Here is a 72,089-nt window from a genome sequence, read left to right as displayed (position 1 = left end):
TATACTATCATATACAACCCACTACTTGTAATTGAATCCTATTACTTACAATCACAGATTTCTCATTACAAAATATTGTCTTAATTATAAAGAACGTGCTTACTCCTCCAAATCTAACTGAAAATCTTCAGCATACATATATGCTTATGCAGTAACGTTTGTTCCAAACTTCCCCCCTTTTCGTAGGTTATTGGCCCAGAGGGTCTTCTATTTTGCCACTTGCCACATAAAGGACGATATCAGAAGCAGCTTTTCTTTCCTCACTTCTCACTGGCAGACACACTCCGACAGCTTCCCATAGTTGTCCCAGAACTTACCTCAAACCATCTCTGCCTTCACAGCACCTTTGTTTTGGTCACAAATTGGCAGGAAAAGAAAGACCATACACTGCTTGTAATGATTAATGGCTCAACTCTTGTGGTGACTATTACTGGAAAAGTCTGTAACATGGTAGTTGGCCTCATGCAGTGTTTTAAATCCCTAAGATTGTTTTTCCTACTGGAAGAAAGATGACAGTAAAAGCCTAGTATTCAGGGTGACTTTGAGTCACATTCTAATACTCCCGTTGTAAGTTGAGAATATGGGAAATAGAAAATGTATTGAATACACCTGACCTACTGTGTGTCCTCATACACAGTACACTGCCTAGCTCTATCAGCTGCCCTTAGGATCCATGGATACAGGGAGCTGCAGCTCATTGCTGTGCCCAGCCTCATGAGAAAGAACTAGACTGCTTAATTGCTCTCCTGGGAAAATAATGATATTCAAGATCTGAACTATTTCTGTTTTCACACTATCAAAAAGTTAAAAGATAAAGCATAAGTTGGGGACCGTATTTATAGTAAGAGAGATAAAATAAAAGGTTTGTCGTGGTGTCTACACAATGTAAGTGATTTGCCAATATTAGCTTTTGTTTATGGCACTGTCATTAGATCAATGATCAACACAAAGACACCTAAGTCATCTTCTGTACCCTCAAAGAACTTATAAGATACTTGAATGGTGAGATACAAGCATGTGATAAGAAATATCCTAATAATTTACACCATGTCATTATTTGTCAGGTGGGGATAGTGTGGGCTAGAATACAACCTACAAGAACTTTACATAGAAAAGGAGCTGGGTTGTGACAAATTGTCCTTCAAAACAAAGTGAGGAGGAGTGAGAATTCTAGACCATGAAGCAACAATAGCTAGGCATGGTGACATGTTCCTGTAATTTAAGACTTGAGAGGATGAAGCAGGAGGATCAGAAGTTTAATGCCATCTTTGGCTATATAGCAAGTTCAAGGTCTACTTGGGGTACATAAGACCTTGTTAGGAAGAAAGAAACAGACAAACAAAAGGGAGAGGAAAGGAAGAAGTGAGAAGGTGGGGTCAAACAACAATAAGTTGCATCCGGAGGCAGGAAGGTGTGTGAAGGAAGACCATGTGAGACAGGTTCTGTGGATCATTGTGTCAGCATGCATGGCAGCTAGTTATGATGAGCATTGAGTGTAAACCTATAGCCTCTGGGCATTTGAGCTTTCGAACCACCGAGCTGTGGAAGCTTAACACAATACCAGCATGTAGGATGGGTTTAGAATGGGGACAGTACAGCAGAAAGACTATATTGTTGCAGAAGTGTCAAGTTAAGGTGACATCCAGAGAAATGGATAGCTCTCTGAAGGTAGAAACGGAATCCAGGTGAATGACACTTAGAGGCTTAAGGGGGAAGATTCCTCTTCTGACAGGCAATCACAAGGTGGGGTGGGCTGTTGTATCAGCAGAGAGTCAGAGAATGGAGGACCAGAGAATACTGATTTAGTCTCTCTCAGGAAGGAGAGAGAATGGAGGAGAGTATCGTCATGACATGTGGAGCAGCATGCCTGCCCTCCTCCAGCTCCTGTCCGGTTACTGGGATCCAGATGAATGTGACTACCCCCACCTTCCAGGAAATAACACTCCAGTCAGAAGGGGAAACTGGCTTGGGGAAGAGAGAAGGTTATTTACTCATACGTGACTCAGAAGATCTGGTGAAACTTAAATGTCACCTAGAAGACACCTCACCTGAAACAAACTTTAAAGGTGAGAACCTTGTTTCTAAAGCACTCAGCAGCTGCCCAAATTCACACCTTGAGTTACTCTTGTCCCAGTGGGTAAGACCAGAGTTCTCAATGTCAGCCCATGCAGCCAAGTCTCCATGTACAGACTGCACTATCTGTGTGTGTGTTTGACATGCCATCGTACATTGCCTTGAGACGTCGACCACAGGCTGTCAAAGGAGGAGAATGGAGAGTGCAAAGTGTAGGGAAAGGAAAATGATTGCTTACTCACTTCCAGTGTGCTGGGGCCTTTTTACTCCGCAAAGATCCTACATACTTTCAATGCCTGGGTTTCCAGTGATTATGAGATTGATGACTGACTTATATGCCTTCATCCATCAGCTGGTGGAAGTAGAGGCAGACACCCATAACTAATCACCAATCTGAACTGGAACCCAGATGCAGAGAAGGACCAGTGAAGAGCACAGAGGTCCAGACCACGCTGGTGAAACACACAGAAAGAGCTGACCTTAACATCCAGGAACTCTTGCTCCCCAGTCTTATAGCTAGAATACCAGCATGGGACTGATCCAGACCCCAGGAACACGGGTTTCTGTGAGGAAACCTCAGAAATCAATGGGACCTCCTGTAGAAGCCCAGTATTTATCCCTAGCATAGGTGTGGACTTTGGGAGCCCAGTCCATATAGAGGAATACTCCCTGAGCCAAGACACATGGGGGTGGGCCTAGGCCCTACCACAAAGGAAACTAAAGACCCTGATGACACCCTTTTGAAGGCCTCACCATCCAGGGGGAGCAGAAAAGATATGTGACAGATAAGGTTTTAGTTGGGGGGGGCGGGTAGGGGAGGACAGGTGGGAGAAGGGAAATGGGATTGTCATGTAAAACAATCCTGTTTCTAATTCAAATAAAAAAGAGTTTGAAAAAAAAAAAAAGAACAAGGACCTCACCCACCATCCACATGAAACCCTCTGTCTCCCCTATACCCAAATGCTTGGGGAGTCATGTTGCTCTGTGTCTTCAGTAGTAACCAGATTGGTTAACTCATTTGACAGCTCCCAGTGTTATTTTAGCTCAGGCCCTCACTACCATTGTCTCTGAAGTTTTAGCTTACCTTTCACTCATCTTCCATTCTGCCACCAAAGAGCCAAACACGACATTGCACTACTTAAAAACCAGCAAATTTTCTTCACCAACTACAAAATAAAATCCAATCTCCTGGCATAGGCTAGAAGTTCATTGGCTTCTAAGAGTTCCTCTCCATTTCTTTCTGGGTATACTATGCTGTCACAAAATGGTGTCATTATCAGAATATTACAAACACTTTATCTCCCTGGACTTTTGTGTTCATAGATCTTCCTCTTTTATTACTGATTTCTTGCCACCTGAACTCCTACTCATCCTTCAAAGCCAACCTCAAACAAGGCCCTCCTGAATATAGATGCCTAGTAATTGCATTTACTTAGAGTGCATACTAGGAAAAAAGTAAGGCTGTAGAATGACAAACAAAAACGACAATAACAAATAAAGCACATCCAAATTGACCGCTCGGGGAAATGTAGAATGAAGACAGAGTCATGTTGGGCCACAGCATAATTCTTAAGCAATCCTCAACATTTGTTCAATTTTCTACTCCCTCAAGCCTCTGGGCTTTTAGGTGTTTATTTGTTTTACCATTGCCCTAGATGGTGAGTCTTTGGAGACAAGAGGTTGTATCTTAATGATTTCTGTAGCTCCAGCTTCTCAAATAATCTCTAGGACTCATTAAGCCAAAGAAATGATTACTGGATAAATGAGTAGATGAATGGATGTATGTCTCTCAGACTCAGTTTTACACCTCTGACCTGTACTAAATACTTTAGAAGTAGAGAAAATTTTAAAGAAGTATCTAAGTGCTTAGAGATAAGCATTGCATATTAAAAATGTGAAGGGGAGAGGAATGGAAAAAGGAGTCAGTGAACAAAAAACTTACAGTGCTAATAGGGAGGAAAGAAAAACAGGGAGAATGATGGATCCAAAGCCGTGGATATTTAAAATGCACAAGCTCTTCAAATATGGATCAAATGAGCTTTGCATTCTCTACGTCCTGCGTATGGGAGCTGCTGAATAGAAATTGTCATTTCAGAAGTTGGACAGAGAAATCTGAAGGCCCTAAGTCAGGACCACAACATGTGTGTGCCCCCTCCTTGTCCTCTGGTTGAGTCTGGGCTCTGTGTGCACGTCTTCATGTCATTTATTATACCCATGTGTTCCTCTGCTGTCCTGTACTCCTGGGTATGTGGTCCTCTAGACTCCAGGGCTCCAGGAAACTCCTTTGCTTGTGAAACCATAATTGTTACCCTCACATTCCTTTCAGGTCTCACGTGGTTTCTCTATCTACATAGACATTGTTGACTTACACCTGTTTAAGCTGTGCTGGGTAGTGTGACACCTTGTTCTGCAAATGTGGTTGTGGTAAGCCACTCAGCTCAGGAACTCTCACTCCTTTTCCCATCCCAAACCCAAGCAGTATTGGCTCTACCAGTCTTACAAGTTCAAGTGCTGTTTGTTGGACCAAGTGTATGGCACTCACTTAAAGGAAGACAGTGTTGCTGTTTTCCACTGTTTTAACCCACTATGACTCAACTGAAATCACTAAAGATTCTTAAGACAGCTGGTGACAAAAGAGAGCAATTACATTGAAATATTCTTTGCAGAATCCCTGCCATATTTTATAAAGAATTTCATCCAAATGCTTCTGATTTTGAGATTGCTCATCTATAATTACCAACATTTAAATACAGGAAGCATTTCTGCTGCCATCTTTGACATTTTTTAAGATTTCTTTTCTGGAGCTATTATTTTTGAAAGCTATATTCAGCATATTCCTTCTGTGCAGAGCCAAGAATTGGGTGCTTATTAAGTGGACATATTCTGCATGTTAGATTGTCACCAATAAACAGTGCTTATTGTGGTTTATAAATGATCCCTGCCTGAGCATTCTCTCGGGAACAACTCCCTATTACCCATCTAACATTCGAGAGAAGAAAGTATAAATACCATATATATATATATATATATATATATATATATATATATATGAACTTAAAATTGGAAGCAAAACCTGAACAGATTATCCCTTTCCTAACTAAGTATGATGACAAAAAGTTGATGATGAAGGTGAATACATGTGGTTATGTGTGTGTGTGGACACATGAATGTGTGTATCCTATGATTTAGGTGTTTTTCACAATCCTGTGAATGTTGGGGACTTTCCTAGAAAGTAGAGAAGTAAACTGTGTAAATTTAGAGTGTGAAGTTCTAAAAAGCAATACCAAAGAAAAGTTTTTAAAAGACACAGGGGAGGGTAGGGGGGAGGGAGATGCCAGAATGAGAGGAGGAGAAGAGGAGAGGAGAGGAGGAAATGGAGGAGCAGAAATATTGAATTGGGGGAAGAATAGAGGAGAGCAGGATGAGAGACACCATATTAGAGGGAGCTATTAAAGGTTCAAGGAGAGATCTGGCACTAGGGAGATTTCCAGAGACCTACAAGGATGACACGAACTGACAATCTAGGCAATGGTGGAGAGGATAACCTAAATGCCCTTCCCCTATAATGAGACTGATGACTACTTTTTATGCCATCCTAGAGCCCTCATCCAGTGGCTGATGGAAGCAGAGGCAGACACCCACAGATATACACTGAACTGATCTCTGGAATTTAGTTGCAGAGAGGGAGGAATGAAGATCAAAGGGGTCGTTATCAGGCTGGTGAAACCCACAGAAACATCTGGCCTGTACAAGGGGGAGCACATGGACCCCAGATGCTGTCTGGGAGGGCAGTACAGGACTGATCCAGACCCCTAAACATGGATGTCAATTAGGAGGCCTCCGCACTCTAGGGGGCCCCTGGTATCGGATCAGTATTTTTCCCTGGTGTAAGAAGGGACTTTGAGAACCCATCCCATGTGAAGGGATGCACTCTTGGCCTGGACACATGGGGAGGGCCTAGGCCCGGCCCAAGATGATGTGGTGGACTTTGGGGAGCCCCAGTGGAGTGCCCTATGCTGCCTGGGGAGTGGAGGGTGGATGGAGTCGGGAGTAGGGGGGAGAGGGAGAAGGGATTGACATGTGAACTAATTTGAACTAATAAAAAATTACAAAAAAGACACAGGGAAGTATTACAAATGTAATTAATGGTACTTTTGCACACAGAGGATGGCCCTCTCACTTACTTGAACAAAATCAAGAGCCAAAGCCGTCCAGGCATAGAGGTCCACAGCAACAATCCCAGTGCCAGCTCTCGGGAGCCTGAGGCAGGGCAATCTTGAGTTTGAGGTCAGTATGTACTATGTAACGAGATAGTGATAATAATGATGATAATAATGATAATGATGATGACTATGATGATGATAATAACAATAAAAAATACACCCTGAGGTACAAGTAGAGAAGTAAGCATCATGTTTATCCCAAACTTAACATCCGGTAATTATTTTAAGAACGCTAGAAACCAATTCCTGAGGATTAAGCCATAAAGTTTAAATGATAGAGTGGTAAAATTATAGCAACAGAAAAGACTTTGGAAAATATTTCAAACTTAGGTCTGGGATTCTCCAAACTTCTTCACTATGAAGCAGCTTCTAAAACTCTCATTTTAAAAATGACCTCCCTGTCCCCGGAGGAAAGGAAATGCCCCTACCTCAAGACACACAGAAGGGTGGGGATGAAATGGCTTTGCTAAGTTCCCCTGGTTTTTCCCTCTGAAATCAAGCCTTCTCCTGCTCAATCACATTTACCCACGGTTTATCAAAACCATCCCCTTCACCCCCCACCAATGCAGACATTCCTATATCTGCTATAAACAGGAAATTTCTATTAAATAACATCCCATGTTTTTCCTCATGTGAATCTCTCCTTGCCCCTACGGAGCTCAGCCATGAACACATGGATGAATAAGAAATCTTTTCAGAAGAAATTGAGGCATCAAGCATACTTATTTGTCTGACAGTGAGATGTCTGTGTGATGGTAATTTCATAGACAAAAGGTAATACGTTTGAGAAATAAGAAAATATGTACAGCTCAAGTTTGAGGCACTTCTGGTGAACATGGGAGAAAGAGGTTGAGCCGGGAGGGGTGCCTGACTCTGTGATGGTCAAGTCTATGATCACAAGCTTAGAGAGCTGAGGCAGGAAGATTACGAGTTTGCAGCCAGCTTGCTCCTTGTATGGAATTGCAAGCCAATGTGAGCTACCTAGCCAGATTCTCACTCAAGTCTTATGTACAAAAACTGGGACTGGAAAGAATGTGGGAGTACTTGGGGCAGATAAAGTGGCCTGATCTGTGACAACCCCAGGGTTCAAGCCAGAGTCGTGTTCCTTGCTCTCTCTCTCTCTCTCTCTCTCTCTCTCTCTCTCTCTCTCTCTCTCTCTCTCTCTCTCTCTCTCTCCCAGAGCACAGAGGGAAAGTTGAGGACATGAAAGTGGTAACAAAGAAACTGGAAGACACAAAGCTGGTGACAGCTGTGGGGAAAGGAAGAGATGGAGCACAAGAGCCAAAAAGCTCCAGATAATTTTAAGACCTGAAAATGTACTAATTTTAGGCAGATTATTAGTGAACATTATATAACCAAATTGTAAACTTTCTTTCAGGCATGTAATTAAAAGAAAAAAAAGGTTTCTAATCTTTTTTTTTTCTTAAAAGGATGTGCCAATTTAAAATTCAGGTGTGTTTAAAAAAAAAGATTCATATGTTAATTTGATCTGCAGCACCTCTTCAGAAAAAAATATATATACTATGGAAAAAGTGCTTAGCAAGAACTTCTGTTTTGTTCTTTGCAGGGGTGGCAGAGTTTCTAGATTAAAGGCATCTAGGCATTAACCTCTTTCTCATCTCTGGTGCCCTACCTGTGCTGTGACCCTGAGTACAAATGGCTGTGAAGTAGCCCCTACTCCCAGCTCAAGCTGGGCAGGAAGAGGCTAAGCTGGGTTGGGTGCTTGACCTTGTGATAGTCAAATATCTCTAGACACCGTTTGCTCTTGATTGTGAAGATAATAAAAGGAGGTGGAAACCCACATGCCCAAACTTCAAAAGTTTAACAAGTCAGAAGCTGGTAAATTTGAGTTAAGGATCTTTCATGGGTTTGAAGTTGACATATTTAGTGCCTTACCCTTCCTGCCTTTAACAACAATGCATTTGAAAAAGAGAAATTGAAACAGTTTTCTGGAAATAATAGAAAAGAAAACATCAGGTTTGCTTGGCCTGAAAAGCAGCAGTAGGGATTGCTAGCCAGCTTCAAGAGTAAAACATGGCATCAGGAGGGAGCTGGAGAGCTTGTCCTAATGGCCATTCAATGGTAACTAATATGAGTTATTTTCATTTCAGGCAGGAAGAAATTGGTTTAAATTTCAGTAAATAAGGAACACGTTCTAAGGGCCTGGGGAGATAGCTCTGTCAGTAAAGTACTCGCTGTGCAAGCATGAGAACCTGAGTTCCGACCCCAAAACCCACACATCTATAACCTCAGCACTGGGAAAGGGAAGAAAGAGCAGAGATGGGTGGAACCCTGGAGCTCATTGGACATCCAATCTAACCAAATTAAAAGGCTTCAGGTTCACAAAGAGACCCTGACTCAAACATTAAAGGTGGAAAATAATTGAGAAAAGACATCATTCATTGACCTCTGGCCTCCCTAGGTATAAGCACATAGGTACAGGCATAGATATACTCCCATACTAACAAGTATATACACCATGTACACACAGACACACACACACACACACACACACACACACACACACACACACAAATTAAAATTTAGAAAAGAAAAAACCTACAAGCTAGTGAGAACTACTGAAAATACACAAGATACACTCATGTTTGCAAACTTTTAGGACTGGTGGAAAGTTAAAGCATTACATTTCTTCTCAGGAACAAAACAATATTTCAGCACACCACAGTCCATCTCCCCTACAACTGTTTTAGGAGTATTCAAAGGATTATTTGAAAGAAGAACTATTGTTTTTACCAGATGCTCTTAAACCCAAACTAGTGTAGTATATCTTGAACAAGGAAGAGACACACTTTCTGTGACTATCAGGTACTATTGCTGAATTGGTTCATTTGTTTGTTTGTTTTTATCAGGAGAGGATTATTTGGGAGGATTCCCCATACAAGATGAGATGTGTGGGGAAATCAAGACATGAAAATGCTCAGATGAAACGAAGCCATCTTAGAACCAAGGAGACAATGGGGTCGAAGTCAAAGCAGATTTTTAAGGACCCCACTTTCAGGAGCTCAAGCTACTCCATCAGAGGAATTCTCGGGACACTAATGCATGGTGAAGATCATAGCTACCCACCCTGACTGTCCTACATTATACCACCGGAGCCCAGGTTTGCAGGATCTCCATCCCTCTTGCCTTGTGGTGATTTCCAGTCTTTGGGAATTCCTAAGATAAGAACAGAAGCATGCTTTTTTGAGCTAATTACTTATGACATTGACCCTCAAATATTTGACAGCATTTTTTCTTTCATTGATGACACCAGACTTCCTAAAATTTGAGAGGAATAATAATAATGTTTTTTTGTTTTGTTTTTTGTTTTTTTTTCTTTTTTTGCTGCAAGCTTTTTACTGTCCACATCAGAAAACATCAGAACTTATCCCCCAAGCAGAACTAAATGCATTGAACAGACAGTCTAAGACGAGGCTAGGTGACCTGAAGGAAGATCTTACAAGGCAGAAAACTAGTTGGGACTTTGGAGTTTGTGACAAAACTTGATTTACAGGCACGCATGCAAATGCTGGTCCTGATGAGCAAACTGTAGGAAGTACGTGGTGCATGTTGAATTATCCATGAGACAGACTCTGGGGTGGGGGTGGTTAATACTCAAAATGATTGTCAGAAAGGGCACATCTATAGATAGACAGGGAGGAAGCTGGTTTGCCCGCCCCCTCAGGTTGTAACATGGGTTCTACAGTTTTAATTATCTCCCGTTAGGTTGCATTTGAATGACTCATCAGATATGTTCTTTATTGGACCACATGGTTAAATATGAGATTCTCCTGGGAAGGCCTGACTGTGAGGTAGGCATGTTTTTGTAGCTAAACCAGTCCTCCAGGAATGACAAATGAAAGCTTTCTTTCAACAGCATTCCAAGCAACTAAGTCTGAAGGGGGATTTACCTTTGCTAATAAACAGCTCCTTGCTATGGATTGGTCTCAGCTTTGTTTAGGAGACAATTATGGAATTTTATGTGGTGTCATTGTTTTTTAAGGGTAAATTATTTAAGGGATAACCAGGTTTCATTGATTATAGCCAATTTGGCTCCTTTCTTCATCATACTTGAACTTACCCGACTCTCATAGAAAAAGATGTCCTTCCTATATGTTATTTTCATTTTTCTATCTCAAATATCCTCACCCATCTTCTGCTATTCAGGTGCTTTAATATGTGTTTTTCCTTATTTCATATATATCCTATTACTCTCTCACAACCAATAATTCTTCTCTAACTAAAAATTTCCTCAATCTAAATAAAAATCAGCAATGAAAACCACAAGAAAATTATTTGATTAATTTAGGCTCATAAACATCCGCATAGTCTTTCACCACTAAGTACCACTTCTCTCACCAACTCTTCCAATTCTACATTTGCATCCAGGCATGGCGGTGAGCACTTGTAATACCAGCACTTCAGAGGTAGAGGCATCAGGGTCAGGGATTCAGGATCATCCTCACAGTGAGTTTGGACCAGTCTCAAAAACACAAATAAATAAATAGTTGTATCTTTGCACTCCAGTTGAAATAATTCTGCAGTAAGTCACTAGTGACTTTCTTTGAGGTTTTACAGAACTTGGGAGTACCTCTTGACTTCCTGGATTTGGCAGGTGTCTTTTCGGTCTCTAAGACAATCTTTGTCATGCTCATTGTGTTCCTATCTTCTTAATCATATTATAAAAATGAAATGTTTCCTGTTTCTGTCTTCACTCTGTGTGTACTTTGAGTTCTCTGCTCATACAAATAATACCTGTAGAGAATAACACATCCTCAACTTCTTTCAATTGCCAGCTAGATATCTGTTAGTCATCAAATTTTCAGGAATTCAAGTTACTCATTTCAGAAAGTATACAATATATATCATATATTGTATTATATGATACATTAATTGATTAATATATTAATATTCCAAGGCTCCTCAAGATTATACTTGACTTCCCATCTATCCCTATTCTAGGTAAAATATAGTTTTGTATTGATTAGATTTCAGTCAAAGAAATAACTACATCAGTTATTTCAGTTGAATTTAGTACAAGGAATGGGATAAGTAACTCTTGAAGGATTGAAAAGGTACAAGGAAATATGGTATATGACAAAGACTTCAGGAAGCAGCTGCCCTTCTAGAACTGTTGGAACAAAGAAGAGGGCTATGGTTATTAGGACAGGGAACATCCAGGGTGTGGAGACAAGGGACAGGCTAGCTGGAGTGGATTCCTTGGGAGCTTGTAGTGGTTCTTCAGTATACTGCAATGAACCTCTGAGAAAGGGGATGGTAGCAGCAGATTTGGTGTCTTTGAAAAAGCTCACTTACAACTGAGTTCTACAACTGTGAACCAACTCCAACTACCTTGGTCAAAAAGAACAGGAAACAAAACAAGAATGAAAATGCATTTCTTCATTGTTTTAGATTTCTGGAAAGTAGAAATGTCATTTGTGGAGTTACAGCATCCCAGGACAGGGACAAAAAGTTGAATTTAGACCACAAAGACAACGCTTTACTAGCTAGAACTGGAACCATCAACCTTTAAACCAGATGTCAGCAAAACACAACCTTTGAGAAGACACTCTAGCAAATGAAGGGTTACTGGAACATGACCTTGCTCATGTGTTCATGCATTGTCTACCAATATTTTCATACCACAATGGCAGAGTTAACTTGTCACCATGGAGACTGTATGGCCTACATATGACCGAACCTTTACAAATGAATGCTTACCAACTCATAATTTAAACTTCCAAGAATGAATAAGTTTATTGTTTTGACAACTGTAGTCCCCAAATCAGCATCAAGTTCTGTTAACGACATCTCCATAAGAGTAGTTTCATTTCCTGCCTCTTTACTGTCACCAATTTACTATTCAGAAAACTCATGTCTGGAAATGTTTCTGCTCTCCAGTGATCCTGGTTTGGTTAAAAAAATATATCATTCTAAAGTTCAGGTCATTGTTTGACCCTCAAGGTATATTTTCTGACTTATTTTCCACTATTGTCATGTACTTTCTGATCATCAACCTCTAACTAAACCTACAATCTCTATCTTTGTAATTTTTGTACCAAATCCTCTGGTGTAAGAGAATTCCCCCAAAAAGTACTATCCTTATTGTAGTATGAATAATAAAAACCCAGAGACAGATATTTGGGTTCAAGCTGAAGATCAGAAAAGTGAAGCAGCCAACTATTAGAGTGTTACTACCTCTACCAAGACTGAGGTGAACCTGTCCTCAGCATGTCTGGAGACTGAATTCTACATGAGACCCTGAGCTGACACCCACATTCAGGGGGCCTGGTTCGGTCCTATGTTGGTTTCCCAGCTATCAGTCTGGGGTCCATGAGTTCCCACATGCTCAGGTCAGCTATTTCTGTGGGTTTCCCCAGCATGGTGTTGACCCTGTTACTCATCACTCCTCTCTCTCTACAACTGGATTCCAGGAGTTTGGCTCAGTGCTTAGCTGTGGATCTCTGCTTCTGCTTCTGTCAGCTACTGGATGAAGGCTCTAAGATGGCTGGTTGTATTTGGATGATTATCTTAATTAAGTTAACTGATGTGAAAAGAACCCAGCACTGTGGGAAGCACCATTCTCTAGACAAGGGGTGCAGAATGGAATAAGAGTAGAGAAATTAAACAAGTGAACATGGATCTTTCATTACTCTCTGATCTTGATTGTAAATGTGGTAGGACCAGCTGTTTCAAGTTCTTTTCCTAACTTCCTCATGATGATGAACTACAACCAGAAACTGTAAGTTAAAATACACCCCTTCTCTCCTGAGTTGCTTTTTGTTGTCAAGGTATTTTATCATAGCAGTAGAAATTAACAAACAATGATGTTTTTTTTGTCAACCAAGAATGTGTGTGACTCTCTTCCACAGAACAATATTTATTTACTCAATATTATTCTCATCTTCAAGGGCCACTTTCCTCTTTAATTATATTTTTATTAATTATTTGAGAATTTCATACTATGTATTTGGCCATATTCACTTCCCCAACTCCTCCCAGGTCCACCCCAACATCCCCTCCCTATCCACCTAAAAACATTCTCTCTCTCTCTCTCTCTCTCTCTATATATATATATATATATATATATATATATATATATATATATATATTGCTCCTTACCATCAGTCCAAAGAGGAAACCAAAGGAGCAGTAGGTGGATTAAGAAATCAGCCTCTCAACAGAAGTTACTGCTCCTCCTTTGGTTTCCTCTTTGGACTGATGGTAAGGAGCATAAAATTGCTCCAAGACTATACACTAATTAGATAATTCCAAATGTGTGCTACATCCAAGCCTGAGAATTTGATGTCTCTTCTATTCACCGCCACAAATTTTGCCCAACTACACTGCTCAATATGTCACATAAGAGATTATGCTGATTAAATGGCAACACTAATATATTCCACTAATAAAATTTGAACAACTCAAAAGATGCTCAAAATTTACATATAAACTCCCTCATAGTGTGAAATTCCCAGAAGAAAATAGTCTAAAAGATTAAATTCTCCTCCAAGTTAAAGTTCAAATAATTTAATATGCAGAAAATTAACATTCTTAATTTTTTCCTTTGTAAGTTATTGTTCCACATGGGCTCAGCTACAGAGTTCAGGCTCAGATATGTGGTAGAGCCTGGGTTCATTTAACCACTGCTGCTGGGACCTTTTTTATGGAGGAGAATATAACTTTTTCTTCCCTCACATTAAAACACTCTGAAGACATACCAAGATTATCATGACAAAAACACTAGAGTCATAAACCTAGATATATACAAATCCCAGTTTATAGAGAGGTTAGCCGAGTGACCACAACACTGAATCTAGATGCATGTTAACATGGCCAAAGATCACAGCAATGGATCATGGCTATTGACAGAGGAAGGGGAGCCAGAGGGGAAGAGGTCTTGGTTGCCATGCCCACAGGATGCCAGTCAGTTGATACTGGTATTTAAAGTTCATGACCATGAGTAAATATCCAGTTGGGGAATTTTTTTCATAAGATCTTATTGTATCTGAGGGGAAATTTAAGGGTACATTATCTCTTCTGTTGTGAAGACAGTATCACCTCTAAGGAAATTCTAGACATTTATCCATTCTAAAATTACAGTAGCAGTCACCAATCTTATTTTTTTCATCTTCCTGTTCTCTATTTCTGATGCCCTGATGTCATACTGAATGTATTATCTGCCAATACCATAATTCCGGACCCTCCTCCAAGCAAGCACTTCCAGGTCTATGGTTGTTTCCCACATAAACCTCATGAAATAGGATTGTTAGGGCCTGTGACAGAATTTGTTTCCTACACCCTAGGCTTCCAGCAGGAAGCTGCAGCCTCAGCCCCTTAAATTCAGGCTCCTATGGAGGTTTTAGAATATTTTCTTTCCAGATAGAATGACAGCACTCACTGTCTTCACTGTTCAGAAACCACAGTCTTTGAGTAGCATCTCATTCCGACCCATGTTTTTCTGCAATAATAGGATGAATTTCCAGGGATTCATGTTTCTATGCCATTCTGTTTCTTCTATCCAAAAGTCCTAGTTATGGCACTGATAATGAAACCTCATACTTCAACCTCAAATGGTTACTTCCTTTATTTAACACAAAGTATATGATTTGGATCTGAATGTCTCCTTCTACCTTTGGCTTCTTAGAAACTCTTTTGTTTACTCCTTTTAAATGATCCCAACACTAAGGGGAGATGTGTAAAGCCAGTAAGTGGTTGGGCTACCAAATCTCTCACTGATCAAATTCTGTTCTGTCTACACCTATCTGACTTAAACACCTGAAGATGTCCATCAAACTAATATCTAACCAAGAACTCAATTAAATCTGGCAGTTTCTAACATGGCTCTCCTAAAATAGGCTCCACTTTGCAAGTCTTCCTATAAACCCGAGGTGTGTGATGCCTTATGCCCACAATAACCATGCTTCCTTGAATGCATCCAATAATTCTTTTAGTATTTATGCTAATGGTTTTAGGCCCCACCTCTTAAATGTGCCAAGTCCATCTTCTACAAGGGTCAGTTTTCTGACAGTCCTTATCATGGGCTGCTAATTCAAGGCTCTAAGGTAGATTATTTCAACATTCTCCACTGGCTCCAGTGTGTTCTCTGAGCAATTACCTCTCTTCCTCTGTTAGACCACAAGTGGTTCGCCCACACTGTTTATTAATTATGAACTATAAAATGCTCCACCAGCCAAGTGCCCTGCTTAGCTGCCTCTATCTCTATCTCCCCTATAGGGGTCTTTTCTTCTTCCATCCCATCATCTTCCAAGATGTCCGCATTTCTCTGCAGGAAATACATCACCTGCTTCACTTAGCAAGCACACTGCCTGCCATAATCTTCATTCATTCTTTGTTCCATTTTGAAAAGGAAGAATGAAGTATGCTTTTCAAACCATCTCCATCCCTTCTGGATTTCTTAGGGGATTTTAAAAACTTTTTATTGACTCTTTGTGGATTTCACATCTTACATTCCGATCCCCTTCATCTTACGGTGTACCCATTTGTCCATGCACCTTTGCTTGCAAGTGGTGTTCATTGCAGAGTCATTGGTCTGGTTCGAAGCCTCTAGCTTCTGCTACACAATCAATACTGGGCCCTCACTGGGGGTTCTCTTGGATATCCTGTTGTTGTCTTGTGTCATGGAGCTTTAGATCTGTGTGACCGGCTCCTTCACATGCTCCAGCAGTTCATAGATGGGGTGGATGTTGGGGTAGGCCAATTCATAGTCCTGGTTCTGGGCAGGGATGGTAGCTGGGTTGGTTATCCTGCCAGCTTTCCCTCATCCTCACCACCATGGTGAGTTCTCCAGAACTGCCCCAGCTAGCTCACCCACTGCAGTAGGCAGCAAGGAGAGGGTAAGTTCTCTTGCTCTCATGCTCTTGGGCCTGCTCACCAGTATCCCTGTCAACCAGTTCAGTTCTACTGCGTCATTCAGGTGAGGGGCAGGGCCCACTCTTTGCAGGAAATTGAGATTAGAATACTTTTGCAGCATCAGAAAACTTTATCTTCTCTCTCAGCTTGATCCCAGGAAAGCAATGATTTGCTTTCTATCAATATAGTTTTGATTGTTCTAGAATGTCATATAAATTATAATTATGTAACAGAATATCTTCCATGCCTAGTTTCTTTGAATGAGCCAGATGTTTCTGTAATATATTCATGCTATGTCATACATCAATTTCTTCATATTGCTAAATTAGTATTCTAGTGTATAGACTTTGCATAATTCATTTATTCATTTAGTAGCTGATGAACATTTGCTTGTTTTTGTTTTTACCCACCTATGGATAGTGCTATTACAAATATTTACTTACAAGTTTTGTGTAAACCTATATTCTTCATTTCTTTGGGAAAAGAGCTTACAAGTGAAATTGCTAGGTCATAGGGTGAAAGGTTGCTAAACTTTGTAAGAAATTGCCAAACCTGCTGGGCAGTGGTAGTGCACTCCTTTAATCCCAGAACTCTGGAGGCAGAGGCAGGCAGATGTCTGTGAGTTCGAGATCAGCCTGGTCTACAAGAGCTAGTTCCAGGACAGCCTCCAAAGCCATACAGAGAAACCCTGTCTCGAAACACCTCCCCCCCAAAAAATGAAAAAGAAATCACCAAACTGCTTCCCAAAATGATTTTTATAATGTTGGATTCCCAACAGCAATGTATGTGAGGTACAGTTGCTCTAAAAGGCCACACCTTGATTTGAGGTACACTACTGTGTGGTTGGTGCTGTTCTACTGTAGTTTTAATTTGCATTGACCTACTTTTGGACACTTTTCACACATGGTTATTGCCATCTGTAGGTCTTCGAAATGTCTGCTACATATTAGTTTTATTTTATTACTTCTAAGAACTATCTATAAATTCTGAAACAATGTTTAATGTCAGATATATACATTAAAATATTTTTACCAGTCTGTGATTTAACTTTTTGCCTTTTACAAAATGTATTTATTTGTTTTATTTTGCATTTATATGAGTGTTTTATTGGCACATATGTCTGTGCACCACTTGCATGTACTTGGTGCCCACAGAGGCCAGAAGAGGATATTGGTATTACAGAAAGGTGTGAGTCACCATGTGGGTTCTGGGAATCGAACCTGGGTCCTCTGGAAGAACAGACAGTGATTTTAACTGCCGAGCCATCTCCCCAGGTTCTTTTTCTTTCTTCTTTCTTTCCTTCCTTTCTTTCCTTCCACCTTCCTTCCTTTCTTCCTTTTTCTTGTTTTGATACTTAATTGGATGTTTACTTTAAAGCTAAGAATTCACAAGAAATTAGTGAAAAAAATGGAGTAGGAAACAGTAGTTATGGAGACATGAAGGGAAGCCAGGGTTTCAATATCTATGTGAACATCTTATGTTGACTGTCAGTGGCTTACAGCCAACACAAATCATGGAGAGAACTTGCAGCTTGTTAATTGTGAAATCTTTTTTTTAATTGTTATTTAGATTAACTTATTGTATGTGCATGAATATTTTGCTTGCATGCCTCCATTTGTGGGCACAACATGCATACCTGGTGCCTAGGAGTTTAGAGAGCCATGTCCTCTGGAACTGGGGTTACAGGTGGCTGTGAGCCACCATTTGGCTGCTGGGAACTGAACCTGGGTCTCTACAAAAACAGCAAGTGCCCTTAACCTCTGACTCATCCCTCCAGCCCTGTTTTCTGGAGGTGAAGGATCAGCTTGCTTGCCCAACACACCCAAGGCTGCAGGTACCATAAGAATTGTCCCAAAGAATTGATGGAGTGTTCTGGCCCCTGTGAGGATATGCAGGGGAGTGGGTCATGCAAGTGTCTAGTCCCATTTCTTAATAGTATTTCTCAAAGAGCAAAAGTTTCAACTAATTTTTAGTTGTTTTCATAAATCGTTCTTGGCTCATTTAACTGCTCTGATGAAGTTAGCCTATGCTTACTAAACTACAACTGTCTATAAATCCAGTCCCAGAGGATCCCATGCCCTCTTGTAACTTCCATGGGCACTGGGCATGCACATGGTCCACAGACATAAACACAGACAAAGCACTCATATACAGAAAACAAAAATTAATATTAAACAATGATAGACCAGCACTTTTCAGATGTGACAAAAATTTACAAGAAAAAAAGATTGCACCAGTTATGTGGTCAAGGCAGAATGAAGAGCTAGTGGCTACTGGCTGTGGAGCAGGGAGACTTAGAAGTGGGGACAAATCTTCATGAAGAGCAAAAAAAAATTTTCTCATCCAGTTAGCTGCACAGCACCTGATGCTGCCCAGAACCCTGCCCTCCCTCTCTTTTAATCCTCTTCATACTCTGCCCCTACACCGTGGTGTGTGAAGTGAGATTGGGTAGGATAAAGCAAATGGACAGGGAGATGGGCATTAGCTTCTGGTCGGCTTCTCTCCTCTGCAGGAACAGGGCCAAGAGAAGTCATTTCTTTTCACTCCTGTGGGCCGTCTGTGAGGTGGTTGTGAGAGTCTTTGGAGCATCTGTAATTAGGGACAAGGTTCTATTCTGTTGAGAGCTTTGTAAGCAATTTTCCTTTGAAACATATCTGATAACTCAGACTTTGCTTTTGCTTGCATATAACTGAGTACTTCAGACAGTTAAAACTCTGACAGTTAGATTTCTGTACTCATCCACCTGAAATCCACATCAGCATAATTGTTCCTTTAGGATAAGGAAACAGAGTCAGACAGGGAAGAGAACAGGTCTGATTATTTCTCAAAAACCCCTTTAATCCTTGCACTCCAAAAGGATTTGTTATCAAAGCCCGGATTTGGAAATGTGAGACGGGATCCAAGCTGTGGCTGGAAGGTAGTCATATTCCTCATGTTCATTCACTTGGGTTTCTGACTGCCAGAGGAACGCTTTCCAGAAATAACTGTGTTTCCTGACTGTGGTGAGGAATTCGATTCAGACATCATCGAATAGTGTTTAATGTACAGGGGCTGGAGGAAAGTGGAAGACTCCCACTCTGGCTTCCATTAAAAGGGAAACTCTGCCTAAAAATAACTTAAGTCTAGCCCATTTCCAACAAGTGATGAAGTGAAGAGCGTTAGAAAGTCACCTTCATTTAGATTTTTGGCAAGGCCTGCCAGAAAACAAACAAACAAACAAACAAACAAAAAACCCCAAAACTTAGATGGGTGGTGGTGCACACCTTTAATCCCAGCATTCGGAAGGCAGAGGTAGGTGAATCTATGTGAATCTGAGGCCACCCCAGGTTTACAGAGTGAGTTCCTAGACAGCCAGGACTACACAAAGAAACTCTGTCTTGGAAGGAAAAAAAAACAGTTGTTGGCCCTAAATGTAAATGTGTTATAAAAGGCATGGAAAAGGAAAAGGAGATGAGAAGACAGTACTATGGAGGTAGAGATTGCACCAGTCAGAAGGTGCAAAAGGCGAGAAAATGGATTCTTCACCCAGAGCTCCCAATACCTTGGGTTGAGCTCAGTGAAACTGATTATCAAGCTCTGGCCTCCAAAACTAGAGGAGAATAAATGTACATTGGTTTACACCCATGAGCTACCCAGTCTGTGGTCATTCATTGCAGCAGCCATAGGAAAACCATACAAGGATGATGAGAGCAAAGAAGAAAGAAATCATGCCAGGTGTTTCTAGTAGGAAAGTGTGAAAGGAAATGAAAGAGGCATGTGACTGCTTAGGGAAGAAGAAAGTGTTGCTTTCGGCAGCAGCCACGGTGTATGGGGGAGGTCTTGATGGCGAGAGAAGGGGGCTTTTCCTGTTCCTGTGAAGTTTTGCTGTGCTTTCAAAATGGATGCATCCCTACTTTGGCATGGCCTCAGAGACTGGGAAAACATATACTTTTCAGATGAAACTTATTTCAGGTGAACAAGCCTTTTTTGGAGTGGACCTACAGCTACTTGGATTTTATACTAGGTATTTTACTGGAATTTATGTAAGAGTTTGGACTGTAGATGAGGTATTCAGCACCAAGAAAGCATTTTCAGCGGGCTCCACATTATTGCAATGATGATTGAAAAAAGAGTGCCACGTTTTTCAGTCATAGACTGCAATCATGTTGGGTTATTACTATAAAGCCAAAATAGCAGAATACAGAGGGACATACTAGGAGAAATCACATTTCAAGACTGAGTATACTCATCAGAGAATATACTTAGATGCTGATGTGTTAGATGCTATTATTAGCACCACAAAGGGTTTTTTTTCCATAAGAAACTGGAAAGTTGTTTTCAGTCTTGTTTCAACAGATGGATGCACCCTTTCTCAGGAGAAAGAAGGCCAGACATCCATGGTTTGAGGTCATCTCTCCTCTGAGGGACCATATTTCCCAGTGAACTTGCCTGACCACAGCTTCTACCTTCTTGAAAAATTTTAGAACAATCATAGGTAACATCATGCTGTTGGCCCTAAGGAAAAAGGGATGATGTTGGGTTATGATTAGAATATGTCCCCAAAATGACACAACAATAGATAGATTTTGAAAGACCAAGAAAGTGAAGAGTCTACACAGGATGGCAGACCGATCCCAATCTGTCTCACTGCTATAGACAGAACATATGGCAAGGTGGTGAGCTGTTAAGATTCAGATACTGAAATCATAAGTACTAACAAGCAGAGTAGAGAAAAATAAAACATGGCATGGAGTGAAAGAAATCATCACTTGCCTTCTGGCACAAAAGGCAATGGAGTCACCATCTTCCTCATCTTACCTACAGCACAGACCCTGGAGGAGGAGAGGAGATGTTGATACTGATGTGTTCACTCTTCTGGAAAATTTCAAATTCCCCAGCTCCTCTTTTCATGGAGGAAAGGTTAACTAACAGAGTCTGGGCACAGTCTGTCTTCTATAGCACCAGGGGAAATCTTACCAATAAAATCTTACCCAATAAAAATCTTTATTTTTTAATGGACAGAATTAAGTATTTGGATTACAAAAGGAAAAAGGTGGTGTCTTCTTGCAAGGACTGTGAACTTAATTGAAAAAAAATCAAGTATCACAAGATAGAGAATTTTATTCATTGGAAGTTAAGACACCATAATCCAGACTCTCATAAGATTCCTTCTTCCAATGCTATCCTGGGGATGGGATAAGGGAAGCAGGTCATATTTTGGCATGACTTGGCAATGGTTCCACAGAAAAGCATAGAATTTTAAAAGGTTCCATGGAGACACTTAAAGAAGAGCTTGTTTTCCTAAGGTGTGGAAGAGCAAGCAAGGAAATATGAGGTGGCTTTGGTTCGATAAATAAAGAGAGTGTTTCCATCTGAGTTCCTCTAGAAACACTGAAACAACATTCCAGGGTAAGAAGAATCTGTGACAAGTGAAAAAAAAGTGCTAACAGCTGTGGAAAGAAGAAAGTCAGTGAAGGAATATCTACTGATAGTTAGCAAGCCAGGTATTGTGGCAGAGAACTGGAACATAATCCTACAGACACACTGTATAGGCCACTGTAAAGCTCAGGGCATACAACTGAGCATCTTCACCCTGGTAGTCCAATGTGGTCTTGAGTGAAGCAAGGAAAGGAAATTCCCAGCCTGGTATGTGAGATCACCACACAGGATAAAAGGGCATTCGTGCAGTAGGAAAGCTCAGGGTGAGACCTGAGGCTCAGCCTGAACAAAGAGAGTGGCTGGGCATGAAAGTCAGTGTCCAAGTAGATACCATGTGGAGTAAGGCAGGAGGAAGGAGGAGGAGGACGCCGGCTAGATTTCATGCCCGGAATTGATTTAGAATTAGTCTATTAAAATGTCGAAGTAGGGTTTCCTGTTGTCATATTAATAGAAGAAGGATATTGAACTAGAATGATCCATGAAGTGTTGTGTGAGATACTTGGCATGGATGTGAACTTACAGATTTTGGAATAGATACAAGCATAGGTTTGTATATAATGCCCATAGGTTTTTGTAGACACATAGACATATACATATGCATCATGGCTGTCTCTATTTATACTTATACATTTATCTATATATCTGGACAGATGTATTTCTTGAACACTGTCAACTGCCTGGTCCTAGGAGCATGGAGATCCCAACAGCAGTGAGCGTAACTGATGCCTAGACTTTGGCTTTCAATGTGTTTCAAATGCAGTTTTTACTGACTGCTAAAGATGGTATAATTTAATTTTCAAAACAGAATAACAGATTGGAGGTACAACTCAGTTGACAGAGTGCTTGCCTAGCATACTTGAAGTTCGGGTTTCAACCCCATTATCACAATAAACTGTGTGTGGTGGCTCACACTTGTAATCCCAAGCCTCAGAAGTAGAGACCAAAGGAACAGAAATTAAAGGTCATTCTTAGCAAATCTGAGGGCCAGCCGAGCCACAGAAGACTATTTCTAAACAACATAAAGAAAAATATAATAATAATAGTAACATTTACTTTTACCCATCGAACAAAATAAGAAACCATGACACCATGAAGCTACAATTGAACACATAAATAAATTGAAATTATGATGAGGAACAGACAATTTCAAAATACTTTCTCACAAAGTGTATTTATTAAGTGTGGAGGGCAGAGAATCACTTTACGATGGAGAAGCTTGACAGACATGACCTTAGTCTAATGATGAAAATGAACATTAGCAGTAACAGAGCAAGCCAAAGCTGTGAGGTGCCCTTTTAGGGCACAATTGAAAGAACACAATACCACTTCTGTGTTATTTCAGATAAAGATGAATAACCTCATTTTATTCATGAAGAAACATCAAAATGACCCAAATAAGGAACATTCTACAAAATATTGGCTTTATGATCTGCAAAAGAGCCAAGTCCTCAGACTGAAGACTGTCCAGAATAAAGACCACTCCAGAGACTGAACAACTACACACCAAGGGATGTCCAGAGAACCTTCAGCTCCTACATGCATCCTAGACACGAGGGGGCAGATCTTGAATGCAGACTAGATGGTAATCTGATATGGGTGGAGAGTCATCAAGTACACCCTTCTTTTCTGTAGAAAATAAGCACCGTTCCATGGGGCTAGGAGGTCAATGCAGAAACTAACTCAGAAGCAGAACACACTTTTTTCTGTGCATGTCCGCTCTTTTGTAAGTTTGTAGACATTTCAAAGTTTAAAAAAGGAGAGAGCAAGATGTAGAAAGCAACTATCTAATACAGAACACAAGGTCATTGGAGAGCAATGGCTAATGGGTATGTGGTCATCACTAAGGTTATCACTTCTCTGCCCCCAGAAAACACAGTGAGGCTATACTCCATTACTAGATACAAATGTTTATTCTTTACCTATTATCATTGCTGATACTATTTGACAAGTGGCTCCTCTTAAAGCCAGTTCCTATTTCACAGAAATTTTGTTCTTCAATAATTCATTGTTAACTGTTCAGTGTTGGGATGGAGATCCTTCACGGAACAACCTGAAGGCTAGCCTCCACAACCTTACCCTGACCCAGAAAGGTACATCCAACTCAGAGAATGCCAGCCAGGCTGCCCGAGTCTGCTGAAATGAGAGAACACTATACTTGATTCAAATTACAAATTCAGTACTGTACTGTACACAGCCAGTATTACACATGCTTAATGTAATAAGTATATAATGATACATCAGGTCCCACTTTTAAAGTAAACTGTAAGTAGGCAACTACAATATAAGACTATGAAGCAGCCTTATTTTACTTAAAGTTAAAAAACAAATGTTGCATACACATTGGCTGCTCCAGAAGCCTTAGGCATGCAGACAGGAACATGGAGAAAATGGTCCAGCTCAGAGCGATCACATGCTGCTTTCGCTTCTGAACCTTTCCAGCTAACTCTTGTTCTAATGAAGACTATCTGAAAGACTTCCAGGCCACATAGCTTCTAGGAGAGGGAGCTCTGTCTTGGCTCCTCTGCACTTCTTCACAGATCCCAGAGACCAAAGGCTCAGTGGCTTCTCCCAACCTTGGGATTCTAGTGAAGTCTGGAGTGCTAATCCAGGCTCAAGGGAACCATTTTAGTCTGTCAAACCCAGAAGAAGCATGGCTGCAATCTGGCAACCTATCCAGAAACTGTAACTTTCAGGCTAAATAGATAATCCATTCTACCCCAGGAGAATGTTTGCCCATTAACCATGGGTTGCTTTGCTTGCTTGCAACTTTAATATGATCTACAAAAATAGCTACACTCGTGATTAATAGCACCATGGAAACATAGATAATGATAGAAAACACAATAGCAAAATTAATTTGCTTTTGATTCGGAGCAATGTTTCCTACCACTAATATCAACACATTTTAACTGAATTTGAGAAAATAAGATGTCTTTGAAAAAATATTAATTTGGCAGAGAAAATATGGGAGAATTATATCCACTAATTTTTTTGAGCAGCAGAAGGGGGGAAATGTAGTTTGAACTTCCTATTTGCAGTGGCTGCAGGCTGCCAAGTAGACATGTGCAAGTATCTTTAAAGGGAAAATCGAAGGCAAGAGAAGGCATCTCCACCCCACAAGCAGTGATTAACTGGAGTGTAGAAGTTGGAAGAGAATGTTGTGTTGGTGCTAATGTATGAGTTCAATGTAGTATATACATCAACATCTCAGAAACACAGGAGCTACCGTTATGAAGCATCTCCCTCTACTGTCTGGTTCTAGAAGGAATACTGATCCCAACAGCAAGAAAGAGTAACCTGAAAAATGAGGGCAGATGCTGGCCATTGGCTGCCTGTGTGCTTTACAGATTAATACCCTTGGCATTTTTGTGAGCATGTTGTAAATGTGCTTGTTTTACTGGCCTGTGTGTAGCCAGAAGCAGGTGCAGAGAGAGGGGGATTCTAACCAAGTGATGTCTGTTTGTCGAGTACACATGAGCTGGACCTTCTATAAGAAGGTGTTCACCTTAAAATAACTCAGCAATTCCCAGGCAGTCTGTTGAAATTCAGAGCACCTAGTAGTCACTGATTCAGACAAACAAAATACTCAAAGGAGATTCCTGTAGTCAAATCAAGTCAGATGCCCCGTGATCCAGAAAATAGAATTTCTCAGTTCAAGTTTCAGGGGAACTGGTCAGTGTGGTTCCTCCATGGGTGCCAGAGTGCTCCAGATTATGGAGTCACACCTGTAACAAAAATTCCACATGAGTTGAATTCCCTTTAACAAGATTTCTGCTTTTCCCTGTGGTGTACACCCACAAGCTCTCTCTCTCTCTCTCTCTCTCTCTCTCTCTCTCTCTCTCTCTCTCTCTCATACACACACACACACACACACACACACACACACACACACACACACACACACACACACAATCGTTATGCCCATGAGGCTAATCTGATGTTCAGACTGCTCCAGCACCATAGCCCCACTGCACCTCACTTTGCCTTCCTGCTTCTGACTACCTCTGAAGACTCAAGAACAGCTTTATTCCGAATCCAGTTCAGGAATGAGGGAGAGGCAATGCCCCCTGAAGACAGCTGCCAACTGTAGGAAATGAAACTGATGGTCAAGTGTCTCATTTCCCATCCTTCATATAATTTGTGGGAGGCCTCTGTACACTTGACAGAGGTCCCATTAAGTCAGACCCCAGAACCAAGCACCAACGCTCTCGACCTTACAATCACCTTTATTCTTGCCTCTCTCTTTTTTCACTACCCCCTTGCCACTTCTCCATGGGATTACCACTCCAGTGAACAATTTACACTCAAGACCTTATCTTAGACTCTGTTTGGGGGAATTCAAACTAAGATAGAACACTTTATTATTAACACAATGATTTCGATGAAGTATGCAGGAACAAAGTAATCAAACAAAGCTGATAGCAAGTGCCAAAGCTATGATATTAATTGTCTGGAAAGGAGCCACTGGCAGTCTGGACCACAGCCCTGGCTATCTACAAAGAGAATAAAGTCTAAATATGCAGGGTTAGATACTCTTCCATTCAGTGATCCCAAGTCTATGTGTGTCCCTGAGCCAGAGTGGTAGCCAAAATGTGATGGTTTCTATTCTTTTTCTATCCCATATCATTCCATCCATGGGCACAAGATGTGTAAAATTTCCACAGTGGATGTTTCAAGCTCTCTGGATATTCCTCAAACTTGACAGCACCAGCCTCTAACTCTCAATGAACAAGGTAAAAGCTTCAATCGGCTTTCCAATGTCACCCAGATTTGGACATTGTTTGCTTCCAAACAACTGAGTATTATCATGAGTTCCTCCTCTGCCATGCCCCACCCCACCCCCAGCATCAACCTAAACCTTTCTTCCCAGCCTCTTCTCAAATCCCCATCACCCTCTGGTATCTCACTCATAAGGTTGTGTTGTAGGATGCCCAATAAATGTGCACCATCTGATTTCATGAAAATTACAAGAAGGAAGATCCAGATATATCTCAATTTGTTTTTTAATTTTAGTTGAAACAACTGTGACGTATGGATCTTTTCTTTTGTACTAGAGTTGGACCTAAGACCTCATGCATAGTAGGCAAGTGTTCTACCAATGAGTTGAAAACATCTCCAGCGTTGCTTTTTCTTCTTCTTCTTCTTCTTCTCCTTCTTCTTCTTCTTCTTCTTCTTCTTCTTCTTCTTCTTCTTCTTCTTCTTCTTCTTCTTCTTCTTCTTCTTTTTCTTCTTCTGAGACAAGGATGCTTCAAGTGGCTCAACCTGTCCAGGAGCACCTCATCCTGAAGATCAGGCTAGGCTTGAATTGCTATGCTCTTACTTCAACCTAGTTTTTTTTTTCCTTTTCTTTTTCCTTTCTCTACCATTCATCCCTCTCTGTTTCTCTTTGTTAATTTTGAGACAGGATCTCATATATCATAGGCTGGCCTCCAGCTCACTCTGTAGCTGAAAATGACCTTGTGCTTATGATCCTCCTACCTCCAACTCTTGAGTACTAGGATAAAAGGTGTGTGTTACCATGTCCATTATATGGCAGTGGGATCGAATCCAGGGCTTCATATATGTTAGATAAGCACTTTACAAACTGAACTATATCCTTGACCCCTAATAATTTATTTTAATAGTAATTTACAAAAACTATTTTAATATACTACAGAATGAATAAGCTCAATTAAAATAAAAACCCAGATTTTTATATAAAATACTAAAATTATCCTTAGGGAAGTTTTCCTCTTTTTTTGTTGCTTTTTGAGACAGGGTGTCTCTGTAGCTTTGGAGGCTATCCTGGAACTCGCTCTGTAGACCAGGCTGGCCTCGAACTCACAGAGATCTGCCTGCCTCTGCCTCCCAAGTGCTGGGATTAAAGGCATGTGCCACCAACACCCGGCAATTTTCCTTTCTTTTTAAAATAAAAACAAGTAAATAAATTCAAGTCTTAACATAAAGAGTATTCCTCCCTCCACAAGCCCCTGAGGGAGTCTATACCTGCGAGTCTAGATTTTTTGGCTGTGTTGACTGCTGCCATGATCATGTATTCACTATTGGAGTCATGCACACTGGATCCATACTTCTGGAAGAGAAAGTTAGAAACATGGTTTATTATCTGTTCTTTCCCATCTTCATGCTTGTTTTCCAAATGTTTTCTGTCTTTTGTTGAAGTGGCATGTGACAAAAGTGTAATTATGGACTTAGGCTCAGTAGAACAACATGCAAAAGGTTTTCACTAAGAAGTGCTTTCTGAACTATGAGACAGCTCAGTGGAAAAAAAGAACTTGTTGCCAAGCCTGATGACCTGAGCTCAATCTCCAGCACCTAAGTAGTGGAAGGAGAGAATAGCATAGATGTGCTCTCTCTCTCTCTCTCTCTCTCTCTCTCTCTCTCTCTCTCTCTCTCTCTCTCTGTGTGTGTGTGTGTGTGTGTGTGTGTGTGTCTCCCACACACACACATGCACACATACATGCATGCATGCATACACACACATACACTGTAATAAAATTTTTTTAATGTTTAATGTGTCATTTTCTTTCTCATTTTTGCCTTGATTATTCCTTTCTCAATAGAATTGGATAATGGACTTTAGGACATATTCTACCTCCTTCTCAAATGGTCATCTGGTGCACACACACACACACACACACACACACACACACACACACACACACACACACACAGTTTGGCTAATGGCCACTGGAGCACGCACTTACATACTTTCATATACATATAACATACAAAATGGAGTAAGTTCTTTAACTGAGAATCTGTTGTGTTAATAGCTAACAGAATGTTCCACAACAAAATTTTGTTGTCCCTATTATACACCTGAATAGCTTTTCAGGTGTTTTCCTTAAAAACAAGGAGTCTGGTGATATAACGTAAAGAAGAAGTTTTCTTCTTAGCTACTATTGGTACCTAGTTAGATAATCTCATTGTTTCAGTTTGCTAAGTAAGAGACACTTATAACTAATTGTTTCAGCTTTGTCTTGACTCTTAGGAAGCTTATATTCAAATCCTAATCCAACATTTAACAATTTTTAAAAATCAAAGACGTCTATTGTTATATTTTAACCTCCTTCCTAACCTTTATCTGTAACTGGCCCCAATTTTCTATCTTTTTAGGGAAAAAATAGTAATAATGACGTATCTCTGTAAGCCTCTGAGTCCTTTTGGGAATGAAGTGAGCTATTAAAAAACAAACAAATAATCTCTGTTTCAAGTCACTAGTTTAATTAGTGTATAAATTGGGGGGAAGGAATTGTCTCCCTTTTTCTCAGGTCATTCCAAGAAGAGCATCAGGCACTGATGAGTAAGTGGCCTCTCAGGAAAGAAAGCGTAAGGAAAAGTAGAAATCGTTTACCTTTTTTGTAAACCAGAAGATAAACATGCATCCAAAAATGTACACCACAACAAAAGCTGCGCATCCTATGGGCAGCCAGGGCTTCAGCTGGCAGTAACGCTGTGATTCTGGAGAGGCAGGTAGAGATACATTGATGAAAGACCCGGAAACACATGTCTGCATTCAACGCTGCACAGAAAAGGCTTTCCTAAACTGTAAAGCTTTTTAATCAAGGAAGGTTTCTCTTCCTAACAATGATGGGACCCAGTAGATGGTAATCAACATCACTGCCACCTTCCAGCAAGGACTCTGAAATCCAGACCTTCCAAAGACTATGCCAGAGTGCTTACAAATGTGACTAACACATAGAGACTTTCCATCTGCAGCTTTCACAAGATTTAGTAGAAAAATGCATGGTATAAAACTGATTTTCAAATCTTCTCATTGCATTCTCCAAAGTGCTTTCTACCTTAAGTGACTAGAGGTACTATCCACTGAGCCATGATCTGGGTGTTTGAAAGATTAGGGCCTAATTCTAACTCAGCAGTATATGTTATAAATCACTTCTTCCTGATAAGTACCAACTGAATTAAAAACAGATGGTTCCTTGCATATTTCATCCAACTACACCTAAAGAATGTAACAAAAAAATATTTATTTGTTTCCATTGGTGAGAAAAGTCTCAGAAATGTGCACACACGCTTCTGCCCCAACCAATGTCTTACCGTAAATATGCAAATATTCTGCAGGAAAAGTCCTTTCTCGAAATGGAGGTGGTTCAAAAATCAACAGGCTACAGAAATAATAGCTGCTCTGAGAACTGTCCAGGTTGTTTAGGAAAAAAGAGACACTGTCGTTGGACAACTGATATGGACAGGACCTGGGATTCTTGCTGGACCCAACATTTCCATTGGTCTTGGTGAGCTCACAGAGGACTTCTTCCCCTTTGAACAACTGCATTTTGAGCTGTCGGGTGGTCTCAGGATACACACAAGAAATCTGTATACCTCCATTGTAAAATGAAAACATCTTATGCTTGGCTGAGTCATTGATTTCTCCTGGACAAAAGAAAGAAAACAAAGTAAGAATGCTGTTTTATGAACATGTTGCCCTAATAATTGTATTTAAGTGGGAACGTGATTTCTTTTTATAAAGTCACCTCTATTGATACCAAAATGAAAGATGTCATAGCCAAGCAAACAAAGCCAGATTGTGACAAGGCAGAACTATGCACTATAAATGTGCTTTTCATGTAATAGCATATAAAATGTATGTATCAAATAACATGTTTGGACTCAGACAGAAAGGGTCTCCATGCTTTTACAGGTTCCACACTGGGGTCCAGATGGTAAACAGAGAAATGAGTGATGTGTTATAATTTGAGTTAGGAACATAGTGCTATCAGGGAAAATGTGGTAGGGTTGGGTGGTGTATTATAATATTCACTGGGGGGGTCAGAAAAATGCCCCTTTGAAGTAGTAAATTTTAAATCTGAAGTTAAAGCATGATTTTCCTTTAGCTGACAAGGAAAGAGTTGCAAAAATATGTTATGGAAAAATACTTTTGAAAGTATATAAATTTACTGGAGCTAAAATTAAATGATTGTATATAAACAGCATTACATCCTCTCACTGAAAAGTAAAGAAACAAATCAATTATATTTAAGTAGTAATGTGTCTCCTATGAACCCCATTCAATAAGGACCAAATAGGCCCAATGATCATGTGAGGCCCTAGATTTTTGCTCAGTTTTTTCACTCTTTTGAGATCACCAGAACCAGGGTTGTTTTGTGAGCTACATGGAGACCTCAGGAGGAGGAGGAGACTGAAATAATTTTAGCTCTGTTGTAGATCGTCAACTCCTGGCTTGTAGGTTCAAGGTGTTCTTCTGTTTGTTTTTTTAAATGACATATAATTTTTTAATGAAAAGTTTTATGCTGAAATTGTTTGGAAAAAATACCAGGATGGTAGCTTTTACTTCAGTTGGTAAATCTCCTTTTTTCTTAAGAAGATCAAACAAGTATAAAATAATTTTTAAAAACTAGACATCCCTAGTAAAATAGGAGGTATTCTATATTTTTGGTTTTGATTTTTAGTGGTGGGATTTTATATAACAAGTGTAGTATTTTGTGCTCTGCTGGCATCATACAATGACCTACCATAAAAGTTCATTTTTTTACATGTTTGACATGATCATTTTTAATGACTGTGTAATGAGCCTTTGTGTTAATCTTCATGATGTATTAAAACTAAGCACTAAGGCAACACCAGGATTATTTCCAGCACTCTGATTTTCTGTAAACACCCTGACATTTGCCCAAATGTATCTTGCCATATTATTTCCTTAAAGAAGGGAAGCAACTTATATATTAAGATTGGCATCATACAAGATGATCATTTGCCAATCTCTGTTTATGCTTGATGTCTTAACTCCTTTCACACTTCATCACAATCATTTTATTTGCTTATTTATTTTAGTATCTCTACCCCCAAGTATATATGTCTTGTATTTCCAGGAAACATTTTCAAATTAGAGGCTTGGCTAGAAAAAAATAAACAAAAGTGTCCCAGCTTCCAATTATGGTAATACTCCTTATTCAATAATAAAATAGCAGAAAGCAAAATACCTAAAAGTAGTTTTGCAAGGATTACATCATTGATCTGAAGAGAATTCAGACATCCCCATTCAGACATGGGGGTAGAACATAAATCAACACCCTGGGACCAGGGACACGAGCAGAATGTCAGAGAGGTTTTTGCTCTGAGAACATGTATTGTTTTCCCACATTCAAACTTCTGTTTCATGCTTTATCTCCCAGAGTCTGCAAAGCAAGGAAGCTGGGAGATATTTCTTCAACAAGCTGATTTCCAAAGAATGCTGGAATGATCCTTGGAGTTAAAGGAACTCTGAGTGAACTGACCCTCATGTCCAGTGTAGAAAAATCTCATTCCTGGGGTTTTAGTTAATGTAATCTCAGACTACCATTACCCTGAACTTTCAAAGTAAAAAATGCAGCCTATATAGAAAAGATGTTATGAGCAACTTTTGATAAGCTAATGTCTACAAATTATGATTCCTTGCTTAGTCACTAAGAGAGTGGAAGTGTGATATATAATCTGAATAAAGGCCACAAATCCACTCTAATGCTTTTTGCTTGAAGAGGAGAAGAGAGTTTGAATCAGGAAAGAACATAGAACACAGAAAGGAGAAAGGTTTCTGTGTGCTGGCAATATTTCATTCTTGGCTTGTGGTAATTGTGGGATGAGGTAGCCTATGTGATCGCTACTCATTCAAAGTTTTCTTTTATTATTTGTTCACGTCTCTTTATGGATGTTTGGTCTTACAATTTAGAAGTCTGAAAGTATGCAGAAAGAAAATAATGCTGCTTTCACTGTTTTCTAATACAGAGAAAAGTGTAAGTTAAAGGCAGAGGGGGTGGGAACAGACGACACTTGCAAACAGGTGCGGCTGCATTGGCTTCTGGCGGGCACGGGGACGGTTCTGTGCAAGGACGTTTGTCTGTGAGCACCACACTTTGTGTCTGCTGCAGAAGATAAGATCAGTGGACGGCTTCTCAGTTCCTTTAGTATTGTTCAGAGGAAATTTCCCGGAGCCTTCAGAATGGCAACAAGCAAACCACGAAGAGATCCTGGGGCAAAACTGTCTACAGCCACTATATACACACATAACACAAAAAGAGTTCTTGTCACAGTTTCCCGTTCTTTGCCCACTCCGTGACCCTCAAGCCAGCAGGAGGTGAAAAGTAACTGTGGAGGCACGGAGCAGTGCTGTTCAAGGAATTCAAGAGCGAATTCTGGTTCTGTCCTATGACTGTGCCTAGCTAGCCCTGTGAACTTCTCTCTTTGCATCTGTAAAATAAGAAGAGAAAACAATGTCTTTAAAGGGTTCTTTCTAGGGAGATGGTTCAGAAGGGAAAGTGCTTATTGTGTAAGTGTGAAGACTCGGGGTTTGGACACCAAAAGCCTGGCATCCGTAAACCCAGTGCTTCAGGAAGAAAACAGGCAAGGCTCAAGCCCTTGCTGGGCGAACACTAGCCAAAGATGTGAGCTCAGGTCCATTGACAGACCCTCTTTCCAAACCAAAGTAAAAAAATGATTAATGAAGTCACTGTCGTAGACTTCTGGCCTCAACATAGGCACACACAGGTGTACTCATATACACCATTCGCACTCACACACACACACACACACACACACACTGACATCTGCACAAACACATGTACTCACACACTCCTTGCATGAGCACACTGACATGCCTCTATATATGCATACACACACATGTACTCCCACACTCCAAATACATGCACATACACAGAGAAAGAGAGATGGGGTGGGGGGGTCTTTCCAACAGTTACTTTCTTTAAGTTAAGGATCAGAACACATCCAGAAGAGATCACAGACAACCAAGAGAGACCATGACTTCACTGTCAGGTGAGTCTCCATCAAAGATACCACGTCCCCCCCCCCAATCTTCTCTTACAAAAGAATATTGCAAGAAGTTAGGAAAATGTTGCCGTGAGAGAAACTATCTTTTCTTGCCTACAGAAGTATGTGGGGTGGCTAGGAAGGGTTCCGTTTTTCTTTCATGCAGAACTAAGTTATGTGTCACTCAAATCACTTGGGGCCTCCAGAGTGTCATCCATCAAGCACTCATGAATATTCATCCCAATGATCATTTTATGGCTAAACATGCCCTAGCTCACCTTTTCATTACTGAACGTGGTAATAAGAAGGCTGACTCAGGTTTCCACATTTCCTATGTTTAAGTTTTAAGCTTTCAGTCTAGAAAAGCATTTGGCAACTGTAAATCTGAAATTTGAATGTTTGCAACCACAGTAGTTAAACATTTACCTCAAAATCACTTTGCACCTATACAACAGATGTGCTAAATCTTCTTCGCCTCTAGCTGAATTTGGTATAATAATACAAAGAAAAGAGAGCAAAGCAGTATGGTCTGGAGATATGACTCAGTCTGTTAAGAGATTGCCATGTAAGTATGAGGATATGAGTTCAGATCCCCAGAACCCATAAACAAAGGTGAATATGCCAGCCTGCATCTATATGCATGCATTCGAATGTGCATAGGCTCAAATACACACACACACACACACACACACACACACACACACACACACACACACAGTACAGAGAGAGAGAGAGAGAGAGAGAGAGAGAGAGAGAGAGAGAGAGCTCATTGGAGAGAGACAGACCAGCAAGAGAATCCCTTGCAACAATGAAAAGCATTTAGTAGACAAATGGACAGGCAGTTTAAGGAACGTGAACATACTGGTGTCTTACAATTGCAGAAGAAGCCAAATTACTTCCTCCACTCTCTTTGGATATTCTTATCTCCGTGTCTAATACTTAACCTGGATTACTGGCATGATAGCAACAACATATATATCCAGAATCTGATTTGTTTCGTGAGTTGTCGAATCTGTTTGGTTAGTTGTCTGTCACTGAAGTAGTTAAATTTTAAGCATCCCTCTCACCCATCTCTTTGTTGATTCCTCTCACATTTGTTTCATCACATGCCAACAAACATAAAAACCTTCCTCCAAAATGTGACCTCTGCTCTTGTTTTTACTGTATTTATCACATTCTTCTCATACCATCTCAATGCTCAATACACTCTTATATACATTGTTTGTCCATGTCCAGAACATCCTACAAATACCCTCATCTCATATCCCTTGTTTCCTATAATTTGATCTACTTCCCAGTAGCACACACACACACACACACACACACACACACACACACACACACATATACAGTCAGCCATGGTGGACTTACATACAAAGCAACAAGCCTACTATGCACAGACGAAGGCTCAGACAGATTAAATTTTCTTCCTCAGGTCACACAACTTCCTGAATTCACAAAAGAGTATCAGTTCAATCCACAGTTAAAGTGCTCCTAGCAACAATCAATGGAATCAGGAAAGTGGTTGCTAAGTGCCAAGTCTTTCAAGACCACTGCTAAAAGTATGTCAACAGGAAGAAAGCTTTGCCCTTTGTTCCTATGACCAACCAAACCTTTCTACTCCAATTTTAATCACAGTTGGTCTAAATTACATTTCCCTCTCCTCCTTCCTCCCGCTTCCTCCACCCCTTCTATGTAAAGCTGCCTAACTTTTGGGTTTCACTCTTGCCTGCTTATGCCCAGTCTTCTCCATAAATGACTGTTTGGTCTTCATTATCCAAAATAATGTTTCTTCAGAGTCAACCTATCCAAAGTGCATATATAAGTCATTTTCTGACATATTTCCTCAGAGAGAAAATACCACTGTATAAAATAATCAGGTCTGACTGTGTATTTACTTGTTTATTGCCTGGCTACCTCCACTATGATATAAGCTTGATATAGAGAACTTCATTGGTAATTTACAATTCCATTCCAAGTATCTACAACAGCACCTGGCAAATAGTAAATGATGATTAAAATTTACTCACAGTGATGCATGCATTCACTTTTATTTATCTTACATTTGCATACATCAAGTTAAGCTGGAATCAAAACTGTGAATATTTTCCCCAAGATTACATGTCACATAACTAGGAAATGATCTAAAGAATAAAGTTCTTTGCCTGTAGATACCAGATTCAAAAAGTTTTGCTTAGCTAATCGATGTTTTTCTTGGCCTTTTCATGATTACTGAGGCCCAGACAGGTTTAATTCTGACTGATTCTTTAAATCCCTGGAAGTGTGTAATAGTTTAACTTGTCCAGTGTGTGGACAGGTAATGGGGCCCCAGAACAGCCATTGTACTAACCCACACAAATATCAATAAACACCACATATTAGTAACTTTTAATACAAGCACCAATGATATACATTTCAACTAAGTTAAAAATACAAATGGGAATCTGCTTGTTTATATCCTAATGATGTCTTAAAATTTTATCTAACACTTGCTTTGCTACCCATATCTATTTGTCTTCTGTTGACACATATAGATAACATTCACTCTGAATCACACAGAGCAATATGTTTTGAGCAAAATTCTTCTCATCAGACTCAAATCCATTACCTGCTGTTGTGATATTTTTTAATAATAGTTGTTATATTTGTTATACCAATAGACTCTTCTCAAAAGTAAAATCAGAGTTTTTGTATTATGTGAGGTTTTAAATTTATATTAATTTTTTTAAAAGATAAGAACATTTGTGTCCCTTTTTTCTAGAGACTGTTAAAATCTCTGGAGCCAGTATGACAGCCCCTACCTATAATCCCAACACTTAGGTGGCTGGAGCAGAAAGACTGCCATAAGATCAAGGCCATCCTGGAGTTACATAGTGACTTCCAGCCCAGCTTTGGCTACAGAGTGAGATGCTATCACAAAAAACAAGCAATAGAAGGAGGAGGAGGAACTGGGTAGAGGAGGGAGGGTGGGGTGGAAAAGGAGAAGAAAATCTCTAGAGAAAGTCCTTCCTCAAAGAATTCATGACAGCTCATTAAGACTCTACTTGCAAATTGATTCTTTTGATATCCAAACTATTTTATTTCTAAGTATCAGATGGTCTGTCTGCCTAGGACCTGCCCAGCTAGGACTCTACAAACAGTTGTATTAGCTCTGGTTGAAAAAAGCTTTAAAGAGATATATAAAGACCCCACACAGTGCAGAGGATGTAAAACAGACTACCAATGTGATTTTATTCTCTTTAACTCAGACTTTTAACCACAAACCTCTACAAAGGCCTCAGAGTGAGAGATAAGATCTCCTGAGTTTGCAATTATTGATTGTGCTTATTAAACATATTTTCTGTAGTCACACAATGATAAGCTTTAGTTGGCTCAGTAGAGCACAAGAATGTGATATGAGAGTTAAAGTTGTATTGGAGTCTTGTTACAGAGAATTCTCAAAAGATGATTCTAAAATGGCTAAAAGACACTTAAGAATAAGTATCCTTATCCATCAGGGAAATGCAAATCAAAACAACTCTGAGATACCATCTCACTCCTGTCAGAATGGCTAAAATCTAAAACACCAATGACAGTTTATGCTGGAGAGGATGTGGGGAAAGGGGAACACTCCTTCACTGCTGGTGGGAGTGCCAACTTGTACAGCCACTTTAAATATTAGTATGGAGATTCCTCAGGAAAATGGGAATCAGTCTACCACAAGATGCAGAAATTCCACTCCTAGGCATATACCCAAAAGAAGCACATTCATACAACAAGGACAGCTGTTCAACTATGCTCATAGCAGCATTATTTGTAATAACCAGAAACTGGAAGCAACCTAGATGCCCCTCAACTGAAGAGTGGATAGAGAAAATGTGGTACATTTACACAATGGAGTACTATTCAGTGGAAAAAAATAATGGAATCTTGAAATTTATATTTGGTCTTTTACATATAAATTTCAGCATTGTTTCAAAATTTTGCTTCCCACACACAACTCTTTTATCTTTAATAAAACAGTGTCATTTCTTAGGAGTCAACTAACTAAAACTTTTAGATTCCTGGCTAGCAGACTCTTATCTGTGCATCATGCCTATACTCACATTGTAACCCAAAAACATGCCAAAACCTAGTAAGAGTGAGTGGGTTCCACAGTAGGATGGGTGGGCAAATTAAACCCCATCCCATCTAGAGAACAGCAAACCAAAAATGTGATGAAAAATGAAGACAAACCACCAAACCAAAGCACTCTCTCTGTCTCTGTCTCTTTCTCCCTCTGTCTGTCTCTCCCTCTCTATCCCTCTCCCTCTCTCTTCTTCTCTCTCTCCCTGTCTTTGTCTTCCTCCCTCCCTCTGTCTCTATCTCTGTCTCTCTCTCTCTCTATCACACACACACACACACACACACACACAGTATGCAAGCTGCTTTTACTCTCCATGGAACTCTGAAAGGGGCTAAAAAAAACAACCCTTTGTCTAAGCATGTATAATAAGAAAAATGAAAGATCCATTTTCTTCTAGTTAAAAGTTATTTTCTTTGTGAAAATGGAAAAACCCCAAAGGTGCTATAAAACTTTGAATCAATATTCACAACATAATTAATTTGCAAATAAACTACTCTGTTAGTGATTTCACTGCCAGTGGTTTGAAATTATCATAGGATGGAAATCACATGAGATTAAATGAGACTGCCTCTATTCCACAGAGAGGAGGGGACGGTACTGTAGAGATTCATGAATACCTATATTGCTTCCCACTTCTCAGTTGCTATGCACAGTGCTTTAGGCTCACATACAGGACATTTGTGTGTGAACCCATTTACACTGATGTTTATCTCCAGCTCAGCCCTCCAGGCCAGTGTCCCATTCCTTTTAGCACCTCTCTCTGGATACAGTCAGTTCATCAAGTGTAGCATGTCTAAGCTGAACCCATTCACTCACTAAACCCAATGCTATCTCTTTAGAGAATCACTGACCAGAACACTCAGAGACTTCATCATCTTTTCTACTCCCCAACTCTCCTCATCCAATCAGTCTCAAGTTCAGTTGACTCTAGCTCATAGATGCCTCTTGAGCTTAGTCTTCCTTCTCCATTCCCATTGCCAATCCAGACCTTATTCATGTCTTCCTCCATCTGTGGAACCATCTTCTTGGCTGCCTCCAACCCCCAACAACAGTCTGTCCTCCTGTCTTTCCTCCGTCTGCCTCTAAAATTGTTTTTTCTAAAGCACATTTCAGTCCCCAGCTTAAAAGTCTTCATTAGTCCCCTGTTGTTTATAAGGTAAAAACCCAATCTTCTTGGCATGACATAAAAGCCTCCATGATCCCATAGACCATCTGCTCCAGCCACACTGAAGCTGTGGGGCCATAGCTTTCACACTGTTTCTTCTGTTTCCACAAACTGGAATCTAATCAGCCTTTTAAACTGGGAAATATTCTGTCATTCTTTGAGAATAACTTTAAGTCCTCTATTCAGGTCCTTCTGAGACACCCAAAACCTCCTGACTCTATGTTCTCAACAACACTTTATTTTACTAATATATTTCTAGAACATATATTATTAGGTCCTAGTTATTGTTGTCTTGCTTTCTCATTTAATCATGAAGTCTATTAGGATAAGAATCAAATTGTTCCTGGGACCTGGAACATAGGAGAAACTCAATGATACTTTTAAAACAAATGAAACTAAGACCATGAAGGTTGAATATGATATTGGCAGTTGCCTTTAGCGTGGGCCAAGAAGAGTAAGACAAGTGAAAAAAATCCTATTTGCTGGAAATTGTGGAACACTTACATCCTGGTGCAAAGGCAAAGACTCAAACTGATTGATGACCCACAATGTTTTGAACCCCAATAGTTTTCAGGAGCTTCCATTGTATTAACTGTGTATAGAGTATATTGTTAAATGCATTCTGTAGACTATATCATCAAAGCTAGCTTGTAAGTCAGGTCACCTTTTCTTAATCTCTATTTTGCAGCAGGGGAAACTAAGGCTTGAATATCCATATTCAATAGCTTTGATCCCAGGCGATAAAATCAGCAATGGACATTACAATCATGATTGAATCAAGATGATATGACTTCAGAGTCCGCTTACTGAATGCCCCCTCCCCCCTGGAGTCAGATACTCCAGTCCAACACCCTCACTTTACAGAAGCAGAACTATAGCATCTGAAGTGGTTTGCTATGGGAAAAGAAACATTAAGTGAGAAGTGAAATTTTTCTCTAGTATTTCTTTTTTTTCCTTAAGGTGTGTGTATTAGTAGAACAAATACTTAATAATCACATGGGTGCTGTGCATGTGTTCTGTGACTGAAGGGTAATTACACACCAAAAAACAGTAAGGCCATTTTTTCAAATATGCGATTACATGTGTTTAATGTTTTTATTTATTTACCTTGATATTTATTTATCAACCATTGTATATTAAGCTGCCCTGTGTTTTTTTTGAACATGAAAAAAATCTAATTTGTCGATATCAGAGTCTAAATTTCTCACAATTATTTAGTAACTTATCTTCCTGTAGAAATGGATCCATATATACAAGAAACTCCCATTGTGATTAAACAAATGCAAGCAAACAATTCTATGGGGTTTTTGCTATTGTCTTAGACGGTACAAAATGATTTAGAGTGGAGTGGAGTGATCGTGTTGCTACTGCCACGTGAATGGATTCTCCAAGAACAGCATAAACAGTAGCTGTTTAAGTTTGATTTCTCAAATGCAAATACAGTTACCTGTGAAGAATCTTTAATTGCTTATGGTAAGTGCTCTAAACGTGACTCAGAAAGAGCTGATTCATCAGCACCAGTAGTCGGGTGCACACAAACACCTGAGTCTATCACTTTGCTTTGTCACAGCCTGTATCTTCTCCACTTTTCCTTGGGCAAAGCAGTTATGAGCATCGAAGCACCATGCACATCCCTCTGAGGCTGGCAACCCCAGCTTCTGACTCTTTAAACTTGCACATCACTGTCTGTTTTAGACAGCTTTAGAGACCAACCAAGGAAAACAAACCATAGTTTGGCTTATATTTCGTAGTCTGCACAAACTTATGTTCCACTTTCTAAAACATAATTTTGATGTTTTATATAATTTCATTTTTTTTCTCAGAATGACTGAAAACCACCACTTGACAGACTTTGTTTGTTAAAAGAATAACAGCACAGAGTCACCACTAATATACAAAACACGATAATGATTCTTAAATATATTTTTTTAAAAAATAGGAAAGCCCGATAATTCACTTTACATCTGAAACTGAATGACCTTAGAATGGGAAAGTAGCATATATGGTAGTGTTTGTTACTACATATGTGAGAGTGAACCTTTTGTATCAAGTAATGAATGTTATAGATGGAGTTATGAGCAAAGCTAAGACAAAAGCTAGCTTTTCCCTGTGTGCCTACGGGTTAGGTGCTACTAATTCAGAAAGTCTAATGGTACATTACAGCTGAAGAAGCTGTACTTAATAAGCACAAAAATGAAAGCAATTCTGCTCACTTTGGTGAGAAAAGTTTTTACATGAGAATAATAGAGATTTCTAGAAAGAGATGGAGTGGAGAAGACAGGGAGGAAAATGTGATCAAACAAACACTAGAAGGAAAAATACCTTAAAAAAAAGAAAGAAAGTTTAATTCACAAATGGAAGACAAATATATCTGGTCCTGTTAATATTCCAGAACACACATGAGAAAGGGAGTCAAGTGAGCCTGGAATTACTGAATTCTGACATAAAAATAAACAGCTTTCACAATCACATATTTCTAGAAGTTTATCAGTTGGTAGACTCTAGTCTACAAGAAGCTCTGGGTTCAGTCTCCAGCCTCATAAACCAATGGTGGGCACATACCTGCAATCCTAGTACTTGGAAGGTGGTGGGAAAAGAGTTGGAAGTTCAAAACCATTCTAAGCTATAGAATGTTTTGTACCAAATTCTAAAAAGACTTTTTTTTTAATTAAAAAAAAAGAAACAAGACTTAGACTATTATGAAGCACTTCACCACAACCCAGAAGGTCACAGAGAATGAATGAAAATCTCTAGATAAAAGAGATTGCTGTCCAGAATTTCCAGCCACAGGAAAGATATCAGAGGGGAAAGGACATCATCCCCAGTGCTGGGCTAACGGAAGGCCTCAGAGCACTGCAGAAACAAGAGAGGAGCAGCATCCACACTGATGTTGTCACCGAAGACCAGCTCTGTGATAGAAGGGTAAAGAAAGGATAGAGGAACAGAAAAGGAATGCTGTCAAGAAAGAAATGGCAATGATGTACTTGACATTAGTCCAGAAAAACTCATGCATGGGCCAGTGATGGAGCCAACAGGGGAGAGGGGAGAGGAGGGCACTTCAAGGTTCTCATGCCAGTGTGGCAAGTAAGGATTAGGCATTCCAGGAAAGGGTATGACTATGCTTATTTCTAACTAGGACTGGAGATGCAGCTCAGCTGTAGAACCATTGCTTGGCGGGTGTAAGATCCTGGCACCAGTTCCCAGCAATGCATGAATTTAACAGATTGCTCAGTTGTGATTCTCAGAACATAATGGCTTGATAGACTAAGGAACATCATCAGGGCTTGGAGAGATGACTCAGTGATTAAGAACACTTGTTGCTGTTCCAGACGATCAAGGTTCAATTTTCAGCACCCTCATGGTCTCGCACAGCCATCTCTAACTCTAGTTCCATCTCTAACTCTTCTAGCCTTCCTGGGCACCAGGCATGAATGTGGTGCACAGACCTAAGTGAAGGCAAAACATCCAATGACATAAAACAAAACATAAATCCTTCCAAATTCACCAAAGCAAAGAAGAATAGTAAAAGAAATGTTACCATCCCAACAAAACAAAAAATAAAAATGAGAAGATTCAATAACACAGGAAAATAAGAGGTAAATACATATAGTCTTGGAGGAATAAAATCAAGGCTTGTCATGCTGAGAATACTTTCATTTTGTCTATCCAAAGAAAAGGTTGCCAATGCAGAGTTGTTTTGTTTTGTTTTGTTTTGTTTTGTTTTGTTTTAATACAGCATGAATTCTAGAAACAGGTGTTGAAAGGAAGGGGCTCAGAGGTCAGTTCATCTCCCCAGACCGGATGTGGTGCTAAAAGCACCAAAGGGCTGTTTCTCCCAAGATGGTGGGATTCTAAAATGACTCTTCAGTCACTATCAGAGATAAAGTGGGCCTAAGGTTTACCCTCACAGCTTCCTGATGGAATGCCTCATGAGACCCGCATTTATTAGACATCACCCGCTAGCAATCAGTCCCACTGGCTGCATTCTCCACACTGCTTCTAAAGCAGTCTCTCGAAAGCAAGAATTCAGCAGGTCACCCACTAACATTCCCATTGCCTGGGAAGAAGCTCTTCTTGTATAGTTTCTTCTGTAAGGAAGAGCCTCCTATTATCCATGACTCACGAGAAGAGAAGGCTTCGTTAAATTTTACATTGCGATCCAATGAAGACTGGGCACATCCTAAGACTCTCAATCTTCTTACTTTACCGCCAAATAACAAAGTTGCTCAGAACCCCACCCCCTGGAAATTTGTTATTTCTGTCCCACTTCAGTGGAGCTGGGCACACTGGGGTTCTAATTTATGGTTCTGCTACTGATTACTGCGTGACAAATCAGTTAGTCTTTCCTGTTTTGTGAGTCTTTCCTGGCACTGCTTGAGGGTGAGAATCACTACAGTGGTACAGGAAAGCCAAGAGTTGGAGGCATTAAAAGTATTACAGAGGGCCCATGAGTCTCTTAGTTTACTTGAGTTTGTCTCTGGGTTTCTAGCTGTGAAAATGGGAGTTCCTGGGTGTATATACCCTGGGGGAAGCACTTTGCATATGACTATTGTTAGTGTGTTTATTATCACCTTTTAGCTGTTTGTGCCTCCATTGTTTCGATGCCTGTCATTGGAAAAATGGCATTCTACATAGTACAGTTTTTCTTGTGATGAGTATAATTAACATTGGTTTTAGTCTTTTGAAATATAGGGTGACGATTCCAGAAGAATATATTGATCAGCTTAGTTTGTCAACTTGTGATAAACTTGTGGTTGAATCTATCCCCCTACAGAAATAGTACCCCTGCTCATACAATTCTTTTGAGTATAGCACCATCATCGTAACTGCCCAAACGGGTTTGGTATACTGAAAACTTTTGAGACAGTACAAACAAACCATGCAATCAATAACTTACAAATTTTCTTGAAAGAAAAGCCAGAATCTTTAGCCTGTTCCTCGTTGTCTGAGTAGCCTGACTCCTGTTCTCCTCCTTCTCAGCCTCATCTTGCATCATCCCCAACTTCTTCCCCTGTGCTCAGTTGCATCTACCCTGGTCCAGTCCTCTGGCCTTCTTTTGAACACTATGGATACTTCGTATTTACCTTCCATAAAGTTTTCTCTCCTACCTTGATGCTGATCTCTCCACTGAGTCCTATTTGTCCTTCAATTTCAACTTAAGTGCCATTTCCACAGAAAAGTCTGTGTGGCTCCAGCTACCTACATACCCTCCCCACCCGACCTGACTCCTTGGTACACTCTCTCATGGAAATGAGTTCTGCCTCTACTTGTTATTTGATTGACATCTCTTTCTCTAGTGCTCATAGTCTCGGCAGAGTGGCCACACCTGGTTTTTCTCATTGTTCACACAATGGCTGGCACAGCACCTACTGCATGTCGAGTCTCTGGTGCTGCATGCATGGACAGATGAGTGGATAAGTAAATGAATGGATTACCCTACGTTGGCTATTCTGGGGTCATTTGTGCTGCTAAGAATTTCTGGAAGAAAACATAACTAAAAAAAAAAAAAAAGCAGTGGCCCAGAGCTGTTCTTGGTACCTATTCCAGGTGAGTGAGGGACAGCCCTCTTTGTTCATTCTTCGCTCTTCTTAAAAACACTTGTGTAACTTTGAGAGAGCACTAGATGAACCACTGAACAAATTCAATTTTAGTCTTAATATTCTTTTTGGAAAGAAAAGTAATGTCTACTTCTTTATTTACCACTGAAAAATGTGTCTCTGGGTGGACTAATAACACTGACTACTCTGATTTCACTTCTCCTATTAAAGATATCCCCTCCCCCCTTAATGTCTTACTTCACTTATCCCAATTTCAAGAGCAGCACCCATAGTTAAAGAAAAAAGGAAAAATAACATGTAAGTGTATGTAATAAGAATTAGTGCAGTAATTTTCACTGCACACAGCCACATTTAATCTGCCTTGTGTGGCCTGATAAATGCAACCCACGAAAAAGAATCAAAGGCATCAGATGATTTAAGGTTTACAGGGGCTGGTGAAGGCTTCAGTCATCACCTCTCCCTTTTTATTTCAGGATGACCCTCATATTTAAGTGTCTAGAAACCTTATAGGAGTGGGCAAGATTGTTTTAACTGTGTCTCTAAGAAACAAAACAAAGAAAGAAAAAATGGCCAGCTGCACATTTAAGACGTAGAACCATCCAGGTAAGATTAAAGTCCAATTTCTTCATTTTGAAGGCCGTCCACTTTATTTCCTACTATAGAAGGATTCCCAACCCAAATGCCAGAGCTATTTAATTTTCATTCTGTTGACACAAGTTACCTTGCCTTTCATCTTTCTCTGAAAACAGTGAAGCCAGTCTTCTACTTTACCTACTGAGAGGTAACTCCCAGCAAGTAATTTAAAATTTTAACGGTCTGTTGAAACATACTTTTCCATGTTAAAACACAGTATCAAAAGAAGCAATGCAAAGTCAGTACCATCCCCTCTGACAGGGGTGACTCGGAGCCTTGAGCAGTGGGCTGCAATGCTTCACAAATTGTGCTTTCAAAAAAAATCCTTTTGTAACAACGTTTTCTACTTTAGATTTTTCTTAATGTTCACTTGAATTATAAGTTAAGAAGAAGAAGTTCAGCTGGGCCACTCACCTGTTGAAACCCCGATTTGGAAGCAGAGGGCAAAGACACACCAGAAATATGACTTCATGTCTGCCAGGAACAGCTGCAGTCCTCCCCTCCAGTGTTCAACAGTGGCAGTGAATTCACATTCTCAGTTGTTTTCTGTTTTCTGGAGAGGAAGTGGGTTTGTGGAGGTTGATGTAGTGTCACATTTACTATTCAGTTGAAGGTTCTACATGGACAACTTAAGACAGCACCTCCTCCTGCATGTCAAGTGCCCAGTGCTGCATAAATGGATGGATGAGTGCATGAGTAAGTGAGTGAGTGAGTGAGTGAGTGAGTGAGTGAGTGAGTGAGTGAGTGAATGAATGAATTTTATTTTCAAAGCTACTTATGTGTCATGAGTATGGTGAGGAACTTCATGGGCCATTGATAGCAATGCTGGGTGAGAAGCATTACTGTTTATTACTATTATGAATGTTTAATTCACCGGTTCTCGTTGGCCATGAAGACAGGAGGACAATGCTGCCCTCATTCTGGTTAGAGACACAAGGCCTATTGTTTTTCAGAAGTCATTTATTCAAAAATATCTCTAGATCAATAGCTGCTGGGGACTGAGGAATCCAACCCATATGACGAATAAGACATATTTTGACACATTTCTGTCTGGGTTGTTCACTACAGAGATAAAAAGTCCAGGGAAGGACAGAAGTTATTGAAGAAATTGAAATTTTAAAACATCTGAATGAAGAATGTTCCAGGAAGAAGCAAGAAAGCTAAAAAGCCTGATAAATGCCTCTGCCCCTGCAAAAAAAAAAAAAAAAAAAAAAAAAAAAAAAAAAAAAAAAAAAAAAAAAAAGGTAAGGGAGACAGTAGCAATAGCAATAATACAAATAGTTTATTTACAGACACCTAAATTTTATGTGAAATATATCTTATTTAAAAATATACCTAAAATTTAAAGTAGAGGGGATAAGGAGATGACTCAGTGTGTAAGAGCACTTGCTGCCAAGCATGAGGACCTGAATTCAAATCCTTAACAGCCAAGTGAAAACTTGGGTGTGGCTGACCATGCCTGTAACCCCAGCACAGCACAGTGGGGCAGAGACAGGTGGATCCCAAGCGCTCACTTGTCACCCTACCTAGACAAAACGGTGAGCTTCAGGACCCATCAGAGATCTGGTCTTGAGCAGCATCCAGGAGAATGGTAGAGAAAAACAACCAATGTCCTCTTCTGGCCTCTGTATGTCCTGGCATACACCACACACAACACACACACACACACACACACACACCACACACACACACTTCAATGTGGACTAATACATGTTTACTATGTATAAAATATACCATACTATGAATATAGTTGATACTATATTTACATTGTTTTATGTGGATTTTTGTATATATATTTATATTATATTAATATTATTATACATGTATTAAGTTATTTTTCCCATCTCATAACCAGGCATGGTTCAAGTCCTTTAATAAATATCTGTGCTGACATTTGAACTAGTTCCCAAGTTTTCCAGTAACAAAGAAGGAAAAGCCATTCATGCCAAGACCTGTGAGCCCATCACTCATGCCAAGGCCTGTGATCCTGTCACTCTGAGAGCTTATCTGACTTCTAGAGTACTGGATCTAAGCTGGGTCTCTTAGAAGTAACTGACTCTTGACCCTCAGAAGTGACCTCTAGGGCAGAAGATATCACTTGAGAGCAACCAAAGTGTTGCTCTGAAGCACACTTGGGTTTGGAGCTACAGAACCACAAAGTTGGAGATACTGTAAGAGAACTTAACTTTAGAAGCCAGGGTGGGGAGGGGAGCTGAGCCTGCAGCTTCCTCAGGCCTCTGGGTCTGTCCCTTGTTGTCTTTTCCAAGACTCTAGAGATTTGTCAGAATATGAAGTGTTCATGAAGGTTGAACCAGATGATGGACTCCCAGGACCGCTGGAAACTTGTTGCCCCAATTTTTCCCTCTCTTTCCACTGTACCCCCAACAGCATCAAGAAGAGTTACTGGTAGAATCACAGATGATGTGTTTTTCCAACATCCCACTGAGCTCTGGGCCAACTGATGCAGTGATTTTGAGAGCCATAGGGCCTTTCACAGACCAGTTGTGTTTTCTCAAGGACAATACACCGACAGTGCCAGACACTTGCGGTTAAGTGGATCTGGGACAGTGGCTCTAAGTTCCTTGTCTCATGCCAATGAAGATTAGAGATGGGAATACTCAGGGGAGTATGCAAAGAGGAGCTTACTTACAGAGAATTACAAGAACACAAGAAAACAGAAGACAGTGAGAAATTAAAGTGTGAGTAACTCCCAAGAGTGGAAGGGGTTTCCAGGAGAGGACAAGATCATTCAGCCTCCTTGTCTAGGGTCTTTAGAGAGCTATGACAAGGACTAGACAAAGTTCAAGGTAACTTACACAAACTAACTCTTCTCTGGGCCACCAATTGCTAAGACAATGGAGAGTCCAAGAAGTTGTTGAGCATACACTGTTCATATGCTACCCATCCAGTTCAATGGTTGAAGCCCACTCTACCCATCTCTCGCTTGTAGTTTGTTCAATGCTGACCTTGACTCAACCCAGGCTACTGTTGCTATGATCAACCTTGTGTGTGTCTTGTTGGCTGCTAATTAGATGGTGTTCTCCTGTGCCCAGAGCTCCATGTCCAGCCTGTAGCTTTATTATGTATGGCAGAGATTTAACTATCACAGTCATGAAGGTGTAGCTGAGGTCTTCCTTGAATACTACATACTTAGCCCATCTTCATTGCAGTATGTGCAAGCAACTCATACTTTTCAATGTGGGTCCTTTCCCCTTGCGACCTCCAGAGAGCTAGCTCCTACATCACAAGTATGGACTGCTCTCCTGCACACCAAGTTGCCCCAGCTCTAGAGCCAAGCTACAGTTTCTTGAGGAAGATTCAAGGCAAGAACCAAATGATGAGCATTTGCTGAGCACCTGGACTGTTTCAAATGCATTCATTCATTCAGGTCTCCCAACAGTTCTACCAAGGACATCCCATTATCATTCCTGGATCATGGATGAGGAACTGAGAGTGAGGGGGATTATGTAAAGTGCAGGGTCACATAGTTGACAAACAGGAGAATCAGGTCAATCCGAACACAGTGGAACTCCAGGTTCCACACTCTACATTACCATCATACACACTGATGCTGGCCCATGTTCATCTGGGCAGAAATTACTGGGTGTGTTTTTATAGAGGAAAGTCCTGAATTAGCCCTTTAGCTTCTCTTGTTCTTAAATGAGTTTTTAAAAAATCATTACATGTGGAAGTGACATGGCCAGATAATACATTATTCTTCTGCCACTAACTTTGCTGAAGATGACCTCTCCGATTAAGGCCACCCAATATGTTCTCACCATTTCATTGGGGGGGGGGGGGAGATAGTAACTTTTGTACAGTTACTAATTCACTGAAGAATAACTAGTTCTGGGAAATGGAACTAAAATGGCATGAGTCATAAGCCTTTCTAATCAGTAACTTTTCTTCAGATTTACAGAATCCAGACTTTCCACTGACTACAGATAACAGCAGCCCATGCATTACAGAAGCATAGCATCCAAAGTTTATAACTACCCTGGTGCCTTCCCCAGAAATCCCTACCTAACCCACATGCCATAGCCATGTGCTAGATGATGGTCCTGTTGGCAATAGCCTCCATCTCTCGATCTTGTTGGTTTGATAACTTTACAAATAAATCTCACTCCTTACCCTGATAACTTATCCTTGAGTCATCAGCTTTATCACAAGCAATGAACCCAATGGGTTCATGGTTACATCACTTCCTTGGCCTCCTATGTTCATGAAGGTCTTAAGGTCCTAAAGGAGCTTCCAAATTCCTGTAATACGAAAACAACTTTTCTAATAAAATTCAAGTGTAGTGTTTCTTCCTCAAGGGGAGAAAGGTTGGACCAGTTATAGTTGAATTCCACTTTAGTTCAAGTGAATATGTATGTTTGTATTTGATAGGAATCTGTTTGCTTCTACACAACCACTATGGTTCTCGGATATGTGAGACATTTGGTACCAAGCAGGGGAGCAGCAAAGCAAGCTTCTATGTAAATGATGTTTATCGCCAACATCCCATCTATGTGACCTGTCCCAAAATCTCTGTTTGTGGTTTTAAATATTCAGAATCATTGTTCTTGTGCCTGAAAAACAAACTGAGCAAAAAAAAAAAAAAAAAAAAGAAAAGAAAAGAAAAGAAAAGAAAGAAAAAAAAGGAAAAGAAACTTTCCATTCGCCCCCCAGGAAGTACTTTTTATTTGCTTGTTTTTTTCATTTTTTTTTATTCCATGACTTAAGAGGGTTTTGATTTGTGTGTGCAGATGCCTGTGCAGAGGGTGGGGAATGGAAAGTTTGCTACATTAAAGGTGGATCGTGTGTCAGTCCTGTCTTCTGAGCCACTGAGTTCCCAGTGCCACACGCTTGCTTTTGTCTGGTGCAACAGTTATCTTCCTCTTGCCTCACTTAAAGCTGTCAGACAGCAAATTTGAGTGAGCAGAGTAGCTCCCACATCAGGGCCCTGAGAAGGATAACTCAGAGCTAAATTGAGCATCCCAAAGGTGCCTTTGAGTACTTTAAGCTGCATTTGCCATTTGAAATGGGCAGGCATGGAAAGAGCCATGTCCTTACTAATAAGCATGGTGTCCCCACCTACATTCTCTCTCTGGAGCAGCACCTCCATTCAGCCACTCAACCAGCAGTCTTCGTTCTCCCATTGCTTCACAGTGAGTCAAATCCTGTCCTTGTCAGCTATGCCCCAAGTGTTTCTCTTCCTCTTCTGCCAGGGTTACTGCATTGTCAGCATCCAGTATCTCTCCACCTCACCTTCCAGCCCCTCCTCATCCCATTTCAAAGTCTTCAATCAACATCGTAAGTGTAACTATAATTCATGTGTACTCCCTCTGCTGCACACTGTCCATGGCTTCCCGGGCCGTTAGGTTAGGATCAAACGCCCCACATGACCCTTTACAAGTGCAACTCCGTCCCTTGTTCCTCATCTCTTGACACATCTGTTCTTTCCTCTCCCTGCATCAAATGCTTAGACCACACCAAGTGTGTGACTTCTCCAAATCCTCCAGCAGACAGATCCCCCTGCTTCCAGGAGCCCCTTTCCTGTCCCTGCTCCCCATCCCCTCCCTCTCAGTGTCCTTTCTTCCACAGAAATCCTGCTTGTCTTCAGGCCTTTGTTTTCACACTCATCTGTTGGGAGAGGAAGACTTGCCTGGGTGATTTCAGTCATCAGCTACTTGGTGGCTTTTCTGCTTCCATTAGATTTCATGCCCCGCCCCCATCTTAGGACTCACCAAATGAGTATGGTGGCCAGTCTGATTTTGTTAACCTAAAAATAAACAACAAAAATCCAAAGAGACATTTCCGTAGAATAATGACATTTATATGGGACTATGAGAACATTGCAAGGGGAACACATGTATCATAGTAAACTAGGGGCATATTCCAAGAGAGTGAGGCAGTGGGAAGCTTTTAAAGACAAAACTGAGGATTGCTTCAGACACTGAAAAACTGTAATCCTGGCCCTGATGATTCAGAGTGCTGATATATTGACGCTGCTTTTCTTTGTAACTGTTTGCTGAAAGCTAAGTATGCTGAAGCATAACAGTAAACTTTGAATACATACATCATAACAACGAAGTTTGAATAGGTACCAAGACTGCAACTGAGAAGACCCACAAATTCATATACAGCTGTAATGTCTTCCCTGCTGGTCTAGTGGTTAGGATACCTCAAATATGGCTGTGTACAGATAAGACAATGTCATGGCCCAAAAGAAAGCAACGGGGAGTAGAAGATCCCAGGCAAAATGGTGGCAGATCAGCTCCAGTAGCATATGCCACAGCGAAGAGAACTGCAGTGTCTTCTGACTTCCCCCCAGAAACACACTTTCCACCTTTGTAAGAAAATGGTAGTATTTTTCAATGTTTGCTTATTTTTATTTTATAGTGCATTGGTGTTTTGCTTACCCGTATATTTATGTGAGGATGTTGGACACCCTGGAACTGAAGCTACAGTTATGAACTGCCACACAGGTGCTGAGGGCTCTCCGGAAGAGTAGCCAGAGTTCTTAACTACTGAGCCATCTCTCTAGCTACCAAAATACCCATTTTTAAAGATTTCAATTTATATTAACAAAAACACAGTGTGAGCCTACGTAACAAATGCCAAATAAAAGGTATCTAAAGATCTGATTTAGACTGTGGAATGCTTTTTCCTTTCACACTTTTGTTGGTGGTGGTGGTGATGGTAGCTTTTGGTGGTGGTGGTGGTGATGGTGACTTTTATTGGTGGTGGTAGTAATGGTGGTCACACTTCTGTTGTTGTTGGTAGTGGTGGTGGCTTTTGTTGATGATGGTGGCTTTTAATGGTGGGGGTAATGGTGGCTTTTGTTGGTGATGGTGATGGTGGCTTTTGCTGTTGGTGGTGGTGATGGTGGCTTTTGGTGGTGATGGTGGCTTTTGTTGGTGGTGGTGATGTTGGTGGCTTTTGTTTGGGGTTGTTTGTTTTACACAGAGTCTCACTGCTTAGCCCAAGTTGACCTCAAACTCTTGGTCTTCCTGTTTCTGCTTCTGACTGATAAGATGATAGGAGTACATTGCCATGCCCTGTTTGGACTACCCATTTTAAACATGTGCTTTAAACTATAACACTTTTGACATAGGATACATGCAGATTTGAATAAACAGAAGAGATTTATTCTAGACTCAATTCTGTCATTTGCCAGCTACATGACCTTGAAGAAGTCTAACTTGTCTGCATGGAAATAAACTGATCTATGACCTCAGAGGATTCTCGTAAGGAGAAAAAGACAATGTATATGAAAATTCTCAAAAATCATTAAGTGATACTAGTTGCTACAATTCGAATTTTTCATTAGTTTTAATGATTATTTTAGGTTTTAAAAGTGCTTTACTATGTTTCAAATTTTCATTGACAGGATTGAGACTAAAAACCCTTTTCAGGAAACCATGACAACCTTCTTAGGGTAGCTATTCAAAGTAATTCTTTAAGAACTTCCCCATAGAAACGGACAAATTTTGAGTCTACAAGAGTAATATCTCCAAACCTCTGAGCTTCATTAAAAAAAAAAAAAAAAAAAAAAAAAAAAAAAAAAAAAAAAAAAAAAACCTGCTCTCTGGCTGGGGAGATGCAAGTATCAGATATCCAAAATCCAGGTAAAGCTAGGTGTGCAGATGTGTAATAACCCATCTTTGGGAGGCTTCAGTTGGATCCAGCTGACTTGCCCAGTTCGTACCTGAGAGGAGGGGTGTGGATTGAGACATGGGGGGAGTGTGGATTGAGAAATAGCAGGTAGAGATACTAAGGAAAAAAGAGAGACAAAGAATAGAGTCAGGAGGGCAATCCAGTGAATACTGAATGTCCCAAGTTTATTCTTCAACATTTTTATATACCCCAACCAAAAAGGGGGAAATGGCAAATGACTTCTTTATTATAATAAAAGGAACAAATAGTCTTTCTTCCTTAATTCTCCAAACATTTAGTAATATTTAGTAACACCTTAGACTAAATCTCTTGCTATTTAGGTAAGATATTCATGCCTAAAACCAAACATCCTATTGTAGCCATGCTTTAGACCTTTAGGTCTTATGACTTTAACCTTGAAAGTGTAAGGATAGCTTTGCACTCTCTGACCTGAAACCAAGAAGAAGCAAAGTCATTTTATGGACCCTGACACTAGGGCATGTCTATAACCCCAGTGCTACTACAGCAAAATGGGATACCAGAGAAAGTCCTGAAGCTTGTGTGCCCGCTAACCTGGGGTACACAGTAATGAAGAAACACTGTAGAGTGTGTGGATCACAACAGAAAGTCATCCTCCAACCTCCACAGGGGTGGGGGGCGTGCGGGGAGGGGGAGGGTAGACAGACAGACACACACACACACACACACACACACACACACACACACACAGAGAGAGAGAGAGAGAGAGAGAGAGAGAGAGAGAGAGAGAGAGAGAGAGAGAAATCAAGAAAACCCTAAATTCTGCTAAAACCTAAATACCCTTCACCCAAGGCGCTCGTTTGTGCAGGCTAGGATTAGACATTAAGTTGAATTGCTTAGACGTATTAGATTATGCTTTGTGTGAATGGATGACATCTACTGGTATAAACTGAAAGTGTGCGTTCTCATTTTTAAAGGGGAAAAAGAGCTATTCATCTTTCAGGGGCACCAACAAAAGCAAAGGAAAAATCCACATCCATCAGAGGTTCAAGCCAAGGATTACATGAATAGTGGAAAAAGCAAGTGATAAACATAGCATACATTTGATCTTATTATTTACAGTTTTATATAAAATACATGAAGCTGGAACTAGGGGTATGGCTCAGTGGGTAAGTGGATGCGCTACATAGACATGAGGACCTTGCACTGTATCCACATAGAACAAGCTAGGCAAAGCCAGCAAGGCGGCCCAGTGGTAAAGGGGCTTGCCATCAATCCTGATGACCTGAAACTGACCACAGAAACCATATCATAGGAGAGAATCTACTCCCACCAACTGTCCCATCACACACACACACACACACACACACACACACACACACACACACACACCATGGCAGGTATATGCACACACATACAGAAAGGAATAAAGGAAGGGAGGGAGGGAGAGAGAAAGAGGGGAGGTGAATTATTTTTAAGTCAAGAAAGACTGCGTGCTCACCTGAAATCCCAGCAGTGTGAAGAGTGGAGACAGGGGGATGATCTCTTAGGCATGCTGGCAATCAAGGAAGATTCCCAATATGAACCTCAGGCCTATCCACTACCTAACACACATGTGCACACACATGGAAACATGCACACACATATGCCATATACACACGAAAAGAAGAAAAATATCCAGATGTAAAACTATCATGTGCTTCAAAATATCATTGTCCACTTTCATTTCTGAATTGTTTTATGTCTTGAGTAGACTGCCTTGTTATAAGAAATTCATGTGGAACTAGAGTTTCTCCTGTTCTTAAGTTCTGAACCACTTGAAAAGCAAAGCAAAGCTCTCTCAAAAGCTAGTGGGTTGTGACCAGAAGTCATGAAAAAGGACAGTAGAGAAGGGAAATAGCTATCTGTTTGGGACTCATGGTATGTCAAGAAAAATCAGTAGCTTAGTGGAGTAGATGAAATGATGTAGCCCAAAATGCCCTAGGGAGAGGCAAATGGAGGAGTGGTGGAAGGCAGAAAAGTCATTTGTATCGCATGGTGCTGTATACACAACACCTATGCATGCTATAAACTAAGAAACATAGCACTGCACAGGATAGATATATAAGCTATAGCTTGTTAACACAGGAGCTGGTCTCATAGAAGGTGTTCACACAAATAAGCCTGGATTATAGCTAAAACTCAGTTAGACCTGCTACTATGTTAGTGATCTTTTGTGTCCTAAGAAAAGAGAAAAAAGAAAAAAGAAAAGAAAAGAAAAAGAAAAACCAAGGCTGTGAGTTGCAAGAATTGACCCTGAAAGATTGCTTGCAGCCCAGTCTCTCAAAGGCTGTGCTGCCTAAAGAATGCAATTATAAATAACCTTGGACACAGCTTACCACTAGTAATTCCTCTAATTATAGATACGCAGAAGCATCCATACCACTTTTTCTTTGGAGTTTCATAAGTCATCTGGGTATAAGAATATAAACAAAGTTTTGACAGGTGCAGTTATAAATCATGAATATTAATGTCCCACTTTACTATCCAATCTCCCCCGTTTAAATCTTCAAATTAGTTCAGGACAGGATTACTAGGTATATCAAAGGCAAGTTAGACTCTCCAGTTCAGGGCATAAATGGCTTTCTCAAATGACACATTGAATCAAAGTCTCCCAAAAAACATGTGTGAAGGGACAGCAAGAAGTACAAGGGGACTGTCTGCATGATCCTGAGAGCTCACTGCTCCCTGTCCAGTGAGAGATCCTGTCTCAAGGCAGTAGGATGGAGTAGAGAGGAAGACACTCAACGTCTTGTACTGGCCAAGCATGTGTGAATGCACCATGCACACAATCGCATACACACACACACACACACACACACACACACACACACACACACACGTACATACACACATTCATGCAGCACACACACAAATGAAATTAAATGGTTCCAATGAATTCATCTCTTGATAGTAATTTAAAAAACTAAATGAAGCTTTATAAATCCTAAGTAGTTAATATATGTATTAAAATATTAAATTAAGAAGCAGGAACTATTAAACAATAAACTAAAAGTACTATATTTATTTTAACAATGAATCTGAGCAACATTCTTTCAGTATGAAGATAAAGAGAACCCATACTCCCAATATTAGAAAGGAAAGGAAAGGATCATTGATACTAATGAGTCTTATTTTAATTTTAAAGAAAATATAACACCAAATAAATACCATATAACTTTTTAAATTAATTTATTTTAATTTTCATCCCAGCCACAGTTTCCCCTTCCTCATCTCCTCCCAGTCCCTCTCCCCCACCCACTCTATCTGTTCCCACCCTTCAATCCATTCCTCCTCCATTTCTGTTCAGGAAAGGGCAAGTGTCCCGTAAGTATCAACAAGACATGGCATATCAAGTTGCAGTAAAACTAAGCACCTCCCCATGATTTAAGGCTGGGCAAGGGGACCCAGTATGAAGAGTAGGGTCCCAAAAGCCAGCCAAAATTTTATGGACAGCCCCTGCTCCTACTGTTAGGAGTTCCACAGGAGACCCAAGATATACAACTGTAACATATAGGCACAGTGCCTAGATCAGTCTCATGCAGGCTCCCTGGTTGTCGGTTCAATCTCTGTGAGCCCATATGAGACCAGATTAGTTGATTTAGTGGTTTTTCCTGTGGTGTTCTTGACACTTCTGGCTCCTACCATCCTTTCTCCCTCTCTTCAGCAGGATTCTTGGAGCTCCACCTACTGTTTGACTTTGAGTTTCTGCATCTGTTTCATAAGTTGCTAATGAAGCCTCTCTAATGACAACTGGGCTAGGCACCAATCTATGGGTATAGCAGGATATCAGTAGGCATCACTAACTATATGACTTTTAAAAATATTTTAGATATTGCCAGTTTTCTGAAACACAAAAAATTGCACATAAATGTAAAATGGAATAGACTAGCATCCTGTGAAAAACTCAGGAACAGAACTAAGAAATTAACAGTCCAGAAGGGTTGATCTCCTACATGTGAGTAAACTCCAGTGGCCCTCAAAAAACCAGAGGATCTCCAGGCTGTTTACACTAGTCTGGAGGCAAAACCTGAAAGGGTTGTAGCTGAACTTATGAGACTGACATAATGGTAACAGCAAGATCTAACCAAGACAAATCAGGGGATATATATATATATATATCCAATTTGGTGGCTTATTAAGGAAATTTCACCATATATAATCAATCCCCCAAATGTAGGTATCTATTCTTTTCTTTTCTTTTAAGCATGCATGGGTGTTTTGCCTACTTGCATGTTGTGTAGCACATGGGTGCCTGGTGCCCTTGGAGGCCAGAAGAGGGTATTGGGTTTCCTGAGACTGGAGGTCAAGAGTTGTGAGCTACCATGCAGTTACTGGGAACCAAATATGGGTCCTCTGGAAGATTATTCAGTGCTCTTAATCACTGAGACATTTTTCCAGCCTGGCATTTCCTTATAGTAAGAAATCTATGCACCATTAACTTAAACACACACATGAAAAATCATCTCAGAATATGCTAAAAAAACAACTTGAATAACACAGAATCCATGAAAGTTGATCTTGAAGAATTACCCCATCAGACTGGCCCGTGGCATATTGTGGAGCATTTTCTTGATTGCTAATTGATATAGGAGGGCCAAGCCCACTTTGGACAGTGCTCTACCTGAATAGGGGGGCTAAGAAAGAGCAAGCCAGTGAGCAGCATTCTCCCATGGATTCCTCTGCAAAGCTTCTGCTTTGGCTTTCCTCGATAATGTACTATAACCTGTTAAGTTAAAAGAGCCCCCTTTCTCTGTAATTGCTTTTCATTGTGGTGTTTATCATAGCAAACGAAAACAAACTGGAACAGCATCCTTGCATGAATTTTAATGAACAAAACCTACTTGGTGGGGTCGTCCTTCTGTGTATATGTTTCTCTTATTGGTTGATGAATAAAACACTCTGTGGCTAGTAGCCAGGCAGGAAAGATAGGTGTGACTACCAGAGGAGGAGAATTCTGGGAAGTGTACACAAACATGAGTTGTTATGTGAGCCTGGGAAGATAGGACGAGAGTCAGGCATTCTCTGGTAAGTCAAGACCACGTGGAAATACATAGATTTAGTAGTTATGGGTTAATAATTAAGACAGAGCTAGCCAATAAGAAGCCCTAGCCACCGGCTAACAGTTTCATAATTAATATAGTGTGGAACCAGCCATAACAAAATGGCACCCAGACATGGTTTGAACAAATTTCCACATAGAATCTGACAAAAGCTTAAGAAGGGATTTTAAAAACAAAAGAACAAAGTCAAGCATGGCTTCTTGGTAGCAGCATTTTCTCGGATGGACTGTTTGCCGCAGACAAGCAGAGGCTTGTGCAGCTCCTTTAAGAGCAGCTTCCTGACTCAGCATAAGCATCAAAAACAAAGCTCTTTTAGCCTTGCTATTTAGCAGATAAAAGATTCGTGGTTAGAAAAAGATAAAGATATACAGTAAAGACAGATTCAGAGGGGAAAAGCAAAACCTCTAGAGGGTTTACAGTATGTTTAAAAATATGTGGAGGCTTGGTAGAGAAAAGTAAAGGATAGAGAAAGTCCTTAAAAAATAAGAAATAGAGTAATAAAAAAAAGCCACATAAAGATGGAAAGTACACAGAGAGTCTGGGTACTGTATGTTATTGTCTTGTCTTCAAATTATTTGACTGCTGAAGAAATGGCTACAGTTGTTAAAAGACATTTGATTAAAAATGCTGCTGGATTAATCCAACCTATGTATTTAAAAATTCTTTGACTTCAAAATTTAAGTCTAAGGACAGGTTACTTTGGAAAAGAGGCTTTCTTTTTGTTTCTACAGAAAATGAAAAGCTGTAGATTCCTTCCAGACTAATATTGTTTAATCAAGCAAGACCCCCCTGAAGCAGTGGCCTGGGTGATACAACTTTCAAGACACCTGGGACAATGCAGCCTTTCAGACTCCTATACAGTCAGGCTTTGGCCAGGTTTTTATGTTTTCTCATGACCCCCATAGTTCTGACAGCACCCCCGACCAGCAGGAAGCAGTTTATAAATGTTCGTTTTCATTTAAATGGGATTGGTGATAAATGGTTCGTGATCACAACCAATTTCTTTGTAAATGGGAAAAAAGGTATATATAATATAGAAATGAATACTTTTCATTGATGTAGATTTTGGTTTATTGATACAAATTTAAGGTAAATTTAGTTATTTGTGTATTTCTCCTCTTGTTTAGGTACTGTGTTTATATAGCCCATTTAAAAAGGTAATGTATAATTAAGTACAAATTTCAGATAGTTACCTATAATAGTCAAAGTTTATAGTTATGTTAGTTAGGTTTTCTAGATATATAGAGATATATTTCAAATGGATATATACTCTTCAAACTTTTCAAAGACCTACAGAATATGGCATTTAAAATGGTTTAGAATTTTTCATAACAGTGAGACATAACTGCTCCTGGCCCTGCCAATTACTTCAGAGAGGAAGATGGGCATTGAAGAAACTTGTTATGGAGTTTGCCTTTGACATGGCAAGACTAGCCATTTGGGCAAGAAATAGTTCTTGCCTGGACTGTTTGATTGTATGCTGTCCAAACTGGACATACAGGACCCACAGGAAAGTGACTGCTGAATTTGCCAAAGCAAAATGGGTTCCTGCTTCATGGAAGAGTCTTCGAGACATTCTGCAGGACACAGAGAAAAATGACTGACAAACTGCCAATACAGTTTAAAATTTCCTGCTTCATTGAGAAGTCTGCCAGACATACTAGGCCTGTAGGCTAAAAATGGATGCTCCAACATTTTAGAAAAACTTTGGGTGACTGTGCAGACAGCAAGATGTCTCTGTCAACTATAGAATTTATATATTATCCTTCTGTGGTCTTTGATGGAATTAAAGACAGATAGTTATGGTTATGATTTTCTGTAGTTATGATAAAAGATAAGTTACATATAAAACTTTAGACTCACAAAGATAGAATAAATGATAAAATATTTTTTTATTTTGCCAAATGTTAATGGACTAAATATTGTAACTATAGTTCTTACTTGATAACTTTTTTATTATATATAATTTTACTATGTTAAAGTTAAAATGTTTCTTTTTATGTAGACAGGAAAGAGAAGATGATGGGGTTGTCACCTACTAAGACAACCTATGAGAACCATAAGGATGCGTTTAGCCACATGAAAAGTTGCCACCTCACCTCACTGGACATGGGCTTAGAAAACAATGAAGTGTTCATTTGAGGTTAGGAGGAAGGGACTACCCTTCCTGTTTTTCAATATTCAGAGAAATATTTAAAAGAAATATTTGCTAGGCTTTTGTTTAAGAGATAAGAAACTGTTATCAGATATTTGCTCTGATATGTCTTACTCACTACCAAAAACTAAACTGAAAAGCTATTATGGTGATAAATAAAGCTTAGTAAGCCAGACAAGAACAAAATAAACAACAAAACACCAACAGCTTTCTAGGGGAAACCTGTGTTCAGAAAAACCATAAGCAGGAAGATGACATAAATATACGACATCCTTGCCAAGGAAGCTACAAAACCTACCAAGTGATATTAAAGAGGATTTGAATTGATAGATGGGCCTGCAATGTCTCTGGTGGGAAAGACATGTTACAATAATATTCATTCCTTCCAAATCAATTCATAAATGTAATGGTTTCCCAAGTGAAGTACCGGCTGGATTTTTTTTTTTTTTTTTTTTGTATGTGTTTGAGACTCTGAGCAGTGAACTGAAAAATTCTTTACAAGAGCAGAGTTGAGAATGACAGAAACAATCAATGCCCAGGAGAGGAAGTGACAGGAAACCTGGGTTTACAAGCAGATGTAAAGAGGGCTGGGGACATGCCTTAGCTGGTAAAGTGCTTGCTGTTGAAGTATGAGGACCTGAGTTTGGATCCCCAGCCCCTGCATAAAAGCTGGGTACAGCGGCCTCTGTGAGTCTGTAATCTCAGTGCTAGGAAGGGGAGCTGACAGAGGTGGATCCCTGAGCCCTTGGGTAGCCAATATAGCCAAACTGATAGGGGACACCCTGTCTCAAAAAAGGTGGAGAATGACTGAGGAAGACATGTTGTTCACCTCTTGCCCCAACCTGCACACCATGTGCATGCACACATTTGTGTGCACATGTGTACATAGTCATGTACACACACACACACACACACACACACACACACACACACACACACACACACACACACTATTTAATAAAATCAAGGGCTGGCAACCTGCCTTAGAGGATAAGGCTTTTGCTGTCAAACCTGATGACCCGAGTTTAATGGCCAAGACCCACAAAGTACCCACCCACACTGACACATCCCAAACACACAAAAAAGAAGTAAAAAATAATAATAATTTTCAGTTTGAACGAGAAAGTAAGTGATAGGCACTTAACTTGCAACTGGTGCCTGAGTACTAAGCGAACCTTCTGTGAAAGGAATTAGCTACCGGATATCAGAAGCCTTCTGAGGCATCCCGGTGTCCTGGCCACATGATGCTCTCCCACAGGCATGAGCTTACCAGACAATCCCAAGCCGATCACAGTCCCCACCAAAGCTCAAGTTAGGAATCAATTCCATACACAAATATGCATCTACAGTAATTATAAATTACTGTGATATAAACTTCAAAGTCTAGATACTTATTATCTTTACAGCTATTTGGAAGATCCAAATGCCTACCTAGGTTTTATTCTTTTAACCATTAGTATTGGTCAAAGTGTGAACAATAATGTGCTAACCTATTTCAGCTCTGAAAACCTAGGAATTTCTGCCCTAGGAATAACACTGTACACACACTCACAGGCTGAAAGAGAAAAACAGCAAAGCAAATAGAAGTTTTAATTGCAACTATTCTGCAGAAATAAGGAAGCCCTAGAATGTATTTAACAAAGATATATAAGCAACAGTGGTAACTTCTAAATGTATATTTTTTCACTTCATCAATAGCCTTGTCACTATTATATTAAAACCTAATTCTTAATGTTCCCTATTCCTACATTCTTTACTTCAGACATATGAGACACATTCTATTCTTTATAGTTGATAGGTAACTTCTAAGGTGCCAGCAGACAACCTATAAAGAATCTTATTTTCAGCAAACTAATTGTCAACAATGTTTCTCTGTCTTGCAACATAAAAGCACCCCAGACCACATTATGACACGCCATATGTGTGGAACCTACACGAAGCAATATTGACTTTAAAACAACAGACTATATAAATTACAAATTTCATTTGTTAGTGACTGAAAAGCAAACTGGCTTAAGAGAAGAAAGGAAATGGTTGGCTAATAAAGCCAAAAAGGGAAAAGAAAGGAAAATCAAGAGACTACATCCAAATATACAGCTGTAGCTGGACACCCACACATACACCCCAACTTCTTTGATGGCTTCATTTGGAAGCAGGCTTTGCTGGGTGTCTTCATACGTGATTTCCCACTTTTACAAACACAGCAGCTACCATCAGAGTGGTGTTAGCAAACAGCCTCACTATAATACATTAGTTTGTCACATGTCACAGGACTGTTTTTTGGAAGATTTCCTATAGCAAAGAAGCAGATTTCCCACAGTCTGGATTTCATCCGTCCTCCATCCCAAGAGCTCAGGATGGAAAGCAGCCTTATCCTAACACATGGACAAGAGCTGGGGAAACTGGACATAGGGAAAGCAGAGAAAGGGGAGAGGAATTGTTGGGCAGGTGCACCTCATAGACGTCTTACACATGAGATGATTCCTTTAGCTGAACACTGGCATGCACAGGAGGTGGAAGGGGTTGTTCAAGGCGCAGGTACTATGTGTTAAAACTCAATCTGGAGCTGGCACAGCGGCACATACCTATAATCCCAGCAGTCCTGAAATTGAGGCAGGAGGATCGTGTGTCTGAGGTCAGAATGGGCTGCATACTGAGTCCCAGACCTGCCTGGAAGACAGACCCTGCCTCAAGGTATTACAACAACCAACCACCTCCCTGTGGTACACTATAGAATGAACATTTTCAACTAAATCAATGGTGATGAAGGAAGAACTCCTAAGTCATTCCATCATTTGGATTGGAACATAAGGAAGTGGGAACCTGCAATTAGCTCACATTGTTTGACTGTCAGAAGGTCTGTGTAATTTTATCCTCACTTACCTCAACAAGAAGTGAAACACTTCCTGGGATGGGTTCTGTCCGGCCTCCTCTGTGCTTTGAGAGACTGACCCTTGACCCAGGTCCTCAGGCTGAGTTTCCTGTCACTTCCATCTGTGGGAGTGGAGCACAGCAGAAGGAGACAGCAGGAAAGCGACCCTCAGCCTTGACTCCCTAGGCTGCTTTGCCTGGAAGCCTCAGCTCCCTGCAGAGAGGTGAGGCAGTGCCTTGAGTTACTCCTGCAGCTCCGTGTTCTGGTGCACTATCTCCTTGACCTTTTCAGCTCTAGTACAAGGACCACTACTGTATGAAGAGATATGGAGAATCCCTAATAAATTCAACCCCTGAGGAAAGAGTGAGAAAGAGAACGGCATAAGGGAAAAGACCTTTGACTTGTAGCTCTCCTAGGACTGTCACTCCAACAAAGACTAATTTATAAATATGGCTGGGTCTTTAGGGACAGTACCCAACCCTGACACAAGCACCTTCATTTGCTGCTTGCGTGTTAAAGGCACCTATTTACTTAGCTGTCAGTCAGTGCCCTGTAAATGGGAAAAATCAGCAAAGCAAAGGTCCCAAGCAATCACATTTCTCTTTTCTCTCCTCAAGAATTAGACTCGACCTCTATGCACTCCACTCCTGTATCTACCTCCATCCTTGCTATCTGATGGCTCTCCTAAATGTGTGCTTCCTGCCTACTCACTGCCTCGGGAAAAGAATGCAAAATGCATTCTTTTTAAAAAGCTCAAGAGAAATCTAAACTAAATTGTTAAAGGCATAAAGGTATAGGGACCTCAGCCTCTAAACTGGAACTCCATGGGTGAGGCTGTTTGTTTTCCACTGTCTCCGTTGAGTTTGGAGTTCCAGAGGCTATAGTATCCGCTCAGTTTGATGGGAGCCAGTCTTCATAACCGTATAATGCAGACTCGTGAGCTTTCCCTTCTACCATATAAAATTACAAGTTTTGCTGAGTCTTAAATGGATTTTTTATTATACCCAGTGCTTGATGTGTTTTTTTTCCAGTGAAATAGAGCTTGATTTTGGATCTCTTTCGTGTATTTGTTTGGCTACAAAAGTGTAGCGGAGCCCTGGGAAATGTTCTCAGTGGCTCAGACTCGGAACACAGAAAGGATTGAAGGGGTTAAAAAAAAAATCCAAGGTAAAGTCCTGTGTAGGCAAAGAGGAAACACAAGGTGTGGCCTCACCCTGGCTGCTCAGGTGACCGAGTGTTCATTAGACAGGAGCACTGGTTGGTGGGTGGAGTAGTCTTTGTCCCAACAGTGGGAGGAGAAAGAACAACAGAGAGTGAGAGAAGACAGGAGCAAAACCATGAGGCAGAGAGGCGGACAGAGACAACCACAGGAAGAGAGGTATGGTAAACAAAGACAACTTTTTCCACAATGTCTAAAAAGGGAAATTCTTGAGGACATCCATTCCAAACCTCCCCGCTTTGCTTCTTCAGAAGTGTCCACAAGAGGGCGCTGTTAAAACGGAGACTTGATGTCCCATATAGGAAACATTCAAATATTCTTGCACTCTGAGGATGGTGTGCCCGTGTGTGCATGCGTGTGTGTGCTGGTTTGAAGTTATTTCTATTTATTTGGTTGGGGAAAATACCTCCCTTTGCAAATAATGTTATTTAAGGCCATGTGAAAAACCACCTGAAGCGATTTTGTTTAAATGGCATCTACTCCACTCTTTAGGAAGAGCTAGAGCTACGAGCATTCGTGTCCTAGAAAGGACCATAACTTTTATGCATTAAAAGTCAGTTTTTCTTAGACTACTCACCAGAATTTAAATAACCTGAGCCCCTTCCAAGAAGTTATTTACCTCTGAGAGAACTAAGAGCTTATTGAGGAGAGCACAAAATCAGAGCTGAGAGAGCTGGAGATCCCAGAGTAGCACTGCCAAGAAGCACTGGGCTATGGGAACCATTCCTATCATTGACCCATCCTGTGCTGTCCCAAATATCATCCCAGGACATACATGGGCTATGGAGCCCTTGAAAATGGAAGACCCAAACTGAAATGCAGCCAGGTGCAGCATGCCAGCACTTAGGAAGTCTGAGACCACCGCTGTGCATGGTGAATATACACAGGCTGGCCTCAAACTCCTTTAGTAGCTGAGGTTGGCCTTAAACTCCTTGTTTTTATGCCTCTACCTGCTAAGTGCTGGCTGATACAGAGATAAAGTATCTAGCTGTCACATGCCCCTTAACCTCCATAAACCTATGACAGTTAAGCAGTATTCTGTTATTTTGTACAGTATCTCCCAACTAAGGTTTGTCCAATATTCTCTCATGATGAGGATCAGTTATGACTTTTAGATGAGGAATCACAGACAGAAGAGACCTTTCTGCATTCTGTCATGATGTCACTGTCCTGATACTGGTGAGTTTTACTTTTACTCTACCCCTGCAAAAGCTGTAATTATGCAAATATCTTAGCTCATGGTTCCATTGAGCAGTGCTGGTTAGCACCACATACAGCTAAAACATCCGAATGACTTTGAAGGTCATGCTCCTAACAGAAATAAGTGAGTTGAATTACTTAGTTCCTAGACACTACATGGATTCCAGCTTTTAACTAACAGCACCACATGTTTATGGAGGACTCGCTCTATGTTGCTCTTCACACGTTGTGTGGATCCTTAAACCTTCATGGAGCCTGATGAGATAGACGCCCCTGTTTTACCTGGAACCTGTACTGTAAAGAGCTTTAAAATTGTACAAGGTCTTCACTTAAGTTACCTGGCAGGTCCAGGGGAAACAGACAAAATTCTAAAGCCTGGACTTACAAATTAAGAGAGTCCATCAATTCAAAATCCAAGCTCCTGCTGTAGCCGGACACGCTGGTTTAAGCCTTCTCACTTTACCTGCCAGACACGGAGGAGTTATAGACAGAGCTGCTTGTTAGTGAGCTTCTGTAGGCTGTGCTTAGCATGTAACATCCATTACCTCACTTAATCCTCACAGCAGCTCTGTCCACAGGGAAGAAAACGGGCTCAGAAAGTGACAAGAGGTAAAGGCTGGATTTCTCATAAGGCTGCCCCCGCTCTCCCATTATATTCACTTCTTGAAAAAAACAAGAGCTTGAGAGGGAGTTAGTTCCTTTTGCTTGGTTTACAGAGGGGCCACGTTCTTTTTTGCTTTTTTCTTTTTTGACGGAATATACACTTTTAACAGCAATTAAAGTCCACCACAGAAGAGGGACACCTCTTCATAATAAATACAAATGAATAAAAATACTTAACGTCTTCGTAAAGAGACTGCCTACCTTAGCCCACTTGCCAAGGAAGCCTGAGGGTGGTGACATGCCGTGGGGCGACTCTGTGTGTTCATGTCCTTACACAGGTCACTTGTTTTCAGAGAGGGCTTCATCTCAGTGGCCTAAAAATACTATTTCAGTGCAATTCCCTTCTCTGGCGCCTCCCAACACCAGCCTCTGCTGCATTTTAGATAGAAAGTGACTCCCTGGGAGAAGGAAAGCATGAGGTCCCCACAAGTACACAACTGGAGCCCCAGTGCTGGCAACTACTAACACCATGAAACATGCACAGTGGCAGCTACTGTCATGTGGACAAGGAAAAGCTGATCGTGTGCAGCAAGACCTGCTGCACACCCCACAGATGAGCTGCACTTTAAAAGTAGAAACTCTCGTTTAAATGCAACCTGTTTAGAAAAGGCCAAGCACCCGCTGACACTGAAGATCTATCTGTTATTGCTTGTGGGGTCTACCTGGGCACTGTTGCTCAGCGTGGTCCTGCTGTTTGAGACCCTCCATCCCTGGCCTGCATCACAGCTGCTTCCCAGCTGTCTCGTTCCGAATGTGCCTCTCTACTGAGCACGTAGTGGCAGATTCCCTTCCAACCCTGACAGTGAAGAACAGTTTGATCCTAGAGCTAAACCTGGTGCAACCACATGTAAATATAAGAACCCCCAAACAAGACCCACACTAAAGCCCTGGCAGTCCCCGTCTGCTCTAGTGTGGAGGCCCATAGAAGTGACTCCATTCCATCTTGACTGTTATCATCTTGCTGCTTCAAGGTTAAACCACAGTATGTTTGGCCTAAGGTGTGGCTATTGCATGTTTTGCCTAGACAACAGGTTATTTGGCCTAAGGTGTAGCTAATGGATGTCTTACCTAAACAACAGGATATTTGGTTTAGGGTGTGGTTCCTTGATGTTTTGGATATTAAGGAGGTAATTACATTTGTTTGTTCCTTGTAGCACGCTAAGGAAGTCTTTTGCCTTCCCCCCTTTTAATTGGGGTATATAAGAACTTGGAGCAATAAACTTGGGGGAGATCACTTGATGCCCTCCTGACTCTATGGGACAGTAAGCCACGCCTGTTAAAGGCTGGCTACAGGTGTGCCTGACCACGCCTGTCAAGGCGTGGTCAAGGTGAGGTCAGGATAGTGCAGCATGAGCTCCTAAGGAACTGCGAGCACATGGAAGCCCTTCCCCTCCCCCTTCTCCCTGGCCTCGTTGCTCGGCTGCCCCAGGCATACTCTGGCTTGCATTTGGCTGGTATTTATCTGAATAAAGGTATCTTGAAACTACAAGCTCTCCTATCAACTCTATCTACTGTTTTTTTGTTGTTGTTGTTTGGTTTTTTGTCTGTTTCTTTCCTCAATCCTCACTCCTCCTTTGAAACATGAACCAGATAAGTCATCAGGATTGGACACTCTAGTGTGTATCAGTAACTCAGAAATGGATGCAACCCATGTCTCCTCATGAACCCATTTATAAAACATTCCCTGGAGGGGGCTATGGTGACATCTGGGATGAACACAGCAAGCTTCTGTCACCATGCCAAAGGCAGCCTAGGCTTGTATGCCAAGTGTCAAAAGAAGCTCAGACACCTAGGAACTGAGAGGCAAGGACAACAGACCCGCACTTTCTCTAAGGCCCCATGTCCTCAGAAGGAGCAGCATTGGTACCCCAGTCCCTGGTGGATGACACAGGCAGGTCCTCAGCACTGCAGGAAGAAGCAGAGCTGAGCTGAGGAACCTGTAAGATGCGTGTTCTTAATAATAGTTCATTCAAGTGAGTTTTGCCCTTAACAATGTAAACCCATGTTTTGCTGTAATCATGAATATGATCTTTTAAAACATTTTTATTTTATGTGCATGAGTTTTTGTATGCTTGTACATATGTGCACCACATGTGTGCAGTGCCCACAGTGGGTCTCCTAGAACTGGGTTGTGAGCCCCCATGTGGGTGCTAGGAATCCAAATCCTCTGCAAGAGCAGCAAGTGCTCTTAACTCCTGGGACATCTCTCAAGCTCTTGAGTATGTTTTTCTTTTTTTTTTTTTATTTCACCTAGTGCTCTGAAGTTTTTCTAATAAAATACAACTTAATTTGAAAATGCCTAAACAAGATTCCCTTCATAAACCCTTGATTGGCTACTGAATCTGAGCAATCATGTGTTATTGTTGGCTAAATTTAAAAGCATAGGGTTTGCATGAGAGGACTCTGTCAATATCACTTCAATCCATTATTTTTATACAAATGAATAATAATAACCCTGTATGTCCTTTTGAGATACCAAAGATGAAAATTAGTATCACTTTATTATGAAGTGCTGTTGCTAGAATTTCTTTCCAGCCTGGTCCTGCCACCAACTAAACCCAAATAGACACACGGATGCTATACTAATTATTAAACTGTTTAGCGGTGGCTTAGGCTTCTTACTGGCTAGCTCTCTCTCAATTCTTAGCCATAACTATTAATCTATGTATTTGCACTGGTCTTCTCTTACCCAAGAAAGGTCCAGACCTGTTACTCCTTCCTCGGCTACACAGCATCTCTTAGCAGTCTCTCTCTGCCTCTTCCTCTTTCCTCTCACAGCCCTGCCTATCCTTCCTGCCTGGCTATTAACCAAACAGTGTTTTATTCATCAACCAATAAGAGAAACATATACAGAACATCCCCCATCAAAGCACCAAGTGTCTAAGTTACAGGTATAGGAGGCCTGTTCTTCTGTATGGGATCTCTGTTGTGGAATATTCCTTTGTGAAGATGTATCACTCTGCTTGGTTTAATAAAGAACTGAAAGGCCAATAGCTAGACAGGAAGAGGTTAGGCAGGACTTCGGGGGACAGTGAGGTCTCAGGGAAGAAAAAAGGTAGAGCTGCCAGCCAAACGCAGAGGGAGCACAACATGCAGGGAAAGAAGGAAAAGCCATGAGTCACATGGCAACACGTAGATGAAGGAAATGAGTTCATTCAAGTTATAAGCGGAACAAGCCTAAGCTGCAGGGCAATCTTTTATAACTAATAATAAATACTAAGTTGTAAACTGGTAGCCCAAAGAAAAATCTGTCTACAACTCTCAGTTCTCCAGGGTGTCCGATGGAGAAGAGTGATGTCTGACCTATTTTAATTAGTATGGCTAATTCTGTCTACAAGGACCTGTTGTATAGAAAGCGATATCAAAATGGAATATCTGTGGAGGAATACAGGGTCCATTTGCATTAATCAATAGTTAATATGCTCATCAATTGCATGACAGAATCTCCTTTAAGAAAAATGTATAACTGGCTCTCCACTGGCCCCACTTTTCCTAAGGTGAGTGTACCCTCTGTTCCTGCCCTACTCCTGCTTAACTCCCCTATCACCCCCCACCAGATCTCTCTGGGTCTACGCCTGGCATAGAGTGGACCCACTCAGACAGGGAGGATCTCCCTGAGTCCGGAAACACCTCACTCTTCCTTCCCCTTCCGCCGCCCTGACCCCTGCTGAGTGAGGAGACTACCAAGAGAGGCAAGACTGTCCAGAGCTGCAGACATTGACGTCTTGGCCCACACACACCACAGGGTGACAAGAGGAGATAAAGAGACCTGACCTGTACCCACTAGAAGAAGAGATGCGAAGAAGACAGAATAAGAAAACACTCAACAACAGAAAGACCAATATGACACCACCAGAATCTAGGGACTCCACACCAGCAACATCTGAAAAGCACAACACAGAGGAGGAAGAAGAGACAGACCTAAAAATCTACTTTATGAAGATGTTCAAGACCCTTAAAGAGGAAACAAGAAAATCTCTTAAAGAAATAGAAGAAAAAATAAACAAAAAAGGTCAAGAAATAAGTAATTCTCTTAAAGAATCTAAAGAAAGCCAAGAAAAAACAACCAAACAAGTGAAGGAAGGACTCAAAACATTCAAGGCATGAAAGCTGAAATAGAAACAATAAAGAAAACACAGAATGAGGCGATGCTGGAAATGGAAAGGCTGGATAAACAATTGGGAACTGATGTGAGTATAATCAATAGAATACAAGAGATGAAAGAGAGAATCTCAGTTGTTGAAGACTCTCTAGAGGATATACAGTCATCAACCAATGAAAATCTCAAGTCCAACAAATCTCTAACACAAAATATCCAGGAAATATGGGACACTGTGAAAAGACCAAACCTAAGAATAATAGATATAGAAGGAGGTAAAGAAATACAGCTCAAAGGTACAGAAAACATATTCAACAAAGTCATAGAAGAAAACTTCCCCAACCTACAGAAGAATATGCAAGAAGCTTACAGAACAACAAAATGACTGGACCACAAAAAGAAGTCCCCTTGCAACATAGTAATCAAAACACCAAATTTACAGAATAAAGAGAAAATATTAAGAGTAGCAAAGGAAAAAAGGCCAACTAACATATAAAGGCAGACCTATCAGAATTACACCCGACTTCTCAATAGAAGCTTTGAAAGCCAGAAAGTCCTGGATAGATGTCCTACAAACACTAAGAGTACATGGATGCCAACCCAGACTACTGTACCCAGCAAAGCTTTCAATCACTATAGATGGAGAAAACAAGATATTCCATGACAAAACCAGATTTAAACAATACATATTCACAAATCCAGCCCTACAGAAAGTTCTGGAAGAAAAACTCCAACCCAACGAAGATAACTACACTCACAAAAACATAAGCAATAGATAATCCAACTTTACCAAACAGGAAAAGAAACAGGAGGGTGAAATCCACACACAATGACACCACCAACAATAAATCCAAAACAAACAAGAACCAACAATCAATGGACATTAATATCCCTCAATGTCAATGGTCTTAACCTGCCTATAAAAAGATACAAACTAACAGAATGGATAAGAAGACAGAATCCATCCTTCTGCTATATACAAGGAAAACACCTCAACTTCAAAGACAAGCGTTACTTCAGAGTAAAGGGTTGGGAAAATATTTTCCAATCAAATGGACCCAAGAAACAAGCTGGTGTAGCAATACTAATATCTAACAAAATAGACTTCAAACTAAAATCAATCAAAAGAGATGAAGAAGGGCATTTCATACTCATCACAGGAAAAGTCCATCAAGATGAAGTCTCAATCCTGATAGGTAGGATCAACATAGTAAAAATGGCAATCTTGCCAAAAGCAATCTACAGATTCAACACAATACCCATCAAAAGCCCAACACAGTTCTTCACAGACTTAAAAGAACAATAACTTAACTTTATATGGAAAAACAAAAAACCTAGGATAGCCAAAACAACCCTGTACAATAAAGGAACTTCTGAAGGCATCACCATCCCTGACTTGAAGCTCTATTATGGAGCCATAGTCCTGAAAACAACGTGGTATTGGCACAGAAATAGACAGATAGACCAATGGAATGAAATTGAAAACCTTGATATTAACCCACACACCTATGGACAACTGATTTTTTTTACAAAGAAGCTACATTTATACAATGGAAAAAAGAAAGCATCTTCAACAAATGGTGCTGGCACAACTCGATTCGGACATGCAGATGATTGCAGATAGATCCATGTCTATCACCATGCACAAAACTTAAATCCAAATGGATCAAAGATCTCAACATAAATCCAGCCACACTGAACCTTCTAGAAGAGAACGTGAGAGATACCCTTGAACAAATTGGTACAGGAGACTACTTCCTGAACTTTACACCAGTAGCACAGACATTGAGATCTACAATTAATAAATGGGACCTCCCGAAACTGAGAAGCTTCTGTAAGGCAAAGGACACAGTCAACAAGACAAAACGGCAGCCCACAGACTGGGAAAAGATCTTCACCATCCCCACATCTGACAGAGGGCTGATTTCCAAAATACACAATGAACTCAAGAAGCTAGCCACCAAAACACCAATCAATGAAATTAAGAGTGGGGTACAGAACTAAATAGAGAATTCTCAACAGAGGAATCTAAAATGGCTGAAAGACACTTAAGAAAGTGCTCAAAATCTTTAGCCATCAGAGAAATGCAACTCAAAACAACTGAGATACCATCTTACTCCGGCCAGAATGGCTAAAATCAAAAACACCAATGACAGTCTATGCTGGAAAGGATATGGAGAAAAAGGAACACTCCTCCATTGCTGGTGGGAGTGCAAACTTGTACAGCCATTTTGGAAATCAGTATGGCGATTTCTCAGGAAAATGGGAGTCAGTCTACCTCAAGATCCAGCAATTCCTCTCTTGGGCATATACCCAAATAATGCACGTTCATA

At 40.5% G+C, this 72,089-nt stretch overlaps 1 protein-coding gene across 1 annotated transcript; it reads right to left on the bottom strand.

The window, feature by feature from the left end:
• Nucleotides 1-27,522: 27,522 nt before the first annotated feature.
• On the bottom strand, nucleotides 27,523-45,298 carry Icos (inducible T cell costimulator). The gene is made up of 5 exons (XM_035438837.1): nucleotides 45,241-45,298; nucleotides 32,373-32,534; nucleotides 29,646-29,978; nucleotides 28,942-29,048; nucleotides 27,523-27,657 (listed from the first exon to the last, which is right to left on the bottom strand). The coding sequence occupies exons 1-5, from the start codon at nucleotides 45,296-45,298 to the stop codon at nucleotides 27,523-27,525; spliced, it is 795 nt and encodes a 264-aa protein (XP_035294728.1).
• Between the last annotated feature and the right edge of the window lie 26,791 nt (nucleotides 45,299-72,089).

This window comes from Cricetulus griseus, chromosome 2, assembly GCF_003668045.3.
Source record: "Cricetulus griseus strain 17A/GY chromosome 2, alternate assembly CriGri-PICRH-1.0, whole genome shotgun sequence".
Lineage (NCBI taxonomy): Eukaryota > Metazoa > Chordata > Mammalia > Rodentia > Cricetidae > Cricetulus > Cricetulus griseus.
This window is presented reverse-complemented; position numbering and strand designations above follow the sequence as displayed.

What these genes read in the sequence shown, in the direction of transcription:
- Icos (XM_035438837.1), bottom strand. Translation starts at nt 45,298, where the DNA reads ATGAAGTCATATTTCTGGTGTGTCTTTGCCCTCTGCTTCCAAATCGGG. An exon ending in AGAATATTTGCATATTTACG is followed by an intron (nt 29,049 to 29,645) that starts GTAAGACATTGG and finishes CTGCCTCTCCAG; the next exon opens with AATCACAGCGTTACTGCCAG. An exon ending in TCTTCTGGTTTACAAAAAAG is followed by an intron (nt 27,658 to 28,941) that starts GTAAACGATTTC and finishes TTTCTCTTCCAG; the next exon opens with AAGTATGGATCCAGTGTGCA.